This window comes from Oryctolagus cuniculus, chromosome 3 (assembly GCF_964237555.1).
Source record: "Oryctolagus cuniculus chromosome 3, mOryCun1.1, whole genome shotgun sequence".
Taxonomy (NCBI): Eukaryota; Metazoa; Chordata; class Mammalia; order Lagomorpha; family Leporidae; genus Oryctolagus; species Oryctolagus cuniculus.
In genome coordinates this window covers 50,417,381-50,478,328 of record NC_091434.1, presented here as the reverse complement: position 1 = coordinate 50,478,328, position 60,948 = coordinate 50,417,381, and the positions used below count along the sequence as shown (strand labels likewise).

The window sequence follows — 60,948 nt, the reverse complement described above, 5'->3', positions numbered from 1 at the left end:
GAGGGAAAAGAAACAGATGCAAAGGATGATGAGCTTTGCATAATCTGCACCAGCCAGGCAGAATTGTGTATTTTTTAGCAGTAAGGTCAGCATTAGTCCTCCAGTGACTTCTTAACTTAGATGATGGAATTTCTTTTTCCCATTCCAGTCCTGAGTTCTGCCAATTCAGGCTGATACCGGCAGCAGGTCTTTACCACCTGTTTGCCGGCTACGTGAAACACGTACCTCATTTAATTTTCAGACAAGTTTAAGATTGTAGGAACTACTGTAACTCTGCCCCGAGCTCCTGTTCTTACAGCACCCCTCTACTGCCGGCCGTGAGAAACAGGCTGACCCTTTGGAGCAACAAATTATAGTCCCCAAACGCGCCCTGACGCCGACACAGGCTTCTTCGAGTAGATTAACTTTGGGCAACGTGTTTGTTCCCCAGGATCTGGGGAAGCAGAAGGCAGTGGGCTGGCTGCCCTTTGGGAGCTGGGTCCGCGTGGTTCAGGGCGAGGCTGACGCAGAAGCCACGCGCCGCCGTCCATCCCCCACAAGCCCTTGCAGGGCCCCCGGCAGCACCGCCGGACAAAATGGCTGGAGCGGGTGGCGACGGCGAAGCCGTGGCTCCCAGGACGGAGGTAACAGCTGCTGCAGGGTGGGTGGCTGGCTCTGAGAGTTCAGAGCAAGGCAGAGAGATCCGGAGAGGAAGGAAAGCCATAACCCGAGTTACCCACTTGCCCCTTTGTCTGGGGAGGAGGATCTGGGTCTGTGAATTCCCCAAAGCCGTCTTGTGACTGGAGGCTTCGGCTTAGGTACCCAACCTTGGCCATAGCCAACACGAGGGCACCAAAGCCACGAGGAAGGCCTTTCTTTGATGACATTTGCTGGGAAAGGAGCTGTGAACGGTCCAGCCATGCCTACAAGATCATAAGAGATTTACTGTGTGGAAAAGTTGAGCCTGACGCCGAACAGATTTTCGTTACTTTCATTAGCCAGTTGATTATGATGTTATCCAGATTTTTTTGAGCTCTTGTTGGAGATATTGGAATCAACCTCACGACAACCTTCATTTCTTAACCAAAAATGCAAACACAACCCATTCTTTCCTCTCCAAAGTTGACTCACCTCTTCACTCTTCGTTGTATTTTTGTAAGATTTCTCCAGCCTTTTTTAGTGTGGAAAGGGACAGCAGGAGCTGCTAAATAAACTCAGGTTACCTGAAGTAAACAAAAATAGATGAATTCTAAATAGTACCTGCTGCAAAGGAAGTAAGTACACCTTGCAGCTTAACCAAAGTTGCCGTCTAGGGTTCCAGTTGTCACTTTAAAATGTTTGAATGAACTCCACTTGGTCTCGGCGTTGGAGCATTTCAACTAAGCCAATGTGGTGGATTCATATTGGTTAAAAAGAATATTTGAAGTTATCCGACCAGTTTTACGAGAAACTGGAAGCCCAGAGTGTTTAAATGATTTGCCTGAGTGCATACAGCTGTTTTGTACTGTATGAGATCCACCTGGAGAACTACTACCCTATCATGTCAGAGTTCCCCTAACAATCTCAATCCATTTCTTGAAGATTTATTTTTTTCTTACCACGGTTTATCTCAGTAAACAAAAACAAACTAGGATTTAGAAAAACCTCTCCCTCACTGTGCTGTTACAGAAATCCAGTTCTTCATCTCTGAAATTAAGATGCTGAACTTGATTGTCAAGTGATTGCCAAGTGCACAGCCGTTTCTAACACTCTGTAATTTTGTCTTTTACTATTTTGTACTGATTATTCTGCAGGACCTAATTAGCAGGAATGACTTCTTTTGAGTTAGTTATGTCTACATTACCATTAACCATTAAAGGCCTCTGAACCAGGTCACTTTTTCATAAAAGCTTTTAAATTGGGTAGGAGAATAGATTCCTTTCACACTGCTCAAATTGGCCTCAAAATTACCATACCAGACTTTCCAATGTGTCTTATATCTTCATTTCTTTGTTTATTCAAATGACATTTTTTGAGTGTCACACCCAGCACTGAACACAAAGACGTTTTTGCCCTCTAAAGGACACAAAATAATTGCAATACAATTTATCATAAGGTATATAACCTTATGTACCATGTAATAAGGAGTGTAGAGCGATACCTACTCCCAACTTGGAGAAGCTATGGAGGAAACTAGTAACCCGAATCTAAAGCATAAAAGGAATTATCTGGAAGAAAAGCAGAAAAAAACATGTGCCAGTGCGTTGATGTTACAGGGAATGGAGTAAACATTGATTGGATTAGAAAGAGTATCTTGATCATAAAAGAGTGTCATAGGCATTTACTTGGGAAATTTTTTCTAAGGGCTGAGAGGCCGTTAACTTTTTTTTTTTTTTTTTTTTTTTTTTTTAAGATTTATTTGTTGGGGTCAGTGCTGTGACATAGAGGGTAAAGCGGCCACCTGCAGTGCCAGCATCTCATATGGGCGCCGGTTCAAGTCCTGGCTGCTCCTCTTTCAATCTAGCTCTCTGCTATGGTCTGAGAAAGCAGTAGAAGATGACCCAAGTCCTTGAGCCCCTGCATCCTGGTGGGGGACCCGGAAGAAGCTCCTGACTTTGGATGGACCCAGCTCCTGCCATTGCGGCCATCGGGAAAGTGAACGAGTGTATGGAAGATCTCTATATATATCTGCCTCTCTGTAACTTTGCCTTTCGGATGAATAAATAAATCTTAAAAAGGAAAAAAAGATGTATTTATTTATTATTTGAAATGCAGAATTATAGAGAGAAACATCTTTCATCTGCTGGTTCACTCCCCAGATAGCTGCAATGGCCAGCGTTGGGCCAGGCAGAAGCCAGGTGCCAGGAGCTGCTTCTGTTTCTCCCACCTGGGTGGCAGGGGCCCAAGCACTTGGGCCATCCTCCAGTGCCTTCCCAGGTACACTAGCAGGGAGCTGGATCAAAAGTAGAGTAGCTGGGACAGGAACCGGCACCTGCATGGGATGCCAGCATCACAGGCATTGGCCACATCATTAACATCTTTAAGCAAAGAAGTGTTTAAAAAAAAGGAGAAAACAGAGCACAAGTTCTGAGACTATTTGAAAAATTCAGACAATGTGAGTTATCCAAAAAAAAATAAATAAATAAAAAATAAATAAATAAATAAATAAATAAAGCTAGAAGCCCTGTCAACAAATGGGGAGTAACCAGTGAGGAAAGTTGACTTGCGAGAGGGGGCTCACGTCCCCTTGGAGCAGATTCAGCTTCGAGCCTGTGGGATGGTGCCATGGTGAAGTGGGAAAGAGGTCTCTCCTCCACTTTGGCTGATTTATGATAGAGGCATATTTGCCTTTCTTTTCCACACTAGGAAGTCAGTGTGATTTTGGCTTTTAAAGTCCACGTGGATTAGGGAAACCATACAATATCTCCCTTTAAAAAAAATTCTTGGGTTTAAATTTTAATTTGTACTTGTATCTGGTGCTTTTTGGAAACCAACTTGAAGTTTCAAGTTGTTCCCTAAATGAAATTATTTTATTTATAAAGGATTTAAATACTCAGTTTTATAGGTAGCGCTTACATATGGATTATCGATGATTAAAACATTAATGCCTAATAATTTTTGTTTTAATTGACTTAAAGTCCTGCAGAAGTGGGCAGTACTTTATTCCATAAATTAGAATTAAGTGTTCCAGGGATTGGCAATTTAAGTGATGGTTAATGTTGAATTTACTTGATTTTTGAGAACTTTCTTATATTTTAATTTGTTTTATAATTTAGATCGTAAACATGAATGATACACTACGAAGAAACAGGCAAGAAACTCTGAATGAACTAAATATATTTTTAGAAGAAAATGGTATGTTTTCACAGTTTACTGTTTCTATTAAAAGGGCTTTTTTAAAACTTTTATTTAGTAAATATAATTTTCCAAAGTACAGCTTATGGATTACAATGGCTCCCCCACCCCACCCCACCCCTGCCGATAACTTCCCTCCCACCTGCAACCCTCCCATCTCCCAGTGTATGGAAGATCTCTCTCTATATTTTCAATTATCTAAAAGGGCGTTTTTAAATTTAATTTTATATAGACATTGGTAAGCTTCAGCAAGTTAATGTAGAAGACAAAGATGCTATGCTGTTAAACATTTTTAAGTAATTCACTAATAATGGCAAAAAAATCTTCCATATGTTTTTACATGTAACTCACCAAGTGTATATTTGTTGCTTATGTATCTTGAAGTTCTTTGCACACTTTTGTTTTGGTCTTTTCAGTTTTCATAGATTAAAAACTATTACTGATAAACATTTCCCTATGTATACAAAAGGTCTGATGAACACAAGAGTTACCCTGAACACATCTAGTTTTTAAATTGCCAAAGATTTAACGGAGCAATTTTCTCCATCAAAATAAAATTAGAATCCTTCTCTGCCCACAGAATTGGAAGAGGAGCACTTCATGGTTTCCAGATTTCTTCAGATCATAAGTTTGATGGCTCTCGGTGTAGACTTTAATGTGCATGTGAATCTCTCTGCATGTCTGATTTCTTAAGACTCTGCCTTTCTGACAAGTTCCCAGGTGATGCTGATGCTGCTGGTTCAGGGGTCACACCTGGCTTCACGGAAGTGCATGTAATCTTTTGGCCAAATGCTAGGTTCCTGAAATAGATCCATTTTAAACATGAATATTTATTGAAAATCAAATAATCAAATTATGAATCTGTTCATGGCCGTGAGTTCTTTAGGAAGACAAGTTTATGCTTTTTATGGAATATTCATTCTGTAAGAAGCTGAATTTATATAATCTCAAAAAAATGTTACTGAAGTAGCTGGCTCCAATCACTATTAATACTTCCTTTTTCTATACACAAGTCATTTCCCTGTTAAGAAATGGGATCTTTTCCTGTGCTCCCTTGAATCTGGCTTAGGTTCTGATTATTTTGCCCATTAGGTTTTAACAGAAATAATGTTATAGAATTTCCAAAGTTAAGTCACAGACACCTTGCGGCTTTCCTCCTGGCTATCTTGAAAACTGTTGCTCTGAAGAAACTTGTCACCTTTTAGGAAGTTAATCTAGGAGTGGGCATTGTGGCACAGCTTGTTAAGCTGCCACTTGGGACACCCACATCTCAGTGCTGGTTATGTCATAGCTACTCTGCGTCCAATCCAGCTTCCTGCTAATGCAACCTGGAAGGCAGCAGATGATAGCTCACAGGCTCCGGGATGTGCCGCCAATGTGGGAGACCCAGATGGAGTTCTGGTTGTTCTAGGCTTTGTTCTGGGCCAGCAGTGAATGTTGGCATTTGGTAGCAAACCAGTGGGTGGAAGTTTGTGCACTTGGTCTCACTTGTCCTCTCATGCTCTCTGTTACTCTGCTTTTCATATGGATGAAAGTAAGTAAATAAACATTAAAAATAAGTCTGCCCTGGTCTTCCATTGTGTGAGAAAGCACAAGCTAAGCAGATAAAGAGGCTGTGTAGAGAAAGAGACGCTTGACTATTTTCTAGTTGTTGCAGCCAACTCAGCCCGTTGTTGGACACTGAGTAACGACCAGATAGCTTCACTCTCAACTGCCATCTGATTACAATTCTATTAGGTAGCCCAAGTGGGAACAACCCAGTTTATCATCCCACGAAACTATGTAAGATAAATTGTTAAGCTACAAAGTCTTAAGAATGGCTTTTTACACAAATGTGGATAAACAGAATACTTACATCATGCTAACTTGAGCATTTTATTGTATAATATATTAACAATATAATGTTGTATAATAACAATAAAGTGCTTCAAGTTACCACAATGTAACATCTTGATTTTCCAGAAAATGATCAGTACAGGTTGCATATTCACCTGAAATATTCATATAGTTAATATAATGGTCTCCATTTTTGCAATGTAAATTTACTATGTTAATATTTAGCATTCTGTTTTTATTAAAATATTGTAGTATTAAGTAATTTATATTTGAGCAATCTATAAATATCTGTTAGAATGATGACATTTTAGTTAGCTGTTTACTCCCTTCACTTGGAATGCTGCCAAGTAGTAATACCCCAATACTAGTCTTTTTATTATTATTATTTTTTTTTTGACAGGCAGAGTGGACAGTGAGAGAGAGAGAGACAGAGAGAAAGGTCTTCCTTTGCCGCTGGTTCACCCTCCAATGGCCACTGCGGCCGGCGCGCTGATCCGAAGGCAGGAGCCAGGTGCTTCTCCTGGTCTCCCATGGGGTACAGGGCCCAAGCACTTGGGCCATCCTCCACTGCACTCCCTGGCCACAGCAGAGAGCTGGCCTGGAAGAGGGGCAACCGGGACAGAATCCAGCGCCCCGACCGGGACTAGAACCCGGTGTGCCGGCGCTGCAAGGCAGAGGATTAGCCTAGTGAGCCGCGGTGCCGGCCTGAATACTAGTCTTACTTCCCTGAATCTCCAAGGGAAGAGACTCATGTGAAATAAAATTAAAGATTCATTAGGGAACAAATCTTGAGGGGACTAAAGATTTTCAACTTTGGTAAGAAGAGCTGAAAGTTTTTGAATAGGAATAATACAGTAAAAACCATACATTTAAAATATTAGCTTAAAATCATGTTTAAAATAAATTAGAATGAGTAAATTAGAGGTGAGAAGTCAGTTTTACAAAATACTTCTAAAATTCCATATATGTCATATCTAAGTGCTATAGTCATCTCATGTTCACTGTGTTCTTTTAACATAGAAGAAGAAGTTTCTTTAGAAGAACTTGAAGAAGACTTTGACATTCTTGAGGTATAAAAATACATTATTTCTAAGCTAGAGTTCAAAGGAGAACAAAGTATGTTTTTTCTGTTTTACACTTAAGATATTTGCCAGTAAAATGTGTTGGTTAACTTAACAAGAATGTTGAGTTTATGGAGTACCTGCACAAGAGGATGCTTTCAAGTTTATTTGATTTTGTATTGAATTCCCTAACAGCAAATGTTCTGATGTTTGCCTTGGGGGAAAGAATGTATACTCTGTTATCCTACCTTGAGTTGTGACTTTCTCCATTCCTTGGACTTACTGCTGCCCCTGCACACTCTCCTACATTTCATTTGGCCTGAGCTATTTCCTGATTATCTATTGCTTGCCTTTTTTGTCAGCCACCAACTATACCTCCTTTTCCCTTAATCTGGGAAAACTCTTGACTAGGTGTTAAAGGAAAAGGAATTAACTATTATGTGAGTAATTGGGATATTTGGACTTTAAAGGTAATTAGTAAGTACCCTGAATTAACCTCTAATGATTAAATTTAAGGAAATTTATGGATATATTTTTGCTTCTTGAAGAAAACTACCTATTCTCATATATATGTAAGCCTGGTCCTAATATTACATTTTTCTTTTCCCTGAAGGAGGAAGAAATAGAAACTATAAGTGAAGATGGTAGTTCAAAAGAAGCACATGATAAGTCAGTGAAATACACAAATTTCCTTTAGCTTTCTAACTTTTATCCAAATATAAGGCATACATGTTCTATATTTCTGATTCAGTAGTATAATATGATGTAAGAATGGGCCTGGCAGTTGGACAGCTTCAGAGTTCTATTCTAGCTCTAATTGCTATTAGCTTAGCTGTGTTACTGTAGACTATTTAACTTTGTGCTTCCTCTGTGTTATAGGGGATAGTATTTACTTTGAAGAGTTTGTGAAGACTACATGGGAATATAAAGCAACTAGTACAATGCCTGAGACACACCTCAAAATGTTAGTTCAAAAAAAGTTAGTTTATATCTCTTATCAATTATATCTTAAGGGAATTTTATAGCTAAAAAACAAAGCCCTTTTTAAAACACAGAGCCTGATGCTGCTCTTAAGTATATCAAATATAAGTATATATCATTTTTGGTAAGGTATTCATCATGGTAGCATCTTAGAACCAGATGTCATCTTAATGATTAGATATTGACAATAATTTGATACATTATAATTTTTTATTAAGCTAACAAAAGAGAAACCCTATATTTAAAAAGATATGTTCATTGAAGTTTGTATTAGAATATGGATTTTTGGCAGAGTCTGATTAGTTACTACTCTTCAAAGAAAATAACGAGAAAATTTTGAAGGTCCATCTCAGGCAGTTCCTAGACCTTTAGTGAATTTCATTATCCTTCTCAAATTCTTCTCTTATTCACAAGTCCATTTTAGAAACAGATTGCATTGGCTTTCTGTTCCGTGAGGTATCTTTCTAAAGCAGCCAGGAAAAACTCACTGTAATATCTAATTGAGGTGGATAAATTTTATGTTTCCTGGGTCAAATAAGCAATTAATGAAAGCCTGATTCGGCTGGCGCTGCGGCTCACTAGGCTAATCCTCCGCCTAGCGGCGCCGGCACACCGGGTTCTAGTCCCGGTCGGGGCACTGGATTCTGTCCCGATTGCCCCTCTTCCAGGCCAGCCCTCTGCTGTGGCCAGGGAGTGCAGTGGAGGATGGCCCAGGTGCTTGGGCCCTGCACCCGCATGGGAGACCAGGATAAGTACCTGGCTCCTGTCTCCTGCCATCGGATCAGCGCGGTGCGCCGGCCGCAGCGCGCCGGCCGCGGTGGCCATTGGAGGGTGAACCAATGGCAAAGGAAGACCTTTCTCTCTGTCTCTCTCTCTCTCACTGTCCACTCTGCCTGTCAAAAAAAAAAAAAAAAAAAAAAAAAAAAAAAAAGCCTGATTCTAGCTTCTTGTTTTGAATAAAAAAATTGTCTTTACTTCAGGATAATGCTTTTTAAAAAAATATTTATTTATTTGAAAGGCAGAATTACAGAGCTAGAGAGAGAGAGAGGTCTTCCATCTGCTGATTCAGTCTTCAAATGTGTGCAATGGTTGGAGCTGGGCCAATCTGAAGCCAGGAGCTTTTTACAGGTCTCCCACTCAAATGCAGGGACCCAAGGACTTGGGCCATCTTCTGCTTTCCCAGGCCATAGCAGTAGAGCTGGATTAGAAATGGAGCAGCCGAGACTTGAACTGGCGCCCATATGGGATGCCAGCTTTGCAGGCAGTGGCTTTACCCGCTATGCCACAACGCTGGCCCCCAGCATAATGCTTTGAATGAGTAATGGCATTGGAGAATTTGAAAGTTATCTGTACCTCAGAGAATTTTACTGAATCCTCCTTAGAACTCAGAATTGAATGAAATAGAAAAGTGAGAGTGGAAAGTAAGCTCTTAGATGACTCAGATTTATAATATAGCTAACATTCATTGAAAGCTTACTAATTATTAAGTACTGTTCTAAGCGCTTTAGATATATTAATTCATCTAAAGAGCTAGACATTGTCTGAATTATAAGCACAGCCTATAGGTGATTTTAGATGCAAATGAGTGCTATATTTTTAAAAGACATCCCCAAAAAGGTACTTTCCCATCTGCTTCCATCTTTTTTCTCATACATTTGTTCCCTATAATTCATTTTATATATTGACTTGTCCATATTACTTTCCAATATACCCATAGGCTTCTCCACTCATGTGGCGAATATATGTATCCTATTAGTTCACACATGTACCTATGTGTATACAGCATAATCACAATTACACAATCTTGCAAATCAGGAACATTGGAGCCATTTTAACACCTTCCATTCTTGTCTGTTTTACTTCTTAAAAGCTCTGAGTCTCTTGCCACTGCCATGGCCCGTATTCAAGGGCCTCACCTTTTTTTCCTGAGCATTTTAAGTGTGCTGTTGAAAGGCTGTTTTTCATTATTATGTGAGATAGAGAGGTCTCCCATGTACTGCTTCACTTTCCAAATGCCTGAAACTGTCAGAAGCCGGGCACTCCATCCAGGTCTCCCACTTAGATGGCAGACACCCAAGTACTGGAACCATTACCTGCTGCCTCCAGGGTGCACATTAGCAAGCAGGAAACTGGAATTGGGAGTAGAGCCAGGACTCAAACCCAGGCACTTCAGTATGGGATGCTAATATACCAAGTGGTGTCTGAAGCACAGTGCCAGACACCCACCCCTCTAGTCACTTTTGGTCTCAGCCGTTTTAAAAGTCCTCCAGCTAGTCTCTTTTTTCTTGTCCTACCCACTTGTCCATAATACAAATCACTACCACAGAATATTTATCAAATGTAAGTCAATCAAGTTGATTTCTTGCTTATAATCCTTAATTGTTGAAGTCCAATTTCTTAGTATGTTTTATATTAAGAACTTCATAATGTTTCTTCTCTATATCTTTTCTGCCTCATTTCCAACCGTGTTTTCTTTTACCTGAACTTTAACATGCAAAGTTGCTTGAAATTTTCTCAAATAAACTTTGTTCTTTCACGTATCATTATATCCTTCTCTTTAGAATACTCATACCCAGTTTCTCCATATCTAATCCCTTCTGATCTAAACCACATCAGTCCAGGTCCACACAGCAAGCTTTTAGTTATCAGGAAGACTCAGAATTTGGGACAACATTGTGTCACAGTAGGTTAAGCTACCACTTGCAACACTAACACTAGCATTCTATATCAAAGCCCGATTCCCAGCTACTCTGTTGCTGACCCAGTTTTCTATTAATGCCACCTGGGAAAGCAATGGATGATGGCTTAAATACTTTTGACCCTGCCAGCCATATAGGAGACCAGTTTGGAGTTCCTGGCTTCTGGCTTTGGCCTGGCCCAGACCTGGCTGTTGCAGGGAGTGAATCAGTAGATGGAAGATCTCTCTCTGTCTCTTGTTCTCTTTGTCTGCCTTTCAAGTAAGTAAATAAATTATTTTTAATAAATACTGCATGCTGGTATTTCAAAAAGAGACTGAGAATTCACGTTAATTTTTGTGAATTCTTTCTTGAACATTCCCTTTAATGTGGCCTCCTAGTACCTCATATATTTTACCACCCATGCCACCTCACTTATTTTCATATTGTGCAGTTCTTTATATATTGTTCCTCTGAGTAGGTATATTCCTTTTCTTTAACATGATTACATTTGTTTTACTATATAATATATATTTAAATATAGCAACTTGTTTATTATATAGCATAATGTAAATATATAAATTAACCTTATCTGTCTTCTCCAGTGGATTTTTGATACCCTAAAAGGCAATACCATCTTCTGAATTTATCTTTAATCCCTTATAATATTCTAATCTACTTGTATTGGAATCACCAAATGAAATTTTTGTCTATTTTGTCGTTTAACAGATATTTATTGAGGGTTTTTGTATGCCAAGAGCATTTCTAAATGCTGGCAAAATAGCAAAATGCGAAACATATCAAACTGCTTATCTTCATTGACCTTATAGTCTGTGTTTAATGATTGCATTAATTAATATAAACTTCCTAAACCCACTTCTTCATATCCCGATAATATCCATTTTTAAAGCAAAGTTTGTTTTCTTTTATGTGATGTCTTTACTTAAGTTAACCTAAATATATTCTAAATTAATACTAGTATATTCTTAATGCTTATTTAAATTAATCCTATTATGTTCCATTTTTTATAGCATAAGACCGTCTCAAAAAGTATCCCTCAGGAGTATCTCATCAATGACAGATCAAGAGGTTAGGATTAAATTAAGTAATTTGTTGATTATTAGAGACTAAATGATTTTTACTTTTTTTGACAGGTGGAGTGGACAGTAAGATAGAGAGACAGAGAGAAAGGTCTTCCTTTTGCCGTTGGTTCCCCCTCCAATGGCCGCCGCGGCCGGCATGCTGCAGCCAGTGCACTGCGCTGATACGAAGGCAGGAGCCAGGTGCTTCTCCTGGTCTCCCATGGGGTGCAGGGCCCAAGCACCTGGGCCATCCTCCACTGCACTCCCTGGCCACAGCAGAGAGCTGGCCTGAAAGAGGGGCAACCGGGACAGAATCCGGCGCCCCAACCGGGACTAGAACCCGGTGTGCCGGCGTTGCAAGGTGGAGGATTAGCCTAGTGAGCCACGGTGCCGGCTTCTTTGAATTTTTACAATGACATAGTTTCAAATTATAATCACAAGCTTAACTCTCCACTAAATAAAGAATTCACCAAGTAGTAAGTAGAAGAACCACTGTTCCTCAAGAGTATAGACAAGGGCTATAAATAAATAATAATCAATGGTTTAGCACTGTGGTATAGAAAGTTAAACCTCTACCTGCAGTGCTGGCATCCCATAAGGGTGCCAGTTTGAGTCCCAGCTGCTCCATTTATGATCCAGCTCTCTGCTGTTGGCCTGGGAAAGAAGTGGAAGATGGCCCAAGTGCTTGGGTCCCTGCAACCCATGTGGGAGACTTGGAAGAAGCTCCTGGCTCCTGGCTTCAGCCTGGCCCAGCCCCATTGTGACCATTTGGGGAGTGAACTATAGGATAGAAGATTCATTCTTTCTCTCTTTCTCTCTCCCTCTCTCTTTCCTTCTCCATGTTTCTGCCTTTGAAATAAATAAATCTTTTTTAAAAATAATCAAATCTAAAAAATGTAAATTTTGCTTATATAAGTTAGATTTTTTTGTACTCTTTATATTACCACATCTCAGGGAAAACATGATTTTCTTTTTGGGACTGGCTTATTATACTAAGCATTATGGTCTCCAGTTACATCCATTTTGTTGCTAAACACAGAAGTTCATTCTTTTTGATGGCTGAGTAATATTCCATCATGTATGTATAGCACAGTTTATCCATTCATCAGTTGATAGACATCTGGGTTGATTCTATATCTTAACTATTTTGAGTTGAGCTGTTATAAATAAGGGAGTACAGATAACTCTTTTATATGGTCATTTCATTTCCTTTGGGTAAATTCCCAGAAGTGGAATTGCTGGGTCATATGGTACATCTATTTTCAGATTTCCAAGGAATCTCTGTACTGTCTTCCATAATGGATGTACTAGTTTACATTCCCACCAATAGTGTACTAGGTGTACTTTTTTCCCCACATCCCCACCAGCATTTGTTATTTTTTGATTTTTGGATGGTAGCCATTCTGACTGGGGTGAAATGAAACATTGTGGTTCTTATTTGCATTTCCCTGATGGCTAGTGATCCTGAGCATCTTTTCATGTGTCTGCTGACCATATGTATTTCATCCTTTGAAAAATACCTGTTCATGTCCTTATCCCATTTCTTTTTTTTAAAAGATTTATTTATTTACTTGAAAGAGTTACAGAGAGAGAGCAGGAGAGGCAGAAAGTCTTCCATCCGCTGGTTCACTCACCAGTTGGCGACAATGGCTGGAGCAGTGCCAATCCGAAGCCAGGAGCCAGGAGCTTCTTCCAGGTCTCCCATGTGGTAGCAGGGGCCCAAGGACTTGGGCCATCTTCTGCTGCTTTTCCAGGCCATAGCAGAGAGCTGGATCAGAAGTGGAGCAGCAGGACTCGAAGGCAGCAGCTTTACCCACTACACCACAGTTCCAGCACTTTATCCCATTTCTTAACTGAATTGCTTATTTCGATCTTGAGTTTCTTGAGCTCCTTATATATTCTGGGTATTAATCTTTTATCAGATGTGTAGGTTTAAAAGATTTTCTCCCATATGTCACCTGCCTCTTCGTTGAGTATTTCCTTTGCTGTGCAAAGCTTCTTAGTTTGGTGTATTCCCATTTGTCTTATTGCTTTTATTGCTTGTGCTTCTGGATTCTTAACATGTATACAATCATATCATCTGCAAACAGTGATAATTTGACTTTGCATACGAGGCATAAATCACACTTGGTCCAGGTTTGTGATCTTTCTGATGGTTGTTGTATTTGATTAACTAGTGTCTTGTTGAGAATTTTTGCATCTAAGTTCATCAGGATATTGGTCTGTAGTTATGTTTTCTTCCTATATCTTTTTTCTAGTTTTAGAATTAAAGTGATGCTGGCCTCATAGAAGGAGTTTGGGAGGAGTCCCTCCCTTTCAGTTATTTGAGAAGAATTGGAATTATTATTATTTTTTTTGACAGGCAGAGTTAGACAGTGAGAGAGAGAGAGACAGAGAGAGAGTTATAGACAGAGAGAGACAGAGAGAAAGTTCTTCCTTTTTTTCCATTGGTTCACCCCCCAAATGGCTGCAACGGCTGGAACTGCGCCTAGAACTGCGCTGATCTGAAGCCAGGAGCCAGGTGCTTCCTCCTGGTCTCCCATGCAGGTGCAGGGCCCAAGCACTTGGGCCATCCTCTACTGCACTCCGGGGCCACAGCAGAGAGCTGGACTGGAAGAGGAGCAACAGGGACAAAATCTGGTGCCCCAACTGGGACTAGAACCCGGGGTGCCAGAGCCTCAGGTAGAGGATTAGCCAAGTGAGCCACGGCGCCAGCTGGAACTATTTCTTTAAAAATTTGGTAGACTTCAGGAGTGAATCCATCTAGTCCTGGGCTTTTTTTTTGTTGGGAGGGTCTTTATTATTGAATTGATTTCCATCTTGGTTGTTGGGTCTATTTAGGTTTTCTATGTCTTCATGACTGAGTTTTTGTAAATTTTATGTGTCCAGAAATCTATCCATTTCTTCTAGATTTTCCAGTTTGATGTCACATACCTGTTCATAGTAATTCCTCATGGTTCTTTTTATTTCTGTGGTTTTTGTTGTAACATCTCCTTTTACATCTTTTATTTTATTAGAATTTCTCCCTTTTTTGGTTAATTGACCAGTGGTATAATAATTTTGTTTATTTTTTCAAAAAAAAAACCAGCTCTTCATTTCACTGATCTTTTGTATTTTTTTGGTTTCAATTTACTTCTCTAATTTTATTCTTTCCAATAATCTACTAATTTAGGAGTTGGTTCTTTTTTTTTTTTTTTTTTGTAGATCCTGTAGATGCATTACTAGATAATTAATTTGATGCCTTTCCACTTTCTTGATGTAGGCACTAATTGCTATAAACTTTCTTTTTTTTTAACTTTTATTTAATGAATATAGATTTCCAAAGTACAGCTTATGGATTACATTGGCTTCCCCCCACCCAATAAGTTCCCTCCCACCCGCAACCCTCCCCTTTCCTGCTCTCTCTCACCTTCCATTCATATCAAGATTCATTTTCAATTTTCTATATATACAGAAGATCAGTTTAGTATACATTAAGTAAAGCTTTCAACAGTTTGCACCCACACAGAAACATAAAGCGAAAAATACTGTTTGAGTACTCGTTATAGCATTAAATCTCAATGTACAGCACATTAAGGACAGAGATCCTACATGAGGAGTAAGCACGCAGTGACTCCTTTTGTTGACTGTACAAATTGACACTCCTGTTTATGGCATCAGTAATCTCCCTATGCTCCAGTCATGAGTTTCCAAGGCTATGGAAGCCTTTTGAGTTCACCGACTCTTATCTGCTATAAACTTTCCTCTTAACACTGCTTTTCCTGTATCCCGTAAATTTTGTTATGTTGTATTGCCATCTTCATTTGTTCCTAGAAATTCTTTTATTTCCCTTTTCACTTCTTCTTTGTCCCGCTGTTCATTTAGGAGCATGTTGTTCAGTCTACCTTTGTTTGCATGTTTTCTAGAGTTTCTTAAGTTGTTAATTTCCAACTTTATTCCATTGTGGTCAGAAGGGATACATAGTATGATTTCAATTTTTTTTTTTATTTTGTTGAGATTGATTTATTGTTAACATGTGGTCTATCCTAGACAAAGTTCCATGCACTGATAAAAAGAATGTGTATTCTGAAACTGTGGAATAAAATGTTCTGTAGATATCAATTAGATTAATCTTGTCAATAGTATAGATCAGCTCTGTTGCTTCTTTGTTGACTTGTGTGTCTGGTTGATCTGTCCATTGATCAAAGTTAGGGGGGTGTTGATGTCCCCTACTATTATTGTTTTGTAGCCTCTGTCTCCCTTTAGATCCATTAGCATTTGTTTTAAATAGCCAGGAGCCCTGGCATTGGGTGCATATACATTTACTGTATTCACATCTTCCTGTGGAATTGATCCCTTAATCATTACTTAGTGCCCTTCTTTGTCTCTTTTAAAAGTTTTTGTGTTAAAGTCTATTTTGTCTGATATTAGGATGACTACTCTTGCTCAGTTTTTAGTTCTGTTAACATGGAATATCTTTTTCTGTCCTTTTGTTTTCAGTATGTGCATATCTTTTTGGTGAAGTGTGTTTCTTGTAGGCATCAAATAGAGGGGTCTTGTTTTTTAATCCATTTAGCCAATTTGTATCTTTTGAGAATGTATACCATTTACATTCAAGGTTATTATTGATAAATAACAACTCAGTCTTGCCATTTTTCCATAAATAATCTTATGATTTGTTTTGCATTTCCTTTGTATTTTTAGTAGATTTTTTGCCTTTACATTCTTTCATGATGCTTACTGTCTTTCCCTGTTTCTGTGTGTAGCACATCCTTAAGTAATGTTTGTAAGGTTGGACGAGTGGTGACAAATTCTTTCAATTTCTATTTGTTTTGGAAGGTATTTATTTCACCTTCACTTATAAATGAGAGCTTTGCTTGGTACAGTAAGTATTCTGGTTTGACATTTTTTTCTTTTAGAGCTTGGGCTATGTCTCTCTATTCTTTCCTAACCTGTAGGGTTTCTGTTGAGAAATCAGCTGTCAATCTAAATGGAAATCTTTTGAAGGTAATCTGCTGTTTCTCTTGTACACATTTTTAAATATGTATGTTTTTCTTTTGAAAGTTTGGTGAAGAGCTTTTCATATCGTGTCTTTTAGGAGTGTACTTTCTGTACTTGGATGTCCCTGTCTTTCTTCAAATTAGGGAAGCTCTGTGCAGTTATTTCACTGAATAGGCCTTCTAATCCATTCTTTTCTTTCTTTCTTTCTTTTTTTTTTTTTTTTGACAGGCAGAGTGGAAAGTGAGAGAGATAGACAGAGAGAAAGGTCTTCCTTTCGCCGTTGGTTCACCCTCCAATGGCCGCCACGGCCGGCGCACCGCACTGATCCGATGGCAGGAGCCAGGTACTTATCCTGGTCTCCCATGGGGTGCAGGGCCCAAGCACTTGGGCCATCCTCCACTGCACTCCCTGGCCACAGCAGAGAGCTGGCCTGGAAGAGGGGCAACCGGGACAGACCGGCACCCCGACCAGGACTAGAACCCGGTGTGCCGGCGCTGCAAGGCGGAGGATTAGCCTGTTGAGCCGCGGCGCCGGCTACCTTCAAGAACTCTTAAGACACGTACATTTGGTCATCATATAAATCTCAAACATTGTTTTCACATTTTCTGATTTTTTATTCTTTTTTTTTGAGGTATTTCTAAAGATTTGTCTTCCAGCTCAGATATTCTTTCTTCTGCCTCACTGAATCTGTTGTTAAGGCTTTCCACTGTATTTGTTATTTGACATATTAAATTCTTCATTTCTAGTATTTCAGGTTGATTTTCCTTCTGTATCTCCATCTCCCAGCAGAATTTCTCATCTAAATCATTTCTTCTACTCATGTATTTGCACCTCTATATTTTTGAGTAAACCTGTGATCATTTTTTTGAATTCTTTTTCTGGCATTTCACCAATTTGTTCATCTTCACAATTATCACAATCTTTTTGTTTGTTTGTTTTTAAAGATTTATTTATTTGAGAGGCAGAGTGAGAGATCTTCCATTCACTGGTTCACTCCCTAAATGGCCGCAACTGCCGGAGCTGGGCTAGTCTGAAGCCAGGAGCCTGGAGCTTCTTCCAGGTCTCCTGCGTGGGTGCAGGGGCCCAAGCACTTTGGCTGTTTTCCACTGCTTTCCTAGGCCATTAGCAGAGAGCTGGATCAGAAGAGAAGCAGCTGGGACTCAAACTGGTGCCCATATGGGATGCTGATGCCACAGACAGAGGCCTAGCCCACTATGCCACAGGCCACAGCGCCAGCCCCCATCTTCACATTCTAATATTGATATTTGGTTTTGTTCCTTTTGGGGAGTTGTACTATCTTCTTTGTTCATGTTTCTTATATTTCTACAAGAGATTTTTAAAAATTTCTTTTAGAAATAAAAAATATTTTTAGCCATTTCTGGGAACACTTGTTGGTTTTCTCCTCTGAGGGCTTTTATCTTTGAAAATATGCATCTGTGACTAAGTGGAGTATCTGTTCCTTAAGCAGATATCCAGAGTTGTGTGCTGGGTGGGTCCAGGGAGCTCTGGCCAGTGCTTGAGGGTGGGGCAAGAGTCCAGAATAACACCCAAGTTGGGCATGGTAGATCACTGTCATTAGCAAGGGACCGCTGTGATCACTACCTCAGCTCCTTGCCAAGGTGAACCAGCTGCCCAGGGTGAGCCCACTCTGCCGATGTGTCCCTCCTCAGTGGGAACATGGAACCCTCAGCGATGACCCTCCAAAGGGAACTCTGAGCCTCGGAAGCTAGACAAAGTGATTACCCAAAGACCCAACCACACCCCACCCCCTGTCTCAGTCAGAGAATTCCCACAGTCACGGGGCACAGGGCTCCCACAGGCACGAGGAGCCCATGAGCCTTACCTGTCCACCGAAAGAGCCTCAGCATTTCCAGTGCCAGCTTTCTGCCCAACAGAGGTTGGTTGATTGTCTGCCTTGGCAAGCTTTGTCCAGGCGCCTTGAAAGAGTGAGGGGAGGAGAGCACTTCCTGTCCCCCACCAACCCTCCAGGCCAGCTCAAAGTCAGTGGGGACCGAGGGTTTATATCCCTCCAGTAAAATCCCTCAGTCACTCACAGGATGCCGCAGCCTGTACTTGCCTTATTAAGATGGTACTTCCTCTCTGTTGTTCGCTGGCCACCTCTGTGGGCCTAGGGGAGGAGAGCAATGTGCTCTCTCTTCACAAGGTTATGTAGGCACCCTCTACCCCACTAGTGCTTCAGGCTGGACTCAAAGTCAGTGGGAACTGTGAGGTTCTTCAGGCAATATCACCATTTGCACAGGCTACTGTAGGTTCCTCTCACCTCACTCCAAGAAGATGGCATCCCGTCCAGCCATGGGAATTGCTCCTGCTGTCCCACTTACTGTTGCGTGATTGTACCATCCCTGCAGTTTCTTGGCATCTCTCTTCTTTCTGTACATTTTCCACTGCAAACCTCTCCAACTGTCCCCTGGGAATGTGGTTCCTCCCCTCTTCTTCTGTTATCTTCCCATGGTCATAATAAGTGCATACTTTCTCTATTCAGACATCTTGGATCTTCCAACTAATATGTTTTCTAAGCCATCACACTATGATTTTTGTTGAAATATTTGGGGACTGTCGGAAGTGTGATAATAAACAGTTTTCCAGCTTCTACTCTGATCCATAGTCTTCTTGTGGGTCTTTGGAGATTCAAACCTGTGTGTACAGTAATTTTGAAAAAACAAAAAAACAACTATTTTTTCCTATTTTGCAAACAGTGTGAGTTGCAAACAGTGCATTTATTCATTTGGCTGTTGCCCTTTCTTGTCCCTGTTACCCATGAGTCTACTGGGTATCTTTTTTGCATGACTCACTTTTGGCTGTTACCCTCTATATCACCTCTCATTTGTTAATTGCAATCCTAAAAGAATTGTATATGTTTCATTCTCTGCTTTTTAAGTTTTGATTTAATTTTTATGTTGATTTTGAATTCTTCGAGTATTGCTATTTATTTTAGGAAAGGTAGAAATTTTTTTAAAAAGCAAAAAGTTACTTAAATTTCCCCTCATATTTAGTATTCATGGAAATTAGGATAGTATTAGACATTCTGGTCTGTGTCTTGCTTTTCTGGTGATCGGTGATCATGAACATGTTTTCATGTCAGTAAACACAGATTTGAATCACCATTTTAATCATAGTATCAGCTTTTATTACATGGGTTTGCAAGAATTAAATTCTATTGAACTATAACAATTTAGTTGTTTCCAGTTATTTCTCCCAATTGTAAGCAATTAAGTCCACAAACATATTTTAACAAAAAATTATAAAGTTTATTTGGGATAAATTCATAGAGTGTAGAATTCTTAAAATCTAAGAATGTGACTTTTTAAAAAAGATGTCTTACATACTAACACATTACCTTCCCCAAAATGGTAGTAATTAACTCTCAAATCAGCAATATTTGTCAGTGGGGGTTTTCCTACATCTTTGCCAACACTGGCCAACTTTACTCATCAGACAAGTAGAAAATCTCACTTTTATGTTAGTGTGAATTTCACTGGTTACTAGTGAATAAAATATTTTCATATGTTAATCAGTCATTGTATTTCCTATCTGGTGAAAGTCCTTTTCTATCTTTACCATTTTTCCTTTTTATTTCGAGTGTCAGTATTTTTATTATTTATAGAAATTCTTACATCACAGAGAGTAAAATTTTGTCCTATATATTGGAAAACCATTACCAACTTATTGTGTGTATTTAACTTGGTGGTGATATATTTTGCCATACGAATGTTTCTGATTTTATGTAGTTAAATATATCACAGATTTCTTTTATGGCATTTGCTCTTGATAGTCTTCTTACAGTAATCACAATTCAAAATTATGTGTTTTCTTCTGGCACTTTTTTTTTCCTTTTTTTTTTCTTTTGACAGTGATTTTTTTAAAAACTTTTATTTAATGAATATAAATTTCCAAATTACTGCTTATGGATTACAATGGCTTTCCCCCCACACCATAACTTCCCTCCCATGCACAACCTTCCTTAAAATTCACATGGAAATTCATTTGGTAAAAGAAGTATTGGGGTTGGTGTGATGGTGGAGCAGTTTAAGCTACTGCCTACAATGCCAGCATCCCATATCTGAGCACCAGTTTGAGTCCCTGCGGATTTACTTCTAATCCAGCTCCTTGCTGATGGGCCTAAGAAGGCAGCATAGGATGTCCCAAGTACCTGGGACTCTGTTAGTCTTGTGGGAGACCCAGATGGAACTCTGGGCTGCTGTTTTCGGCTTGAGCCTCGCCCAGCCACTGGGGAGTTAGCCAACAGATGGAACATCTCTCTTTCTCCCTCTCCCTCTTTCTCTGTAACTCTGCCTTTCAAACAAATAAATCTTTAAAAACAAAACAACAACAAAAAAGGTACCATAGGAATCTACCTTTTTTCCTAAAGAAATTATTTTTACAAGTGTGCACATTTATGTGAGTGTACATAGCAGTTTATCAAAAGATAAATCAGTATGCCCTTAACTGAGTTACTTAACCTTCATACTTTCTTTCCTCATCTGTCAAATGGAGATAATAAATTCAAAATGCATTGCAAGTACTAATTTCAAGTCATTAAATTATGGATCTGAATAAAACTGATGTATCAAACAACATAATGATTAGCTCATTCTATATGCTCAATTAATGAATTATTACTGTTATTTACTTTTAACATTTGTGAATCTATTCTTTTATCAAAACCATCTTTTTAAAAATTATTACATTGTTGTATATTCTAATGTATGGTGGGCAAATTTTACATTTTTATATTTTTGTGAAGCCCAGGAGATAGTATTCATCTGTTAAGATTTGATCTGGGCCGGCGCCGCGGCTCACTAGGCTAATCCTCCGCCTTGTGGCGCCGGCACACCGGGTTCTAGTCCCGGTTGGGGCGCCGGATTCTGTCCCGGTTGCCCCTCTTCCAGGCCAGCTCTCTGCTATGGCCCGGGAGTGCAGTGGAGGATGGCCCAAGTGCTTGGGCCCTGCACCTGCATGGGAGACCAGGAAAAGCACCTGGCTCCTGCCTTCGGATCAGCGTGATCCACAGTGCCCCAGCCTCAGTGCCCCTGCCGCGGCGGCCATTGGAGGGTGAACCAATGGCAAAAAGGAAGACCTTTCTCTCTGTCTCTGTCTCTCTCGCTGTCCACTCTGCCTGTCAAAATAAATAAATAAATAAATAAAAAGATTTGATCTGTCTTTATGTAGTATTCTCTACAAGACATGTTGATATATGAGGCTGTAAATGTTCTTAATTATTCAATCCCATTCTGTTTTCTCCTCAGAATTATTACTAGGTATAGTCTCTTCTGTACTTATTTTGTTACTTTCGATGATAGACTTTCTTACACTTATAAAATATTTATTCATACATTTTCAGAGGCTTGATATGAGGATTAAGAAGTTTGGTATAATTACAAATGAAGAATTCAGAAAGTCACCAGGAACTTCTTGGTAATTCTTGCCTTTTTTCATTTAATGAGCCTTTAAAAAATTTTAAATGCACAATTAAAATATTTTTTACATTAGCTTCATAATTTGAGATTTCTCATAGTTTTTCTTTTTTATTTTTCCTTAAAGCTTTGGACTCAGTATGTCAACTGGTATGTACTGTCACCATTAAAAGTATTATATGAGTGTTTGTAAATATTCTAGTAAAGTACATGTATATAGTACCTAAATATCATCTGTAAGTAATAGGTCACTGAAATTATCCCTTTTTGGTTAGTCCAAGTAAGTAAAAAAAAAAATCTATGTTTCAGTGTTCAACCTGGCTGTCTTTTTTTTTTTTTTCACTATTCAAATTGTTTGAGGCCAGACATTTGGTGAAGCACTGAAGACACTGCTTAGGTAGGGCTGGCGCTGAGGCATAGTGGGTAAATCTGCCACCTGTGGCACCCACATGCCATATATGGGGCCTTGTTGGAGTCTCAGCTGCTCAACTTCTGATCCAGCTCCCTGCTAATGTGCCTGGGAAAGCAGCAGAGGATGGCCCAAGTGCTTGGGCCCCTCTAGTCACGTAGGAGACCTGGAAGAAGCTCCTTATTCCTGGCTTTGGCCTGGCCCAGCTCCAGCCATTGCAGCCATTTGTGGAGTGAACCAGCAGATGGAAGATGTCTCTCTCTCTCTCTTTCTGTCTCCTCCTACTCCTCTGTAACTCTGCCTTTCAAGTAAATAAATAAATCTGTAAATAATAATAATAATAATAATAAAAGACACTGCATAGGAAGTCCACATCCATCCCATATTGGAGTGTTTGGGTTCAAGTCCTGGCTCCAATCTGGATTCTGGCTTCCTGCTAAAGGCACACCCTAGGAGGCAGCACCTTGAGTCCCTGTCATCCATGATGAAACCCAGTTTCATGGCTTCAACCTAGCCCAGGCCTAGCTGTTGCAGGTATTTGGGGAGCAAAACAGAGAATAGGATATCTCTTTCTCCCTCTATGTGCCCCATGCTTTCAAATAAATAAAGTAAATAAATGAAAAGTTTAAAAAAAGATTTTTTGTTCAAATTTAGCCAAGGAAGAATTGTAGAAATAAGGAAAGTTATCAAGTTTACTGTGCAGTTTGGCAGTGTGTGTTTTTCCTTCTCTTTCATTGCGAAAGCACATTAAAGAGAAATGATTACTTGTTAATCATCTTTTAAGGACATGATGAGAAATGAACAGCTGAAAGATGAGGAAGGAAGGAAATAGTATGGATTAACAGGATAGATATAAGAGGATATTTTAAGACAATATTTGAGAATCTTAAATATACAAAACTCAGAATTGCAAACTATAGTGAGATCATGGAAGATGAAAGTTTAAAATTTAGGGAGGATAACTACATACCTTGTATAAATTCACATTCTTCTGGATAATGTTTCTTTTTTAAAAGGGAGAATTTATTCATTTGATTCTTGTGGTCACAGCAAAACATAATCAATTCTCATGTTAATGTGGTATTGATACAAAGAGAACAGGTTCAGTGTAATTCCTGCATACTGGATAACTTTTCTTGAAAGAAAGATATTAAAAGCTGAACATGTACCAAGTTTAATTATAATTACAGAAGTTATAAAAATATGAAAATGTTTCTTGAATTTAACTTAAACACTTTTTAAAATTCCTAACACTGTATTTGAATAGCTGAATTATTTAAAAAATACTACACAATAATTTAGATTCACAAAAATGATTCTTAGAGCAAGGCAAGATCTTGAAGATTAAATATTGTTTATTATGCTTTGATTCTTGGAGAATCAGTAACAAAAATTATCCTCACCATTAGAATCAGTAAATATTTGCATACCACTTGTATGTAACTATTAAATGAATTCGGACTGCTCAAAGACTCTCTATTGGAAAAAGGAAATGATACATTTCTTGGAAAGATTACTTTAGATAGTCAGGTAGCAAGCAAGCCTCGTTGTGTGTATGGCCAGTAGGAAGAAAACTTGGCACTTCATAGTTATTCTTTATCTGTAAAAATATGAATGTGTAAATACTAAGTGCGAGTAGTTCTTCCAATGGTTATTTGAAATTTGCTTTCTTTGATTTATGTACAATCTGTTAGTAACACTTTTGTAGTTTAAATTTGTGTAAGTTGATTAGGGATTGATATCTATATCAATATCTACAATGAGTGAATGAATAATTGTGTGATCATACAATTATATAGTAGTTAATACCTTACAAATATCCATCATATGCGCTTTTAGGTAGTTCTCCTAGAAATACTGTAGTTCAACACACTGGTTTGCAGATGAAGCACAAAGGGTTTAAGTGGCTAACCTAATAGGTTATTTCCTAGTAAAATCTTTGCTTTTGGTTCCGTCTCTGAATCATGCTTGCATCCTATATAGGGGATTACAGACTTATGGTTCTAATTATATTTTGTTATATTAACTGGTTATTTCTTTTAGTCATCCAGGAAAAGGTTACGTTACTGGGCTCCTCAATGTGCAAAAACAATTTTCTAGTGCGTTACCATGACCATATTGAAAACAGAACCTGCTGGGTTTTCTTGTGTTGTTTTTGTAGAAGCACACTGCAATCAATACTTTTATTCAAGAGCTCTTTTTTGAGCATTATCCCAGTCATGGGCTTTGAGTCTGTAAGCCCAAATCACCTATTAAGGAAGATTGAAGCCAACTGTGGTCCGTGTATATGCATGAAAACTAAAGACTCAGGATGTATTACATTAGTAATCCCATTTTTGCTTTTATCATGTCAAGTGTGCGTTTTTCTCCCTTTATTTCTGAGCAAGTAGCTTTTTTTTTTTTTTTTTTTTTAGTTTTTCGGGATGTATTACATTATAATTTTTAGTTTTTACAGCCTAAAACTCAGTAGTAACAGGTCTTAAGGTCCTTCTGGATGTCTCACAAGGTAACTACACTTTACTTGAGCACAACCTTATCATCTTTCAGCTTCTGGTTGACAAACTGGTTAGTCGCCAAGCATTGAGGATATACAAAAACTCAGGAAAACTCATTCTCAGTGCCCTCTATCTTCTTCACCATTGTTGACACTGAGTAAATCTTGGATAGAACTTTGAATAAGGATTCAATGAGATCAGCCACATTTAATCCACTTAATCCCAATTGGTATACCCCTTTAGTTTGCTTTCATGGCCACTTTCAACCACCATCTTATGCACCAGTTCTCATTATCATTGTCCTTTCCCCTCTCTAGAGTTAGTTCCTTGAGAGAAATATCCACCATGTTCACTCCACTCCACAAAACCACACTTGGGTTGCTGTGTTCTCCCAAAATCCATCCAAGGCAAAGCTGAGATGACTGCCAAGTTTTTCAGCTATCATTTGGTGAAGTATAGCGGGATCTGGATTGCACCCACTCACAATCATTTAGTGCTTGGACAATCCATTTATTTTCCAGGTTACATATGTAGGAATGTCCACTGGGTTGGAAACCACAATTATGATAGTCTGTACTATACTTGATCATTGGAGAGTAATGACCTCGAAGACATTCACATTTCTCTGTACAAGACTGAGGTGAATCACACCCTCTTGCTAACAGATTCCCACAGTCTTACACTTGGCAGTCAGAATAGTCTGTATCTACCACAGTTTTAGGTGTCTGAAGGAATATGCTCCTGTATTGCAGATCCATCATATTGCAAGGTGTCTGGCACGTAACAAATCTTCCCAGGCAGACGAATCAATTAATTCACATGCTTTTATTGAGGTTCCGCTCCCAGGCGAGGTTCACCGGCCCCAACAGAGCGGGGGCCGGAGAAGTCGCGCGTCAGAGATTGGGAGAGCTCCTTTTATAGATTCAGGGCATGGGGGTTAAAGGTTGAGGCGGGTCTGATCCTCATTGGTTGACCTTTAGGCACCCGCAGGGACCTTGACAAGGACTTTTCTTCCCCGAAGGTACAGGTAGGAACTTTCCATTCCCAGAAGTGTAGGCCTTCCTTCCATGCAGATCCCAAAGCTACCATCCCAACCTTTTGATGATAGGAAAGGGGGCGACAATGAGTCTCTCTGGCTACTTCCTGCTGACTGGGGACATCGTCTACAGGGGCCCACTGGGGGTATCTTGGGGCTCCACAGGGACAGGCATGTATGGATGGAGAGGCATCTGGTTGACTGCCTGGTTGCTGAAGGCCTTGGTTCATTCCATTTTCACCTGCTGTAAGCACTTAAGCAGACACTGTACTATACAAGTCAGGGTGAGAATAGCAACCAATGATCCTAAGAGTGGCATTAACCAGGTAATGAAAGGATGTCATAGAGGAGAGGAAATGAGGGGGGTCTTTGGACCCTTGTGAGGATTGTTTGATGGAAGTTGTTTAAATCTGATCCCAGCCAAGACTGGGAAAAAGGACACTCAGCTTTTGCAGGTAGTGGGGTTTGTCTGAAGAGAAATTCTGAATAATCATGCAAATTAAGTGGAGGAGAGGACCATCAGTACACACAGGTTGGGAGCAGAGCCATTGATGTTAAAGTAGAAGTTATTATTACAAAGGAATGAGACCCAAGTGGGCTAGATAGGGTCTAGAACAAAGGACAGAGTCATTATTAGAGGAACCAAGAAAGATACTATCTAAGCCACAACTAAGTTTGCTGATTGAGAGGTAAATAGAACCTGACAGAAGGAGCTTGATAATAATCTGGTAGGCTTTAGGCCTTATAAGTTAAGAGGCCCAGACTTGTCTGTCTCTTCACATAGGGTACATCCAAAGGGAGGTGTGAACCTCCTTGGGAAGGCACCCTGTTGACTTCCATTACCTAGCTGGCCTGGGAGGAGAGCTGGCCAGGTGAAGGCAGGTGGCATCTCTAACAGGAAATTTACAGTTCTGCCTGAGTGTTGCTGACCCTACGTGGCCGTCTCCTCTCAGCAGTGGTGGTCACTTTGGAAGCTGGGCCAAGTGAAGGGCTTTTCAGCTTAGAGCCAATAAGATCTGTGGCTCTGACCTGAAGTCCTTCGACTCCAGGACAGGTCCATTTCCAGTGATCCAACTCTTGGCTGGCAGAGCTGCCAGGGCTCTTCCTAAGCTGACTTCTGCTGAAGCCCAGGCTTACCACACTGAAAGCCACTGCAGTGGACTGGCCTGTTGGGTCTCTCTGAGAGCAGATCACTGTACAGAACAGCCATTAATAGGCTGCCACCTATCTTTCCATTTCTGATGCCTAGCTTTCTTTTCCTCCTGATTTTTGTTAAAGCAGACCAGAGGATGCAAGCCAAGGGGGTGCTCAAGTCGCAGATCATTTACTGACAATAGTAATATAAAATGAAAATTTAGAAAGCAGCTTAAATCATTAGATAACAAATATAGCAGTTTCAATACTAGCTTTTTAAACTTTTTAACTTTTTTAATTTACCAATTGATTCGAATTACTTTCTGCTCTTAGTAACCTCAGCTAACCACACTTTCTCACACAGACTTCATCTGTTTACAGCGCCATCCCAAAGTACTGAATACAATAGATGTGGCTGGAGAAAGTCCATGAGAACCTATAGGAGGACAGCTAAGCACAGAACCAACAATGCTTTAGTTTTATGAGCAGCAAATCTGATATATATAACTGTGGATATAGGCCGGCGCCGCAGCTCACTAGGCTAATCCTCCGCCTTGCGGCACTGGCACACCGGGTTCTAGTCCCGGTCGGGGCACTGGATTCTGTCCCGGTTGCCCCTCTTCCAGGCCAGCTCTCTGCTGTGGCCAGGGAGTGCAGTGGAGGATGGCCCAAGTGCTTGGGCCCTGCACCCAAATGGGAGACCAGGAGAAGCACCTGGCTCCTGGCTCCTGCCTTCATATCAGCGCGGTACACTGGCCGCAGCACGCCGGCCGTGGCGGCCATTGGAGGGTGAACCAACGGCAAAAGGAAGACCTTTCTCTCTCTCTCTCTTTCTCACTGTCCACTCTGCCTATCAAAAAAAAAAAAAAAAAAAAAAAAACTGTGGAAGACAAAAGACTTTCAGTTGCCACGTTTAAAATTATAAACTCATTATAAACTCAACAAGAGGCACTTGCTTTCTTCATATAGCATTTTTGAAAGCACCTATAGGATTTTACAGAACATTTAACTCTTTAGGCCTCTGTGGCTTTCTCATTAATGTCCAAGATTTCTTTCGTAACCTCCTGTGACTTCCACACACCCTCTTCAACTTACTTGAAACATTCCATCATTTCCATTCCAGTCTAGAGTAAACCAGCCATCAGGATGAAGTCAATCTTACAAACCTTGTCCTTTCTTTATTCAAAATAACTCTTTCCTTTTAACCTTCCTTACCAAATGCACATTTCTTTTTTTTTTAAATTTTTAAATTTTTTTATTTTTTGACAGGCAGAGTGGACAGTGAGAGAGAGAGACAGAGAGAAAGGTCTTCCTTTTGCCATTGGTTCACCCTCCAATGGCCGCCGCGGCTGGTGTGCTGCAGCTGGCGCACTGCGCTGATCCAAAGCCAGGAGCCAGGTACTTATCCTGGTCTCCCATGCGGGTGCAGGGCCCAAGGACTTGGGCCAACATCCACTGCACTACCTGGCCACAGCAGAGAGCTAGCCTGGAAGAGGGGCAACCAGGACAGAATCCAGCACCCCGACCAGGACTAGAACCCGGTGTGCTGGCGCCGCAAGGTGGAGAATTAGCCTAGTGAGCCGCGGCGCCGGCCTATATTTCTATAACATTTTTAACACAAATTTAACATGCTGAGTATACAGGAGTTTACATTTAGACACATTATCTCATTTGCCTTTACCCAATTTAAATTAGCAGTTACACCTAAATGACTTAAGATGCTGATATTAAATATCGCTATCTGAATTCAATTAAAATTAAAATTGCATTCATCTAAAACAAGTACCAATTACCCATTGCTGTTTCATTGAGTACTGATTACCTGGAAACCTGTTAAAATAAATTGCAAAAATAAGTTCAGCAAGTTACAATGCAATATTTTCAAAGGTAGTGGTCTTCCTAGATTCAAAGAAAGGAAACCAGAGGAGGAGGCTAGAGAGCCACGTGTCAGGAACAGGTCCTTTTAAAACTTTGCCAGAGGACGGCCAGGGAAGCAGGAGCAGCAAATCCCATTAGGATGGGGGTAGAGAGCTTGACACTGGTGATTGGGCCACATGGCTACCTGGCTTCCAGCAATGGCGGCGTGGAGAGGCAGGACATGAGGTGGGGCAGGGCGGAAGAATGCGCATATGGGGGCAGGAGGTTCCTGGCTAGCTGTGGGGTCCCCAGGAACTCAGGAGGGTCCAAAAAGACGGAGGGTGGAGAGTTTGCCAGTAACACAGAAGAGGCGTCCTTAGAAGGTGGGGGCCCGATCTTGGCTAGCAAGACCTGGGCCGTGGAGCAGGCATTATATAATCAATTTATTCTCAAAATCAACAATTTTAGTCTTTTGAAACTAGGGGCAGCTACTGTTGTATTTCCCAAGAAAATAATGCTTTAGTTAGAAATGTACAGTTTCCTTGATTTCATTTGTATGAAGTTGCTTACTGGTATACTTTGAACTTTATTGTTTTATTTTAAAGATATGAAAATGAGGAAGTTTTCCTTGCATATAGGAGCTAACTGAATAAAGAATATAATTACATAACTGGGATGAAATTGATTTTCACCATTTCCCTACTTGCCACACATACATCTAAATCTGAATCCCAGAATCAGGGGGAAAATCTGTCACAGATTATGTAGTTTGAAGATTCCCCTAATGAAAGAAAATTTTATGCTTTGTCTTCAAGGCCTATTGTCTCTAGATAACTCTGAATCTATTGTTAGCTATTGGAGTTTTAGGTATTTATTATGTTAAAAAGTGGTTTTTCTTCCAATCTGTAGTTAGTTTTTTTTAATCTGTTAAATTGAGTCAATATTGCGTAGGAATTTCCAGGTCTTCATCAACAGTGGGAAATGTTGAATTTTAATCATCTACTTGAGCCAAAGGAGACTTGAGAATTTCTCAGTAGAGTTTGCATTCAGCTTTAGGAAGAATTTTTACAGCAATACTGAATTTTTTTTCCAGTATTAGGGAAAACTTGAAGCTAGAAATGCCTCCAGTAAGGAAGGTAGCTATTTGGTTTGCCTTTTATGTTAATTTTAGAGTGATTCATTTTTCTACCATTTGAATTGGATTGTAGACAAGAGTAGAGGATGCAAGAGTGACTAATATTTTTCTTATTGTTTTGAATTGAGTATTCTTTGGGAAAATTTGCATCTTACTGGAAATATGAATTCTCAGAATGTCAGATTTTCATATTTGTTTAAGCAGATAATGTCAAGCATTTAATATGTTAAGAACCATGTTTGTACATTCCTTCATACAATCTTCAGAGTAATCCTGTGAAGATGATAATATCTTCACTTTAAAAGTGAGAAAATTGATATTTAGGAGAGAAATTAGGCCAACAAATAGCTGAATGGATTCCTTAATTTTTGTCTTTTAAATTTTGCTTTGTATGTTTATAAGTATTCCAATGTTGGGTACATATATAATTGCTATAACTTCTTGATTCATTGGCCCCTTTATCTTTGTCTTTTCTCAGTTTTTGACTTAAAGTCTGTTTTATCTGATAATAGGATAGCCACCCTTTTTTTTTTTTTTAAAGACTTATTCATTTATTTGAAAGGAAGAATTACAGAGAGGCAGAGGTAGAGAGAGAAAGAGATCTTCCATCTGCTGGTTCACTCCCTATATGGCCACAACAGCCAGAGGTGGGCCAATCTGAAGCCAGGAGCCAGGAGCTTCTTCTGTATCTCCCACTTGGGTGCAGGGACCCCCACACTTGGGCCATCTTCCACTGCTTTCCCAGGCCATAGCAGAGAGCTGGATCTGAAGTGGAGCAGCCAGGTCTTGAACTGGGGCCCATATGGGATGCCTGCACTGCAGGTAGCTGTTTTACCTGCTACACCATAGCACCAGCCCCCCTTGCTTTCTTTTGATTATAGTATGCTTTGTATATTAGTCACCTTTCTATCACCATAACAAAATACCTGAGGTACCTAACTTCTAAAAAGAAAAAATTTATTTAGCTCAGAGCCCTGAAGGTTCACAGTCTAAGATTTGGTGGTCCCCATTGGTTCAGCCTCTGGTCAGGGCATTTTTGCTGGCAGAGTCCCTGGCAAGAGACAGGGAACACACTCATCTATTTTGTTTGTGCTTATGAAGCTACCAGGATTTATCATGGAATCTACACCCTAACAACCTAATCCAATCTTCCCAAAGGCCTCATCTCTAAATACCTTAATTGGATTAACTTTTCATCATCATGATATCATTAACATAATACTTTTGGGATTTAACTTCCTGAATGAGTTTGGGGGCCAAAATGTATTAAAACTATAATATATTGAATATTCTTTTCCCCTCATTGGCTCTCAGTCTATGTGTATCCTCCACACTTATCTGAGTCACCTATAGACTGCTGCTGCTGCTTTTTTAATCTGTTCAACCACTCAGTATCTTGTAATTGGAGAATTTAACCCATTTACATTTAGCATAATTATCTATAGGTGAAAGCATACTATTTCCATCTTTTTCATTGTTTTTCTGGCTAATTCATAGATTGTTGCTTTCTCCTCTCTGGCTGTGTTCCTTTGTGATTTGTTGATTTTATATAGTGGTTGTTGATTCTCTACATTATAATTAATTGGTTTAATTATCTTTTGTGTTTTTATATTTGTGTATGGGCTGTGTGTGTGTGTATGTGGTTAAAATGGAAGAGATGAGCTGGTATGCTCCAAACTCAAAGAAAGATAAGGAAATGAAAAAACTACTTGTCTGGCTTGATTGGCTTTTGCACAATTTGTACATGTGTTGAAATATTGTACTGCATTAAAAAATGAATAACGATCATGTTAGTCTAAATTTTTAAAATAATAATAAAAAATACAGTGTGACTAGACATTTTCTAAAGAAAGGAAAATGAAATTATAAATACCCCAAATTACCATCAGAATGAAGAATGGCCATTGATACTTAGAAAATAGAAATAAATATAATTATTTCTTTGAAGATTTTTCAAGTAGAATATGAAAAAACAAAAGTGACCCCAGAAAGGACAGAAACTCAGTTACCTTTGATGAAATTGAGAAAGTTGTCAAAGAAGTAACCCTTCTCAAAAAGGCAAGCTGAGATGGTTTTGCAGGCAAATTTTTACTCAGTATTATGGAACATTGCATTTTTCCTCTTTTTTTGAATTTGTATGAATGTTTTTTATTCATTTTTCTCTTTTACTCTCATTCTCTTCCCTCCTAAAGCAACCTTTTTTTTTTTTTTTTTTTTTTTTTTTTGACAGGCAGAGTGGACAGTGAGAGAGAGAGAGACAGAGAAAGGTCTTCCTTTGAAGTTGGTTCACCCTCCAATGGCCGCTGCGGCCTGCGCGCTGCGGCCAGCGCACCGCACTGATCCGATGGCAGGAGCCAGGTACTTATCCTGGTCTCCCATGGGGTGCAGGGCCCAAGCACTTGGGCCATCCTCCACTGCACTCCCTGGCCACAGCAGAGAGCTGGCCTGGAAGAGGGGCAACTGGGACAGAATCCAGCACCCCGACCGGGACTAGAACCCGGTGTGCCGGCGCCGTAAGGCGGAAGATTAGCCTAGTGAGCCGCGGCGCCAGCCCTAAAGCAACCATTTTAATAGGTTTAATATTATCATAGTTTTACAGGATGTGCATTTTTCTTTTTTTGTTTGTTTGTTTATTTATTTATTTATTTTGACAGGCAGAGTGGACAGTGAGAGAGAGAGACAGAGAGAAAGGTCTTCCTTTTTGCCGTTGGTTCACCCTCTAATGGCCGCCGCGGCTGGCGCGCTGTGGCCGGCTCAACGCGCTGATCCAAAGCCAGGAGCCAGGTGCTTACCCTGGTCTCCCACGGGGTGCAGGGCCCAAGCACTTGGGCCATCCTCCACTGCACTCCCGGGCCACAGCAGAGAGCTGGCCTGGAAGAGGGGCAACCGGGACAGAATCCGGCACCCCAACCGGGACTAGAACCCGGTGTGCCAGCGCCGCAAGGTGGAGGATTAGCCTAGTGAGCCGTGGCGCCGGCCCAGGATGTGCATTTTTCTATATTATATATTACTTTATATTTTAAACAAATATATATAAATGTCTTTTAAAAATCTTATAAACTTATCAATGTTTTAATAAGTTTAAAAATCTTACAATTGTTAAGATTTTTTTAAAATATTGTTTTAAAATCTTATATTAATAAGTCCCATTGCATCCAAAAACTATGGTCCCACTATTCTTTCCAAGCCATATTTTATAGTATGTATATATGTACTTATTTGAAATGCAGAATGTCAGAGAGAGCGAAAGAGAGATCTTATATCCACAGGTTCCACTCCCCAGATGCCTGCAACAACTAGGGCTGGGCAAGGCTAAGCCAGAAGCCAGGAATTCTATCTGAGTCTCCCATATGAGTGGAAAGAATCCAAGTACTTGCATTATCTTTGCCTCCTAGGTACATTAGGGAGCTGGATTGGAAGCATAGGCAGAACTCAGTCTCAGGCTTTCCCAAAGCAGCAGCTTAACCCCTGTAGCATGATGCTTACCCCACACATTTTATGTTTTTAATGTCATTTTTATGTCTTTATATTGCATATCCACTAACAAATTATTTTAGATAAGGTTTTAAATATTTTTTATCTTTAAGATTTCTGAATTATCTTTTTTTGTAGATAAAGAGAATACTGATATGGTAAGCTGTAATATTTAATGTACAAAAATTGAATTAATATTTGTTAATATTACTACTGTGTTTTCTATATACTGTTTTCAGTTGGTTTCAATTAACAATAATAAATTTATACTTAGAATCGTGTCAAGAAAGTGATTTCTGTAACACAGGTTAAATTTCTGTAATAAAGACAGATTTTACTTTAGTTTTGTGCTTGGATTAGCTATAAAATATATAATTGGGCATCGTCTGAAATTAACTTTATGATACAAACTTTATTGGTTCAGTAATGGATCATTCGGAAATAAATGGAGCAGACACTGACTTTTTTTAAAGGATTTATTTATTTATTTGAGATGCAGAGTTATAGAGAAAGGGAGAGGGAGAAAGAGAGGTCTTCCATCTGCTGGTTCACTCCCCAAATGGCTACAACAGTTGGAGGCGGGCCGATCAGAAGCCCGGAGCTTCTTCCCTGTCTCCCACATGGATGCAGGGTCCGAAGCACTTGGGCCATCTTCCTCTGCTTTCCTAGGCCATTAGCAGGGAACTGGATCAGAAGTGAAGCAGCCAGGACTCAAAGTGGACCTGACCAAGCCAATGTGAGCATAAATCAACAGCTCCATGTAAAACTAGGCTCTCCTCCAAGACACTGTGGCAAAAAACAACCTAAATGAAAGATCTCTGTGAGTGAATTCCCAGTGGACACAACGCGCCATCAAAGAAGGAGGTACCTTTCTCTCAAGGGAGGAGAGAACTACTTTGACTATGGCCTTGTCTAAATATGATCAGAGTCAGTGAACTCAGGGGGCTTCCATAGCCTTGGCAGCTCATGACAAGAGCCTAGGGTGATTACTGACATCATAAATAAGAGTGTCAATTGTTAAATCAACAATAGGAGTCACTGTGCGCTTACTCCCCATATAGGATCTCTGTCCTTAATGTTTTGTACTATGATAATTAATGGTAAAACTAGTCTTCAAACAATACTTCATACTTTGTGTGCCTGTGTGGGTTCAAACTGTTGAAATCTTTACTTAGTATATACTGAGTTGATCTTCTGTATATAAAGATAATTGAAAATGAATCTTAATGAAGAATGGGATGGGAGAGGGAGTAGGAGATGGGATGGTTTGTGGGTGGAAGGGTGGTTATGGGGGGAAAAGCCACTATAATCCAAAAGTTGTACTTTTGAATTTTATATTTATTAAATAAAAGTTTTCTAAAAAAACTGTGCTCTCCTAATAAATTGCACTATTATAAGAATTTGGAGTGTTTGTAGAGATGGCAAAAAAAAAAAAAATTGATCCCTAACACATCTCTTCTTTGTCTCTGTTTCTTATTGTAAAAGTTGAAGCATACCATGTTTTCTTACTGATAATCACTCTTAAAATAAGAGTCAGAAATTAAATTGCTCATATGGCAGCAATAAAAATCACTTATTTAAGTTCTTAACACAAATATATAATTTTTGGTATAACATAAGATGATATATAACTTTCTAGAAGATATTTGTTATCTTTTAACTTTCTACCTGTCAACATTATTTGAATAGAGCTTACCTTGGTATCTATTTTCTACTGAAGCACTGTTCACATCTATAATGGAGGTAGAATTAATTGTTAAATATACCTCCCTAAAGGAAGTTCCCTGGGTATTATTACTCTATGAATTTACATATTGAAGTAAAAATGTATGTGAGTCTTTGGAAATTAGAGGATGTATATGGACAATTTTACTGCGTTTGAGGAAATGTTGCATGCCAGTAGGTAGAGCTGAAGGAGTCTCATGTAAGAATTTACCAGATGATTAACCTCATCTTGGTTGTAGTTGTTATTTGGGGGATTGAACCAGCAGATGGACAATCTCTCTTTCTTACCCTGTGTGTTAGTGACTCTACCTTTCAAATAAGTACAAGTAAATTTAAAAACTTAAAAAAAATACTGGGAGCAACTGGCACTGTGGCGGAGTGGGTGAGGCTGCTGCCTGCAGTGCTGGCATCCGAATATGGGCGCTGGTTCATCTTCCAGCTGCTCCAGTTCCAATCCAGCTCTCTGATATGGCTTGGGAAAGCAGTGGATGATGGCCCAAGTCCTCCAGCCCCTGCACCTACATTGGAGACCTGGAAGAAGGTCCTGGCTCCTGGCTTCATATAGGCCCAGCTGTGGCCATTGTGACCATTTGGGAAGTGAACCAGCAAATGGAAGACTTTCTCTCTCTCTCTCTGCCTCTGCCTCTCTTTGGCTCTACCTTTCAAACAAATAAATTAATTAAAAAAAAAAAAACTTGGAGATATTTGAAGAAGAAGTTTTTCAGAACAAATAAGCTGAGCTTTGTAATACTGTTACCATATCATTAAGACCTACTAAAACATGGTTATAATTATGTATTTGCTACTAATTTTGGAGGGAATACATGAAGTTTCTGAGATTAAAGTGGGAGGTACAAGCATTAGGATTATTGATATGTGGCTATTATGGCATAGCAGGATAAGTAGCTGCTTGGGATGTCCACATCTCATATCCGAGTGACCGGTCAAGTTGATCAGCTGCTTGTTAATGCACCTAGGAAGGCAGTGGAAGATGACTGGACTACTTGGGTCCCTTGAGAGACCCAGGTGGAGTTCCCAGCTCCTGGCCTTGGCCTGGCCCAGACCTGGCTGTTGTGACCATTTAGGGAGTGAACCAGTGGTTGGAAGATATCTCTCTCTCTCAGCTGTCACTCTGTCTTTACATAAATGAGTAAATAAATAAATATTTTTAAAAGTTTATTGAATTTTGAAAGATACTTACAGAATTTGTTGATCTGTTATTTTCCTAAAACTTTTCAAGCCACAGTAGTAATTCAATATTTGATTATTAGATGGACTGTAGGAGCTATTTAAGTGCTATGTAATTAAAAACAATATGCCAGTATTTCATGATTCTGATTATATTTATAAGTAATTAAAAAAAAATCAAGTGGCTGGCCTTGTGGTGTAGCAGCAGTGTGGTACTGGCATCCCATATGGGAGCCAATTCAAGTCCTGGCTGCTCCACTTACTATCTAGCTCCCTGCTAATGGGCCCAAGAAAGCAGGAGAAGATTGTCCAAGTTTTTGGCCCTTGCTACCCACGTGGGAGACCTGGAAGAAGCTCCTGGCTCCTGACTGTGGCATGGTTGTTGGCGGTCATTTGGAGAGTGCACCAGTAGATGGAAGATCTCTGTCTCTCTCTATTCATTTCTATCTGTAATGCTGACCTTCAAATAAATAAATAAATCTTAAAAAGTAAAAAGGAATGAGCTCCTGTAAGCCCACCATTTTAGAAAAAAATTAAGAATTTAATATAAAAATTTGACTGAATTTATATTTTAATTTAGTAATGTTTAATTATTACAAACATCCATCCTAAAATTACCTTAAAGGCTGAATTTTTAAGGGTACTAAAATGTCTTTCTTATTGTCTTTAATTTTAGTTGAAGTCTCAGTTTTTTAAAGAAACCTGTGTCTTTTTCTGCTCCTCATTTTTATTGTATAGTTAACTCCCTTGTTTCTTTTAATAATACAGATTGCTTGATCTATCTTCCTTAGCATAAGAATTCAAAATTAATACATCATTATTAGGAAAGAAAATAAGTCCATCCAGTTATAGGAATAGTTGGACAATTTAATATTACATGGAAAAGGAGCTTACCAATACTTTAGAATGTGCATGTGGTTTTTGTAAGTTGGCACACCACAGGATGTACATAATTACAAGCAATATACTTTTTCTTGATAGAGAAATGTTCTTAGACTGTTATAATTAAATATGACTAAGATTCAGGTAGTTTGGATAAATGATTATATTCGGTAATAAATTCCTGAAGGTTAAGGGCTGTATGAAGTCTATGTAAAAATAATTATGGATTTTTGTATTATGATTTATATTGTCACATTTTTATTAGCTTATCATTCATCCACATAATCCATGATTTGTTTCTAAGGTAACGTCATTTTATCACATCTTAGGAGGAATTAAGTCTTGTTATATCCCACGATGAAATTGTTGTTCTTTATTCTTTTGATGTGAAAAATTACTTCCTTCATATATTTCTTCTGAAAACTTAAGCAGAAAACTAATAGAATTTTCATTGATCATAATTTGTTTCTACAAGTACCAGAAAAGTTATTGTAGCATAATGGCCTGAGGACCAACACTGTACTGCAAAGTTATAGAACATTTTATTGAATTTGCAATCATCTGTACCTGAACTGAAGAGAAAAAGGGATACATTTTGTAATCTTGAATAAACAAAATATACATACCTTACATGTTTTTCTTCATGTGTATATCTAAAATATATAGTCCAAGAACTTTTTAAATGTACACGGTTATGAACTTCTTTTTCTAAAGCTAATTTGATGAATGTCTTTATTTTAGGAAAAGAAAAGAAAGCGACTGGAACGCTTTGGACTCCCTTGATATTCTCCCTTAATTTTTCCTCTCTAAATTTTGTGTATTAAAAGTAAATATAGTGACCAAATTACAATATTTCACAGTGTTCTTTCTTATCATCAATTCTTTAATATTTTCACGGACATTGGTTTTGTAATTATAATGTCACTGCCAGAATTTATGAATTAATAAGTAATTTATATTTATTAAATTACTGGAGTGAAGTCAGTTCTTTGGCCATGGGCATTTTGAAGTAATGTAAGATATTGTTAAAAATTTTAAAACTTCCATCTTTGATATTCACAAATTTTGGATACTTTGTCATGCTTTAGGTGGGCAGTAATTGAAAATTTATTTTAAAAATATTGAGTTTGCTTAGGGGACTTTGGATTAAATACAAATGGCTACAGATTAGCTGGAGTACTTGTCAAAATAAATAGTAGACTCAAACTTCATTATCATTTGTAGTTTAAACAGTGCATCTGATAGTGTCTCTTCATAATTTTGATACTCCAGTAAATTTGATATATAGAACAGTTGCTAAGGAAACTGTTCAAATGTGTGACCATTTTTATGGAAAACATCTGGGGTAATTATAATTAGTTCAGGATGTATACTGTTTAAAAATAATCTTTAATTTGTAGTGAAAGAACAATATATTTTCCTCAAGGATAAGAAAAATCCAAATTAATATTTTTAAAACTAAGTTATTGGTATCTATGCTTACAGTATAATTTTAGAGTATTCCAAAAGGAAATGAGTAACTTTTATGTAAAATGCCAAATTGGCACTTTACACCTGTTAGTGTGTATCCTTTAGAACAGCTGTGTCTTTTATTATCAGTAAACAGATGCAGAAAGTAATGGAATGTTTTAAAGCAATATGTTAATCCCATCTTCCACTACTGAACTGTCTCACAATATAGTGATTAAATATTGACCATGCAGCTGTTACTTACAATTATAGAATTTCTTAGTTAATTTCTCCTTCCCAGGCCCAAATATTTTAATATTTGGAGATCTAATTTCTCAGCTTAATGTGTTTCATAATGTAGTTGATTTATAAGATAAGTTATTTGAATATTATAAAGATATTCATGTTTATAAAATTCTCTATAAATGTTTCTATGAATTAACTAAATTCTTGGTAGGATAAATAGTTTATAAAATGTATTTGTTTTTCCTGACATATTCATGAATATGAAGATGATTCTGAATATAAAAATTTTGTTTAATTTTATTTAATTTTATACTTGAAAACTGCCATCAATAAGCTTAAATAGGAAATTTTGGTTCTATCATCAAATATTTATGAACCAGAGTAGGTAATACTTACAATAATGTCTAAATTCAGGCAAAAGCTCTGCAAGTTATTTCAATTATAATAACCTTTTTTCAGCATAATTATTTTTGGCTGTGATCCACATTTTTAAAATTTTTTACTAAAATTACTATGCACATTTATGGGCTACATTGTAACATTTCAATACATGTGTGCATTGTGTACTTATCAAATCAAGGTAATCAAGATACTTATGTTTTAATTCTTACATTTCACTTTGTCAGAGAAGATGAATGTCTCTTCATTGATTTATCATGTTTATACTTAAGGTTGGTGAATAACTGTAGTAGCTAATTTTTAAATATGTAACATTTATCATCCTCTTGACATATGAAGATACTGTGCCATCTACTTTATTTTTATTACAATATTCTTGTCCTATTTTGTAAATAAGAAAATGCAGACTTAGAGCCATGAAGTAAGTTGACCAAAATCTTTTTTTTAAATTTATTTTATGTATTTGAAAGACAGAGTTACAGAGCTAAGGAGAAATAGAGAGATTGAGAGATATCTTCCATCTGCTGGTTTACTCCCTAGATGGCCCCAACAGCTGGGGCTGGGCCAGGTGGAAGCCAGCAGCTTCCTTTGGGTCTCTCACATGAGTACAGGTGTTGAAGGAAGGTGCAGGGGCCCAAAGACTTGGGCCGTCCTCCACTGCTTTCCTAGGTGCATTAGCAGGGAGCTGCATTGAAAATGGAACAGCCAGGACTGAGCCAGCACCCATATGGGATGCCAGAATTGCAGGTGGTGGCTTTACCCATTACACCACAGAGCTGGCCACCCAAAATCTTACAGATGGAAAATAGTGGAGCTTGTATTTAAACCCAGGCATTTTCATGTCAACTCTTTTGTCCATGACTTCACATTTTGCTTACCTCTAGCAAATAATATCAAAAGTATACCCAGGAGAAGCTATATGCAAAGTAAACATTGACTGCTTTATTGAAGCCACTTTGTGCATATGATTATTACAGAGGCAACTTGCCTGGAAAAAAAAAAAAAACATAATTAAAACATTCACTGGAGCCTGCACTGTGGTGTAGTGGATCAAGCACCTGCCTGCAGTGCTAGCATCCCATATGGGCGCCGGTTTGAGTCCTGGCTGCTCCACTTCAAATCTAGCTCTCTGCTAATGGCCAGCAAAAGCAGTCAAAGATGGCCCAAATGCTTGGGACCCTGCACCCATGGGGGAGACCCAGAAGCAGCTCCTGGCTCCTGGCTTCAGATCAGCCCAGTTCCGGCTGTTGCAGCCATTTGAGGAGTAAACCAGTAGATGGAAAACATTTCTCTGCCTCTTCTTTTCTCTGTAACTCTGCCTCTCAAGTAAATAAATAAAATCATTCTTTTTAAAAAAATTTCATGAAAAAAAAAATAGAGAACTCCAGTCCTTGGTGTCTCATGACAGGGACTGTATCAACACTCTTCAGCACCTACACAAGTGTCCCAGGGTACAGATTTGGCTAAATCATTAAGCTACCACTTGGGATGCCTGCATCCCATACTGGAGTGCCTAGGTTTGAATCCAAGCTCCACTCTAATTCCAGCTTCCTGCTGCTGCACACGGGAGGCAAGAAAAGATGGTTCAAGTAGTTGAGTCCCTGTCATACCCTTGGGAGGCCCAGATTGCGTTAATCAACTTCCAGCACTAGCCACCAGTCATGGACATTTTGGGAGTGAACCAGCACATGAGGGCACGTCTCTCTCTTTCTCTCTCGCACGCACACATATAATTTTTTTTAAAAAAGTGTCGTGGCAAGCCTTGTGGTACACCAGGTTATGCTGCCACTTGGGACACCTGTAATCCCATATGAGAGTATTCACTCTACTATGGGTTTGAGTCACAGCTACTTTACTTCTGATCCTACTTCCTGCTAATTCACACCCTAGGAAATAGCAGGTGGTGGCTCAAATACTTGGGTTCTTGCCACTCATATGGGAGACCCAGACGGAGTTCCTGGCATCTGTCTTCAGCCTAGCCAAAACCTAGCTGTTGTAACCATTTTAGGAGTAAACCAGCATATGGAACATTCCCTGTCCCTCCTCCCTGTCATTCTGTTTCAAATAAATTAAATCTTTTTGAAAAATGTCCTGGGGCCTGCACTATGGCATGGTAGGCTAAACCTCCACCTAAGGTGCAGTCATCCCATATGGGTGCCAGTTTCTGTCCTGGCTGCTCCTCTTCCAATCCAACTGTCTGCTTATGGCCTAGGAAGGCAGTGAAGGATGGCCTGAGTACGCTTGGGCCCCTTCGCCCATGTGGGAAACCCAGAAGAAGCTCCTGGCCCCTGGATTTGTACTGGCTCATCTCTGTCCATTGCAACCGTGTGGGGAGTAAACCAGCAGATGGAAGACTTTTCTCTGTCTCTCCCTCTCTCTGTCTCTAACTCTGCCTCTCAAAATAAAATAAAATAACTGTGTCATAAATCAGGTATTGTGTTGCAATATGTAGTAGAAATGGTTTTAAAATCCTCTTATGACTTTACTTGATACTGCTTTGTGAAACAGTTCCAGCAGGCTATCTGTTCCTCTTCCCCAAAATAACCCAATTTCTGCCTATGTAACATTTTATTTAAGCCTTAACCTGGGAATATCAGCTATTATAAAATTTATTTTTATTAAATAACTGCCCCCTGGGAGGTATTATTACCAACTACTTTTATGTTCTTAGTTCACCATTTATCATTGACCTATCCCCATTCTATATATGAAAAAAAATCTGATTTTCAAAGACGTTAGGTAAATTGGCCAAGAACACAGCATGCAAATGATGTTTTCATTTTTTCTTAAAAAATAAATGTCAAACTAGAAATCCAAAAGTGTCTAGCTAATCACTTTTGTAGAGGGTTTTAAAATTTCAGTCTCCAACAGATGGTTACTTCAGTGTGGTTTCCCTTGACACTGATGAGAATGCTTGTAAGATTAACTAGGATCAGCAATGTCCTGAGTTATTGCTGGAGGAAATTTAATAGAGTAGACGTCCATTAAGGTAGTTCTTGCATGCAAGCTGTCTAAAATACCATAAGAATCGATGTATCTTACTTGCATGCAGTAACATGCATAGACTTTTTTACAATTTCAGATTTCTAAATTTAAAAACCTACATATTTCTGCAAAATTTAATAAGCTAAATTACTATTTTGTTGAAATAACTTTATTAGTATTTCTGTCAAAAGCAATTATCCAACAGAGAATAAAATAAACAAAATGATTATTTTATACTCTAGAGTACAAAGCTTTCTATGATAGAAATAATTATGTGGCTTTGTTTCTGTTTAAAATTTTAGAAGATGTTTTAAAAATGTAACTTTTGTTTTGAGATAACTGTAGGTTTTCATGCAGTTGTAGATAATGCAGAGAGCTCCCAAGTACCTTAAAATCCAGTTGCCCACAGTGGTAGTATTTTTGAAAACTTTAGTCCAGTAACCATAGAACATTCAAGACACAGAACATTTCAGTCCCCATAAGGGTCCCTCAAGTATTATTACATTTCATATATCCCCTCTAGATTGTAAAATTTTGTCACTTCATGAATGTTACATAAATGGAATTGTAGATAACTTTTTGGGGTTGACTTTTCTAACTCAGCATAATTCTCTGAAGTGTCAGTCACCCAGGCTCTTCGGTGACTTTTTCATTCCTGAGTAATATTCCATGGTATACATATACCATGGTTTATTTATTGAAGGATATCTGGGTTGTTTGTAAAATATGTAAAATCTAATTGCTTTCACAATACTAAAAATTTATAGTTTTACATTTTATACTTAATGATGAATTTTGAGTTAATATTTATATGAAGTATGAAACTTAAGGTTGGTTGTTTATTTGGCTTATGGTAGCCAAATTGGACCTGCGCTATTTGTTCTGAAGTTTATCTTTCCTCTACTGAATTGCTTTTATTAGAATATCAGTTGTCATATTTGTGTTGGTTTGCTTCTCAGTTCTTTTATCTTCTGTTAATCAAACCTGCTCTGTAGCCATATAATGTCTTCATATTGTATAGACCAATGTCCCCTATTTGTTCTCTTTTCTTTCCAAAATTGTCTTAGCTATTATAGTGCTTTAATATTCATACAAATTTTAGAATAATGACATCTCTGTATAAATTTTTGGTAGAATTTTGATAGGAATTGAATATATCTTTTGTATCAACTTGAGGACAGTGTTTAGTCTTCCAAATCATGAGCAGAATGTTTACTGATTTATTTTGAACTTTGATTTCTCATTAGCATTTGGTAGTCTCAGCATATAAGTCATTTATGTTATATTTACATGCCTCCTTTATTGAATGATTGTAAGGGCTATATTATAGTTCTCCATTTTAGTGCCCACATATTCATTAGTAGTATATAGAAAAACAATATATTTTATAGATTTTGTCTTATATCCTTCAACCTTTCTGAGCTGTGTTAGAATTTTTGGTAGATTCCTTAGAATTTTCCACATAGAGAACATGTCATTTGCAAATAGGGAGATTGTTCAGTCTTTTCTGTCTTTATGTATTTTATTAGCTTTTCTTGCCTTCTTGGGCTGGCTCTAACTTATATTGCTATATTGAATAGAAATAGAAATATCATCCTTTTCTTGTGCTCTATCTTAGGACAAAGCATTCAGGTACAACATTAACTATGGATTTTGCATTGTAGTAGAAATTTTTTATCCTGTTGAAGAAGTGACCTTTATTTCTGTTTTTTTCCTAACTTCTTAAGAAAATTATGAATGAGTGTTGAATTTTGTCAAATGCTTTTTTAAATATAGGTTGACACAATCATGTGACTTCTTTATTTTGTTAATATAGTGATTTATTTTCAAATATTGAACCATTCTTGCATCCATGGAATAAACCATACGTGATGGCAGTGTGTAACTCTTTTTCTAAATGCTGAAATCTGTTTGCTAATATTTTGATAAGGATTTTTAAAATCTATATTTATGAGGAATATTGGTCTGTACTTAATGCACTGCCTTTGTTTTGGTATCAGGGTATTGATGGCTTCATAAAATGAATTGCAGAGCACTCTGTATTCTGTTTTCTGGAAAGATCATATGAAATTATTGTTAACTCTTTAAGAGTTTGGTAGAACTCTGAAATTCTCTGAGCATGTAGATTTCTTTTGTTGGGCATGTTTTAGGTGGTGAATTCAGTGCCTTTACTAATCATAGAGTGACAGTTCAAGTCCCAGCTATTCCATTTCCAATCCACCTTCCTGCTAATGTATCTGGGAAGGCAGCAGATGATGACCCAAGTACTTGGCTCCCTGCCATTCATTGGGAGACCTGGATGGAGTTTCACGCAGCTAGCTGACTTTGGCCTGGCTCATCTTCAGTTGTTGCAGGCATTTGGGGAAGTAAACCAGAGGATGCTTCTATCACATCCTCTCTGTCTCTGTGCCTTTTACATAAATAAATCTTTGAAAAATAATAATCATGAGACCCTTCAAATTCTGTATTTTTATTGTATGTGTTATGAATTGTTTTTGAGGAATTACTCAATTTCATGTAAGTTGTCAATGCCTAATGACTTTTTTTTTATTTGGTTGGTTCACTCCCCAAATGGCTGCCACGGCTGGCGCTTCACCGATCCAAAGCCAGGAGCCAGGTGCTTCTTCCTGGTCGCCCATGCAGGTGCAGGGGCCCAAGCACCTGGGCCATCCTCTACTGCCTTCCCGGGGCCATAGAGAGAACTGGACTGGAAGAGAAGCAACCGGGACTTTAACCCGGGGGCAACATGGGATGCTGGCGCGGCGGGCAGAGGATTAACCAAGTGATCCACGGCGCCGGCCCCAATGACTTTTTTTTTTTTATCTTTTATTTAATGAATATAAATTTCCAAAGTACGACTCATGGGTTACAATGGCTTCCCCCCCCATACCGTCCCTCCCACCCACAACCCTCCCCTTTCCCACTCCCTCTCCCCTTCCATTCACATCAAGATTCATTTTCGAGTATCTTAATATACAGAAGATCAGCTTAGTATACCTTAAGTAAGGATTTCAACAGTTTGCTCCCACACAGAAACATAAAGTGAAAAATAATAGATGATTTTTTTAAATGATGATGAAATCAGATCAGACCTATTGTCATGTTTAATCCCAGTGAGAGTCAAGTTGGGAATTTGGGAATTGATAATTTCTTTTTTTTTTTTTTTTTTTTACAGAAGATCAGTTTAGTGTACATTAAGTAAAGATTTCAATCGTTTGCACCCCCATAGAAACACAAAGTGAAATATACTGTTTGAGTACTCGTTATAGCATTAAGCCACAGTGTACAGCACATTAAGGACAGAGATCCTACATGAGGAGTAAGTGCACAGTGACTCCTGTTGTTGACTTTACAAATTGACACTCCTGTTTATGGCATCAGTAATCTCCCTATGCACCAGTCATGAGTTTCCAAGGCTATGGAAGCCCCTTGAGTTCTCCGACTCTTATCTTGTTTAGACACGGTCATAGTCAAAGTGGAGGTTCTCTCCTCCCTTCAGAGAAAGGCACCTCCTTCTTTGAAGACCTGTTCTTTCCACTGGGATCTCACTCGCAGAGATCTTTTGCCAGAGTGTCTTGGCTTTCCATGCCTGAAATACTCTCATGGGCTTTTCAGCCAGATCCGAGTGCCTTTAGGGCTGTTTCTGAGGCCAGAGTGCTATTTAGGACATCCGCCATTCTATGAGTCTGCTGAGTATCTCACTTCCCATGTTGGATCACTCTCCCCTTTATTTATTCCATCGGTTAGTGTTAGCAGATACTAGACTTGTTTATGTGCTCCCTTTGACTCTTAGTCCTTTCATTATGATCAATTGTGAGCTGAAATTGATCACTTGGAATAGTGAGATGGCATTGGCACATGCCACCTTGATGGGATTGAATTGGAATCCCCTGGTATGTTTCCAACTCTACCATTTGGGGCAAGTCAGCCCGAGCATGCCCCAAATTATACATCTCTTCCCTCTCTTATTCCCACTCTTATGTTTAACAGGGATCACATTTCAGTTAATTTTCAACACTTAAGAATAACTGTGTGATAATTACAGAATTAAACCAGTCATATTAAGTAGAACAGACAAAAAAAAAATACTATGAGGGATAATGTATTAAGTTGTCCATTAGCAGTCAGGGCTATGCTGATCAAGTCACCATTTCTCATAGTGTCCATTTCACTTCAGGAGGTTTCCAGGTTTCCTTTTTGGTGTTCAGTCAGTTGTCACCAATCAGGGAGAACATATGGTATTTGTCCCTTTGGGACTGGCTTACTTCACTCAGCATGATGTGTTCCAGATTCCTCCATTTTGTTGCAAATGACTGGATTTCGTTGTTTCTTACTGCGGTATAGTATTCTAAAGAATACATATCCCATAATTTCTTTATCCAGTCTACCATTGATGGGCATTTAGGTTGATTCCAGGTCTTGGCTATTGTGAATTGTGCTGCAATAAACATTAGGGTGCAGACCGCTTTTTTGTTTATCAATTTAAACTCCTTTGGGTAAATTCCAAGGAGTGGGATGGCTGGGTCGAAAGGTAGGGTTATATTCAGGTTTCTGAGGAATCTCCAGACTGATTTCCATAGTGGCTTGACCAGTTTGCATTCCCACCAACAGTGGGTTAGTGTGCCTTTTTCCCCACATCCTTGCCAGCATCTATTGTTGGTAGATTTCTGAATGTGAGCCATTCTAACCGGGGTGAGGTGAAACCTCATTGTGGTTTTGATTTGCATTTCCCTGATTGCTAGTGACCTTGAACATTTTTTCATGTGCCTGTTGGCCATTTGGATTTCCTCTTTTGAAAAATGTCTATTGAAGTCCTTGGCCCATCTCTTAAGTGGGTTGTTGGTTTTGTTTTTGTGGAGTTTCTTGATCTCTTTGTAGATTCTGGTTATTAACCCTTTGTCTGTTGCATAGTTTGCAAATATTTTTTCCCATTCTGTCGGTTGTCTCTTCACTCTCCTGACTGTTTCTTTTGCAGTACAGAAACTTCTCAATTTGATGCAATCCCAATATTTGATTTTGGCTTTGACTGCCTGTGCCTCCCGGGTCTTTTCCAGAAATTCTTTGCCTGTGCCAATATCTTGAAGGGTTTCTCCAATGTTCTCTAATAACTTCATGGTGTCAGGACGTAGATTTAGGTCTTTAATCCACGTTGAGTGGATTTTTGTGTAAGGTGTAAGGTAGGGGTCTTGCTTCATGCTTCTGCACGTGGAAATCCAGTTTTCCCAGCACCATTTATTGAATAGACTGTCCTTGCTCCAGGAATTAGTTTTAGATCCTTGATCAAATATAAGTTGGCTGTAGATGTTTGGATTGATTTCTGGTGTTTCAATTCTGTTCCATTGGTCTATCCATCTGTTTCTGTACCAGTACCATGCTGTTTTGATTACAACTGCCCTGTAGTATGTCCTGAAGTCTGGTATTGTGATGCCTCCGGCTTTGTTTTTGTTGTACAAGATTGCTTTAGCTATTCGAGGTCTCTTGTGCCTCCATATGAATTTCAGCATCATTTTTTCTAGATCTGAGAAGAATGTCTTTGGTATCTTGATTGGGATTGCATTGAATCTATAAACCCAATGACTTTTTATTTATTTATTTATTTATTTATTTATTTATTTATTTTTTGACAGGCAGAGTGGACAGTGAGGGAGAGAGACAGAGAAAGGTCTTCCTTTGCCGTTAGTTCACCCTCCAATGGCCGCTGTGGCCGGCGCGCCACGGCCGGCACACTGCGGCCAGCGCACCGCGCTGATCTGATGGCAGGAGCCAGGTACTTATCCTGGTCTCCCATGGGGTGCAGGGCTCAAGGACTTGGGCCATCCTCCACTGCACTCCCTGGCCACAGCAGAGAGCTGGCCTGGAAGAGGGCAACCGGGACAGAATCCGGTGCCCCGACCGGGACTAGAACCTGGACTAGAACCTGGTGTGCCGGCGCCACAAGGTGGAGGATTAGCCTAGTGAGCCGCGGCGCCGGCACTAATGACTTTTTAAAAAATACACCCTTGTTAACTTTTTTTTATGTCTGCAGCCTCCAACTATAATTATGGATTGTCTGTTTCTCGTTTCCTAATATTGGGGATTTTATCTTGTCTGTTTTTTAATTTGTCGTTTTTGTTAGAGGTAATCAATTCTATATTTCTTTGATAGTCTACTATTCTCTGTTTTCACTTTAACTGATTTCTGCTTCTGTCTAATATACCATTCTTCTACTTGCTTTGAGTTTATTTTCTAGAATTTTACGATAGGAACAAATATGTATATGGATACATGCTTTAGCTATGTCTTACATATTTTATATGTTTTATTCTCATTTTCATTCAGTTTATTTTTTTCTCTTAAGACTACATCTCTAATACATGGATTATTTATAAGCACAGTGTATGGTTTCCAGATTTTTAAATATTTTCCTATTATCATTCTATTAATTTCTAGTTTGGCTCCACTGTGGTCAGAATGACACTATATTTCAATTCTTACAAATATTTAAGTTTTGTTTTATATCCCGAGATATGATCTATCTTGGTAGATAGTGGGCATTTAAATAGAGGGCTTACACTGATGTAATGGGATAGAATATTCTACATGTTTTGATTAGATTCTATTGTTTGTGTTCACATCTTATATGTTCTTCATGATGTTTTAATTCTATCAGTTGTTGGCAAGAGGGATCTTGAAGCTTCCAACTATAATTATGAATTGTCTGTTTCTCATTTCATTTGTATAAATTTTTGCTTTGTGTATGTTGTCTTTACCTTTTTGTCATTATATGATGCTACTCTGTTACCTGATAACTTATTTACTCTGAAGTCTACTTCAGCTGACATTAATGTAGCTACTCATGCTTTCCATTGATGGGGTTTTTGCATGGTATCTCTTTTTCTATCCTTTTATTTCCAAATTGTCTATATCATTATATTTGAAGTTCAGTTCCTTACTGCAACAGCATATAATTGAATCCTGTCTGTTTTTTGAATTTTTAAGTGACATAATTGTAAATATGTTAATAAGGTACATTCAATATATTCAAACATCACATAAATGTAAATATATTAACAAGGTACAATGTGATGCTTCAATACAAGAGTATATATTGTGTAATGACCAAATGACAATAATTAACATAACCATATCCTCAGACACTTACTTCCTTTTGATAAGAACCTTGAAATTCTTCCTTCTAGCTGTCTTGAGATATATGATATTATTTTTAACTGTAGTCTCCCTATTGTGCAGTAGAACAGCAGGACTTTTTCTTCCTTTCTATTTGTAACTTTGTACTCATTGACCAGATTCCCCCTCCCCCATCTAGCCTCCCTAGTCTCTGGTAGCCACTGTTTTGCTGTCAATGTCTATGAGATCAAATTTCACATATGAGTCAGATCATGTGATATTTGTCCTTCTGTGTGGCCATCTTATTTTACTTAACCTTATGTACTCCAGGTTCATCCGTATTGTTGCAAATCAGAGGATTTCATTATTTTTTTATGGCTGAATAGTATACCACTACATATCCATGGGGTCTTCAGAAAGTTCACGGAAGGTATATACGGTGAAACAACTTTGATGTGTTTCAAAATTTTGTCACCAAAATGAATTTTTAATTCTATTTTTCTCTAAGTTTTTAAAAAATACTCTACATATACACATTGCTTTATCCATTCATCTGTTCATGGTTATTTATTTATTCAGGTTATTTACGTGTTTTGACTTGTGAATAGTACTGCAATAAACATGGGAGTGCAGATATCTCTTCAACAGACTGGTTTCTTCTCCTTTGGATATGTATTTCTAATAGTAAATGGCTGGATCATACTATAGTTCTCTTTTTAATTTTTTGACAAACTTCTATATTATTTTCCAAAATGACTGTACTGATTTATACTCCTACCAGCACTGTGTAATGATTCCCCTTTCTTTACATCCTTGGCAAAACTTGTTATTTTTTAGCTTTTTGATAATAACCATTGTAACAAGAGTAAGATGATACTCATTGTGGTTTTGATTTGCATTTCTCTGATGATTGTGTTGAGTATTTTTTTCACCTATCTGTTGACTGTTGTTTTTTCTTTTTTGACAGGCAGAGTTAGACAGTGAGAGAGAGAGAGAGAGAGAGAGAGAGAGACAGAGAGAAAGGTCTTCCTTCCGTTGGTTCACCCCCGCAAATGGCCGCTACGGCCAGTGCGCTGCGCCAATCCGAAGCCAGGAACCAGGTGCTTCCCCCTGGTCTCCCATTCGGGTACAGGGCCCCAGCACTTGGGCCATCCTCCACTGCCTTCCCGGGCCACAGCAGAGAGCTGGACTGGAAGAGGAGTAACCAGGACAGAATCCGGCACCCCAACCGGGACTAGAACTTGGGATGCTGGCGCCGCAGGCGGAAAATTAGCCAAGTGAGCCATGGCGCTGGCCCCTGCGGACTATTTTATGTCTCCTTTTGAGAAATGTTTTTTAAGTACTTTTGCTCATGTTTTAAATTGTGTGTGTGTGTGTGTGTGTGTGTTTTTGATATTAAGTTGCTAGAGTTCCTTATTCTGGATATTAACTCCTTGTCTGTTTACTCTGTTGATTGTTTACTGTGCAGAAGGTTTGTAGTTTGTTATTAATCCTATTTGTCTATTTTCTCACTTTTTGCCCAGTCCAGAGTCATCAAACATTTTCCCCTATGTTTTTTATAGTAGTTTCATAGCTTCAGGTCTTACATTTGATCCTTTAATCCAATTGAGTTGATATTTATATAGGGATACGATTTCATTCTTCTTCATTTAGGTGTCTAATTTTCCCTCACCATTTATTGGAGATACTGTCCTTTCTTCATTATGTGTTCTTTTTTTTTCCTTCAAGATTTATTTATTTATTTGAAAAGCTGAGCAAGAGAGAGAGATCTATCAGTTAGTCAATTGATCTGGTTCACTCCCCAAATGGCCACAACAGCCAAGTGTCAGAGCCATGCTGAAACCAGAAACCCAGAACTCCATCCTGGTCTTCCTCCCACATGGGTAGCAGAGGCCCAGGTACTTGGGCCCTCTTACCCTGCCGTCCTAGGCACATTGGCAGGAAGCTGGATTGGAAGCATCATAGCCAGGACTTGAACTGCACTCTGAAATGTGATGCTGGAATCACAAGCAGTGCCTTAACCTACTGTGTCACAGTGTCAACTCCTCACTGTGCATTCTTGACATCTTTTTCAAAAATTCATTGGTTATAGACACATGGAATTATTTGTGAACTCAGTGTTCTGAACATAGTTTTTAATTCACTCAGCTAATCTCTGTCTTTTAATTGGTTGAGTAAGACTGTTTACATTTAGTGTAATTATGTATATGTTGAGCCTAATTCTACCTTTTTGATTCTTTCCAGTTTCTGCTATTTTTCAGTTTTCTGTTTTGTTTTTTCTCCTTTCTTGTGGGTCACTTGAGCATTTTGTACAGTCTCACCTTTATTTATCTTTCGTGTTTTTAGTATGTCTTTGTATATCTTTAATTAGTGGTTGCTCTAGGTACTTATTATATACATAAGTTATCACTCTCTACCAATGTTGTAATTTTTACCAGCCTGAGTGAAATGCAGACACCTAACATCTATTTGTGTTCTTTTATTCTCTCCCATTTAAAATTGTCTTGATTATTTGCTCTGCCTACCTCTATGAGTCAGCTTTCCAGCATTGTAACAATCTGAGAGAAGCCATTTAGGAAGGAAAGAAGTTTATTTTGGCTAACATTTTTGCAGTTTCCCAGACCAAGATCAGGCAGGCACTATTGGTTCAGTTGTCTGATAAGGCAGAAGATACTAACAATATGGTGAGTGTGGAGCAAGGATCACATGTCAAGCCAAGAAGTAGAGAGAATGGCTAGGCCTAACTCAGCTTTTAAACCAAACCTCTTGGAAGAACTACCCTCTGAGGGCACACTCCCAGGCACTACATCCTAGACAACAGAATTAGGTTAAATTTCTGTCCCTTTAGTACCATCAATTTATGACTTTTAAATTCAACTGTCTGCAAGCATTTGGTAACTATACCCTGTATTTAAGTCATAACAGAGCCCTAGTATAGACAGTGTTGTAATTTTTGCTTCAGCTGACCAACATAATTTGGAAAACTTAAGAGGTACAATATATTGTATTTACCAATGGTTTTTGCTTATTTCTTCCTTCATGATATTCCAGGATTTCTTCCTTTACCACTCTCTTCTGGCTAGACCTCTTTAACTATTTTTCACATTGGTGTGCTAATAACAAACTCTTAGTTTTGTTTCATCTGAGAATGTCTTGATTTACATATGATTCCCAAAGGGCATTTTCACTGAATAGAGGATTCTGGGTTGACAGTTCTCTTCCTTCAGATATTGAAAAATGTTTTACCACTTCATTCTGCCTTATATGTTTCCTAATATTTAAAAAATGTACCTCTTTATTTTAATTACTTGAAAGGCAGAGAGACATCTCCCATCACCTGATTCACTCCCCAATTGCCCCTTAACAGCCGAGGCTGGGCCAGGAAGAAACCAGGACCCAGGAACTCAATCCAGGTCTCCCATGTGTGTTGCTGGGACCCAAGTATTTGAGCCATCACTGCTACCTTCCACTGTTCACATTAGCAGGAAGCTAGAGTGGAGAGCAAAGCTGGAGCTCAAACCCAGGCACTCTGAAATGGTATGTGGATGTTCTAAACAGTGCTTTAAGTGGGGTAGTGCTCACTCTCACTTTGCGTCCTGATTTTTTTTTTATTAAAAAAAGAAATGTGTTAATCAGATTTTTTTCTAGCTGCTTTTAGGATCTTTTCCTTGTTTTTTTTTTTTTTCAAAAGTTTGACTGTAATGTTTCTTGGTATGAATTTCTTTGGTTTTATCCTGTTTGGAGTTTACCAAATTCTTTAATTTGTATATTTATGCATTTTGCCAGACTTGGGAAAATTTCAACATTTGTTTCTTTTTTTAAAAATTAATTTATTTATTCGAAAGTTAGAGTTACACAGAGAGAAGAGAGGCAGAGAGAGAGAGAGAGAGAGAGAGAGAGAGAGAGAGGTCTTCCATCTGCTGGTTCACTCCCCAATTGGCCGCAGTGGTCAGAGCTGCACCGATCTGAAGCCAGGAGCCAGGTGCTTCTTCCGGGTCTCTCACTCAGGTTCAGGGGCCCAAGGACTTGGGCCATCTTCTACTGCTTTCGCAGGCCATAGCAGAGATCTGAATTGAAGTGGAGCAGCCGGGTCTTGAACCGGCGCCCATATGGGATGCTGGCGCTTCAGGCTAGGGCATTAACCCACTGCGCCACAGTGCTGGCCCCCAACATTTGTTTCTTGAGTACTTTTTCAGCCACCTGTTCTCTTTTCCTCCCAAGTTCTCCTTTATGCTATTATCATTTCTGATCCCTGTTTCTGCTGTGTAGCAGATTTCTGTCTTTGGCCGCATCTGAAGTGTGCATTGACGATTGTGTTCTTTTTGTGGGATGTGCACCCTTGGGAGCTAGTACATTTTTAGATGCCCATAGTTTATCTTTGAGACACAATAGACAAGTTTAAAATCGGGTATGTGGCTTCTTTTAAAAAAAATTCTTTCGAATCTTGAATTTCAAGTTTAGATGATTTCAGTCAGTCTCAGTGCAAACAGCCATAGTCAAAAATCTCTAGGTTTTAAACTTTAAAACTCTATTCATTTACTTCAGGCCTCTGTGCTTTGTTCATTCTCTTGCTCAGCTAACCTGAGGCCATATGAAACAACTATCTTGATGATGCTTTGGCTCACATATAGGAAGCTTCTGGGAGCCAAAAATGCCCATACTACAAAAAAAGAGAAAGATCCCAAATCAGTAACATAACTTTGCTTTAAGACTTATTTATTTATTTGAAAGAATTACAGTGAGAAAAAGATACCAGTGAGACAGTGAGAGACAGAGAAAGATAAAGAGATCTTCCATCTTGCTGGTTCACTCCCAATGGCTGCAATGACCAGGGCCAGGCCAAAGCAAGGAGCCAGGAGCTTCTTTTGGGTCTCCCATGTGCGTGCAGGGGCCCAAGCACTTGGGTCATCCTCTGCTGCTTTCCCAGGTGCATTAGCAGAGAGCTGGATTAGAAGTGGAGCAGCCAGGATTTGAACTGGTATACATGTGGTGTCGCTCCCCCTCTTCGTGGAGGAATGACACTAAACCCTGCCTAGGCTTCATATCCGAGTCACGGCACCATTATGTCGCTCCCCCTCTTCGTGGAGGAACGACACTAGACCCTGCGCTGTTCTTTCGTCTGCTCGGCCCTCCCCGGGTTTGCTGCTGGTTCTTCCCGGGTTGGCTACCGACCCTTCCACCTCCGTGGAAGGGCGGTTCCCCCTGCCACATTCCCCACTTCCGCGGGGGAGCGGCACGCCGCCGGCCGGCTCTCTCGGGGGCTGCACAGGTGTTCCCCCTAGATGTTCCTGGTGCATGTTGTCTCTCTCCTCCTTTATAGTCCTCCTCCGCCAATCCCAACTCAGCTGCCCACACGCCGAGTACGCTGCTCTCCTCCAATCAGGAGCAGGATCAGCTCCTGGAGGTCATCACTCAAGTTGGCAAGAGGCAGCTGCGTAGAAGCTGTTTTCTCCTCTCCCAGCGCCATATTGTGGGAGAGCAGATGCATAGAATAAGTCTTAATTCCAGTAACTCAGTCCAGTCCGGGTTGCTCCCCACATGTGGGATGCTGGTTCTGCAGATGGTGGCTTTACCTGCTACGTCACAGCGCTGGCTGCAGTAACATAACTTTTCTACATTCAGAAACTAGGAAAAAATAGAAAGCTAGCAGAAGGAAGAAAATAGTAAAGATTAGAGCAGAGGTACATGAAAACTGAGAACAGAAAATAGTAAATATAATCAAGTCAAAAATTTTTGAAAATATAAAATTGCAAACTTATCTAGACCTAGAATGAAAGAGAATTCATATCACCTTTAACAATTAAATAGATTGGATCAATAGTCAACAAACCTCCCAATAAGAAACACAGAACTGTATTACTTCACTGATTAAGTCTCCCTGATACTTGAAGAAGAATGAATACCAGTCCTCAAATACACCCAAAACATAAAAGAGGAGGGAACACTTTCTCTTTTCTGTGAGGTCAGAATTCCCTGATTAAAAGGATATTAAAAGGCCGGCGCCCTGGCTCACTAGGCTAATCCTCTGCCTGCAGCGCCAGCATACCGGGTTCTAGTCCCGGTCGGGGCACCAGATTCTGTCCTGGTTGCTGCTCTTCCAGTCCAGCTCTCTGCTGTGGCCCAGGAGCGCAGTGGAGGATGGCCCAAGTGCTTGGGCCCTGCACCCGCATGGGAGACCAGGAGGAGGCACCTGGCTCCTGGCTTTGGATCAGCGTGGTGCTCCAGCTGCAGCACACCAGCCATAGTGGCCATTTGGGGGGTGAACCAACAGAAAAGGAAGATCTTTCTCTCTGTCTCACTTTCTAACTCTGCCTGTCAAAAAAAGATATTAAAAGAACACTGTATATAATGTTCTTTATGAAGATAAATAAAAACCATATATAGTATTCTTTATGTAGATATATACAAAGTTTTTCATGAAATACTAGCAAATCAAATCTAGAAGTTTAAGAGGATTATACATCACCACAAATATGATTTATTCCATGAATACAAGAATAATTCAACATCTGAAATTTGGCAAATGTCATATTGATAGATTGAAGGAGAGAAAAAACCCACAAAATTATCTTAATTGATGTAGGAAAAGGTTTTAGAAAATCCAACACTCTTTCATGATGAAAACAAATTGTGTGATGCTTGATACAGGGCATTTATAAAATACCTAGAGTTAACATTATAGTTACCCCTTGGTACTTGGGGGGGGGGGGTTGTTTACAGGATCTTCCACAGATAACCAAAATCCTTCAATGCTCAAGTTCCTTATTTATAATGGTGTAGTATTTACAAATTAACCTACACATGTCTTCCTATAATCTTAACTTACTCATGAATTAATTTTTAAAAGATTTATTTATTTGAAAGTCAGAGTTACACAGAAAGAGGAGAGACAGAGAGGTCTTCCATCTGATGGTTCACTCATCGATTGGCCATAACGGCTGGAGCTGCGCTGATCTGAAGCCAGGAGCCTCCAGGTCTCCCACTTGGGTGCAGGGGCCCAAGGACTTGGTCCATCTTCTACTGCTTTCCCAGGCCACAGCAGAGAGCTGGATCGGAAGTGGAGCAGCTGGGAGTAGAACTGATGTCCATATGGGATGCTGGCGCTTCAGGCTAGGACATTAACCCACTGTGCCACAGCGCAGGCCCCATTACTTATGAATTATTTATAATACGTATTATAATGTAAATAGTTTTCATACTGTATTGACAAGGAAAAAGGCCTGCATGTTCAGTATGGACATAATTTTGTTTTTCAAATATTTTCCGTTCATGGTTGGTTGAATCACTGGATGCTGAACTAGCAAATACAGAGTGCTGCAAATATGTATTTGGTTTAGAAACAGTAAAAGCTTTCTGCCTAAGATTGGAAACAAGATAAAGATGCTTACTTTTTACACTTCTATTCAACCTTGTACTGGAAGTTCTAGGGAGAGAAGTTAAGCAAGAAAAAAGGCATAAAGTTAATTCAAATTAGAAAGGAAAATTATCCCTATTCACAAATGACATAATCCTTTAAATCCTAAAGTAGGAAACTCCTAAGATAAAAATGTGTTAGAGCTAACAAATTTAGTAAATTTCCAGGTATGATGAAAGATCAATATACAAAAATCAGTTGTATTTTCATATACCACCAATAAATAATCAAAATGAAATTGAGAAAACAATCCTATTTACAAGCCCATAAAAAAGAATAAAATACTTAGGAATAAATTTAACCCAAGAGGTATAATGCTTGTATACCAAAAAAATTAAAGATTAACTAAATGCAGTAACATTACATGTTTCTAGATTGAAAGACTTACTGTTAAGATGGCAGCACTACCCAAAGCCATCTACAGATTTGATGTAATACCTATAAACCTTCTAATGACCTTTTTGCAGAAAGGGAAAAACTAAGACTAAGATTTGTATGGAATTATAAGAAACCCTGAATAGCCAAAACAGTCTTGAAATAGAAGACTAAAACTGGAATACCTAAGCTTTTCAGATTCATATCTTTCTGCAAAGTGACAGTAAGTCAAAACAGTATGATACTAAAATAAGTATAGATGTAATTTAATAGAATTGAGATGCCAAAATAAAACCCTTACAGATGTGGTCAACTGATTTTTAACAAGGGTGCCAAAACATTCAATAGGAGAAAACAGTTTCTTTAACAAATGGTACTGAAACAATTGAATATCCACATGCAAAAGAATAAATTTGGACCTCTACCTTTATTACATATAAAAATGAACTGAAAATGAATCAAAGATCTAAATGTGTGGTCTAGGAAGCAGGTGTTTGGCATAGCAGCTAATTTACCACTTGGAATATCTACATCCCATATTAAAGTGCCTGGGTTTGAGTTGTAATTCTGTTCCTGATTCTAGCTAGACTCATGTGATTGCGTTCCTGGGTCCTGACTTTGATCTGGTGCAGGCCTTGCTGTGAAGAGCAGTTTGTGTGAACCAGAAGATGGGAACTTTCTGTTTATGAATGAAAAGATACTTTAAGAAAGTGAGAAGACAACCTATATAATAAGAAAAGCTATTTACAAATCATACATTTGACAAAGACCTGCTATGCAGAAGAAACAAATAGATGACAACATTAAAAAATTCAGCAAAAGATTGGAATACATATTTCTCTGAAGAAGATATTTTTATTGTAATTTTTAATTAGTTTTTTATTTTCAATATGATTCATATACAATTTTTTTAACTTTTATTTAATGAATATAAATTTCCAAAGTACAGAACTTGGATTACAATGGCTTCCCCCGCCAATAACTTCCCTCCCACCCGCAACCCTCCCCTTTCCCGCTCCCTCTCCCCTTCCATTCACATCAAGATTCATTTTCAATTCTCTTTATATACAGAAGATCAGTTTAGTATATATTAAGTAAAGCTTTCAACAGTTTTCACCCACATAGAAACACAAAGTGAAAAATACTGTTTGAGTACTAGTTATAGCATTAAATCACAATGTACAGCACATTAAGGACAGAGATCCTACATGAGGAGTAAGTGCACACTCGCGGAGATCTTTCATTTAGGTTTTTTTTTTTTTTTTTTTTTTTTTTTTGCCAGAGTGTCTTGCTTTCCATGCCTGAAATACTCTCATGGGCTGTATTTGCAGGAATACTGATACACACAGCCCTTTTTTGTTTTGTTTTTAAATTTTGGCTCCCACATATAAGGGAGAGCATGTGGTCTTTGTCTTTCTTGGCGCAGCTTATTTCACAACATGATGTCCTCCAATTGGGTCCATTTTGCTGCAAAAGGTAGAATCATTTTTTAAAAAAAGATTTATTTAGGCCGGCGCCGCAGCTCACTAGGCTAATCCTCCGCCTAGCGGCGCCGGCACACTGGGTTCTAGTCCCGGTTGGGGCGCCGGATTCTGTCCCGGTTGCCCCTCTTCCAGGCCAGCTCTCTGCTGTGGCCAGGGAGTGCAGTGGAGGATGGCCCAGGTGCTTGGGCCCTGCACCCCATGGGAGACCAGGAAAAGCACCTGGCTCCTGGCTCCTGCCATCGGATCAGCGCGGTGTGCCGGCCGCAGCACGCTGGCTGCGGCGGCCATTGGAGGGTGAACCAACGGCAAAGGAAGACCTTTCTCTCTGTCTCTCTCTCTCACTGTCCACTCTGCCTGTCAAAAAATAAAAAAAAAAAAAGATTTATTTATTTATTCAAAAGTCAGGGTTAACACAGAGAGAGAACGAGAGGCAGAGAGAGACAGAGAGGTCTTCCATCCGCTGGTTCACTCCCCAGTTGGCCACAGTGGCCGGAGCTGTGCCAATCTGAAGCCAAGAGCCAGGTGCTTTTTCCAGGTCTCTCACTCAGGTTCAGGGGCTCAAGGACTTGGGCCCTCTTGACTGCTTTCCCAGGCCAAAGCAGAGAGCAGAGAAATGGAGTATCTGGGACTTGAACCGGTGCCCATATGGGATGCCAGTACTGCAAGCGGCAGCTTTACCCACTATGCCACAGTGCTGGCCCCAGAATCATTCTTTTTTATAGCTGAATAATTTTGCATTTTATATCTATACCATATTTTATCAATTCATATGATGATGGACAGCTTGGCTGACTCCAGATTTTGGCTACTGTGAATAGTACTGCTTAAACACTGTGCTGCAGATATCTCTTTGATTCATTTTGTTCAAGTCTTTTGGGTATGCATTCAGTGGTGGGATTGCTGGATCATATGACAAGTCTATTTCTAGTTTTTAAGAAATCTCCATACTGTTTTCCACAGTGTACTAATTTACATTCCCACCAACAGTGAATAAGTAGTCCCCTTTCTCCACATTCTCCCCAGCATTTGTTACTCCTGTGTTTTGGCTTGTAGCCATTATGACAGGGATGAGGTGATACTTCATTGTGATTTTGATTTGTATTTCCCCAATGGCTAGTAATGTTGAGCATTTTTTCAGATATTTTTTGGTCATTTGTGTTTCTTCCTTTTTTTTTTTTTTTTTTTTTTTTTTTTGACAGGCAGAGTTAGACAGTGAGAGAGAGAGACAGAGAGAAAGGTCTTCCTTCCGTTGGTTCACCCCCCGAATGGCTGCTACAGTTGGCACGCTGTGCCAGTCCGAAGCCTGGAGCCAGGTGCTTCCTCCTGGTCTCCTATGCGGGTGCAGGGCCCAAGCACTTGGGCCATCCTCCACTGCCTTCCCGGGCCACAGCAGAGAGCTGGACTGGAAGAGGAGCAAACGGGACAGAACCGGCACCCCGGCCAGGACTAGAACCCCAGGGTGGCGGCGCCGCAGGCGGAGTGTTAGCCTAGTGAGCCACAGCACTGGCCGGTCATTTGTATTTCTTTTGAAAATTGTGCATTGAAGTCCTTTGCACATTTCTCAATTGGATTGGTTGTTTTTTTGTTGTTGAGTTTTTTAAGTTGCTGATATACTCGGGATATTAATCCTTTGTTGGATAGGTGGTTTGCAAATATTTTTTCCCATTCTGTTGGATGTCTTTTCACTTTATTGATAGTTTCTTTTCATGTGCAAAAGGTTCTGAGTTTGATGTAGTTCTGTTTGTTTAATTTTGATTTTGTTACCTGTTTTGGGGGGTCTTATCCAAGAAGTCATCCCCTGCACCACTGTTGGAGTATTTCTCTTACATTTTCTCCCAGCAACTTCATAGTCTCAAGTCTTAAGTTTAAATCTTTGATCTATTTGAGTTGATTTTTGTATATGGTGAGAGGTGTGGATCTAATTTCATTCTTCTACATACATCCACTTTAGCCTGCACTATTTGTTGAAGAGATTATCTTTACTCCACTGTAAGGTCTGAGCACTTTTGTCAAAAATTAGTTGGCTGTATGTAGATGGATTAACTTTTGGGATCTCTATTCTGTTCACTGATCTATGTATTGGTTTTTATTCTAGTACCATGATGTTTTGATTACTCTAGCTCTGTAGTATGCTTTGAAGTCAGGTATTGTGATGCCTCCAGCCTGATTTTTCTTTTTAAGGATCACTTTGGCTATTCTGGGTCTTTTGTGATTCTATATGAATTTTAAGATTGCTTTTTATAATTCTGTAAAGAATGTCAGTGGTATTTTGAGGCATTGCATTGAATCTA

General features: G+C 39.1%; 1 protein-coding gene and 1 pseudogene across 1 annotated transcript; one reads left to right on the top strand and one right to left on the bottom strand.

Moving 5' to 3' along the window:
* Positions 1 to 498: 498 nt before the first annotated feature.
* Positions 499 to 39,048, top strand: LOC127491727 (uncharacterized). Its single transcript, XM_070070482.1, has 9 exons — positions 499 to 623; positions 3,735 to 3,813; positions 6,670 to 6,719; positions 7,324 to 7,379; positions 11,398 to 11,455; positions 21,791 to 21,864; positions 21,991 to 22,013; positions 33,542 to 33,561; positions 37,940 to 39,048. Exons 1-9 carry the CDS (start codon positions 576 to 578, stop codon positions 37,979 to 37,981), a joined length of 450 nt encoding a protein of 149 aa, XP_069926583.1. The 5' UTR covers positions 499 to 575; the 3' UTR covers positions 37,982 to 39,048.
* On the bottom strand, positions 24,736 to 25,528 carry LOC100356804 (L-lactate dehydrogenase B chain-like; annotated as a pseudogene).
* Positions 39,049 to 60,948: the final 21,900 nt, after the last annotated feature.

What these genes read in the sequence shown, in the direction of transcription:
- LOC127491727 (XM_070070482.1), top strand. Translation starts at nt 576, where the DNA reads ATGGCTGGAGCGGGTGGCGACGGCGAAGCCGTGGCTCCCAGGACGGAG. An exon ending in TATATTTTTAGAAGAAAATG is followed by an intron (nt 3,814 to 6,669) that starts GTATGTTTTCAC and finishes CTTTTAACATAG; the next exon opens with AAGAAGAAGTTTCTTTAGAA. An exon ending in AAGTCACCAGGAACTTCTTG is followed by an intron (nt 21,865 to 21,990) that starts GTAATTCTTGCC and finishes TTTTCCTTAAAG; the next exon opens with CTTTGGACTCAGTATGTCAA.